This window comes from Capsicum annuum, unplaced genomic scaffold, assembly GCF_002878395.1.
Source record: "Capsicum annuum cultivar UCD-10X-F1 unplaced genomic scaffold, UCD10Xv1.1 ctg5149, whole genome shotgun sequence".
Lineage (NCBI taxonomy): Eukaryota > Viridiplantae > Streptophyta > Magnoliopsida > Solanales > Solanaceae > Capsicum > Capsicum annuum.
The window spans coordinates 73,545-145,633 of record NW_025859439.1 but is presented as its reverse complement, the minus strand read 5'-3'; the positions used below and the strand labels follow the sequence as shown (position 1 = coordinate 145,633).

The window sequence follows — 72,089 nt, the reverse complement described above, 5'->3', positions numbered from 1 at the left end:
TTGGTCTTACCAATACCCCAGAAGCTTTCATGGACTTGATAAACCATGTGTTCAAGTGGTACTTGGATATGTTTGTCATAGTCTTCATAGATGATATCCTTGTCTATTCCCATGGTGAGAGAGATCATACAGACCATCTCAAAACAGTGCTTCAGACTCTCAGAAATCATCAGTTGTTCGCTAAATTCAGTAAGTACGAATTTTGGATACAGTTAGTAGTATTCCCTGGTCATATCATTTTTGGTGATGGCATTAAAGTAGATCCTCAAAAGATAGAGACAGTAAAAAACTGGACCAGACCTGTCTCTCCATCAGATATTAGGGGTTTCTTAGGTTTGGCTGGCTATTATAGATAGTTTGATAAGGAATTCACTTCTATTGTATCCCCTGTGTCTAGATTGACTGAGAAGAAAGTTAAGTTTTAGTGGTTAGATTCTTGTGAGAAGAGTTTTCAGAAGTTGAAGACTCGACTCACCTCAACTCCAGTCTTAGCTCTTCCAAATGGTTTTATGGTGTACTGTGATGCCTCTAGAGTAGGTTTGGGTTGTGTCCTTATACAGCATGGTAAGGTCATAGCCTACGCCTCCAGACAGTTTAAACCCCATGAAAAGAATTATCCTACTCATGATCTTGAGTTAGCAGCTGTAGTATTTTCCTTAAAAATTTGGAGGCATCACTTGTACGGTATTCATGTAGATGTATTCACAGATCATAAGAGCCTTTAGAATGTTTTTTCTCAGAAATATCTCAATCTTCATCTGAGAAGATGGTTAGAGCTCTTGAAAGATTATAACATGAGTGTCATTTATCATCCGGGCAAGGCCAACGTAGTGGCCGACGCTCTTAGTAGACTGTCTATGGGCAGTGTTACTCATGTTGAGGGAAGTAAGAAGAAGTTGGCTCAGGAAGTTCATCAGCTTGCCCGACTAGGTGTACGCCTAGTTGATTCAGAAGAGGGTAATATATGGGTTCAGAGTAGTTCAAAATTATCTCTAGTTTCTGAGGTGAAAGAAAATTAGGATAGAGATCCTATTCTTGTCAAGTTAAAAGAGTTAGTCAAGGATTAGAAGGTTGAGGTTTTCTCCTAAGGGGGAGATGGCATTCTACATTGCTAGGATCGTCTGTGTGTTCAAGGTGTAGATGACTTGAGGCAACAAATTCTTGCAAAAGCACATGGTGTGCGCTACTTTATTCATCCAGGGGCTATAAAGATGTACCGCGACTTGCGGGAGATCTATTAGTGGAGTAGGATAAAAAGTGATATTGTAGAGTTTGTGGCTAAGTGCTCTACATATTAGCAGGTTAAGATAGAGCATCAGAAGCCTAGTGGGTCTATGCAGGAGTTCAATATTCCATCTTGGAAATGGGAAGAAGTGAATATGGACTTCTTGATGGGTTTGCCTCATACTCATCATCAGCATGATTTAGTTTGGGTCATTATAGACAAGATGACCAAATCATCTCATTTTTTTCCAGTCCATACCTCTTATTAAGCCGAGGATTATGCCAAACTCTACATCAAAGAGTTGGTCAGATTACACGGTGTTCCGCTATCTATTATCTCAGACAGGGGTACCCAATTCACCTCTTATTTCTGGAAAGCATTCCAAAAGGGTCTTGGTACCCAAATTCATCTCAGTATAGCCTTCCATCCTCAGAAAAATGGTCTAGCAGAAAGGACCATTCAGACTTTAGAAGATATGTTAAGGGCGGGTGCAATTGATTTCAAGGGTATTTGGGATGACCACTTGCATTTGATTGAGTTTTCATACAATAACAACTATCATTCCAGTATTCGAATGGCTCTATTTGAAGCTCTCTATGGTAGAAGATACAGATCTCCAGTCGGTTAGTTTGAAGTTAGTGAGGCTTAAGTTATAGAGCCTGACGTAGTATTCAATACCTTAGAAAAAGTCTAGTTGACCAGAGAAAGACTCTGGGCTACTTAGAGACGATAGAAGTTTTATGCAGATGTGTGCAGGAAGGATCTTGAGTTTGAGATTGGTGATTATGTTTATCTAAAGATCTCTCCCATGAATGGAGTAAAGCAGTTTGGCAAAAAGGGAAAGCTCAGTCACCGATATATCGATCCCTTTAAAAATCTCAGGCGCTTCAGCAAGGTAGATTATAAGGTCGAATTGACTTCAGATCTAGCCTCAATTCATCTAGTCTTCCATGTCTCTTTGATCAAGAAGTGCATAGGTAACCCAACAGTTGTAGTCCCTATTCATAGCATAGATGTTCAGAACGGCCTCTCTTATGAAGAGATTCTAGTCGAAATTCTTAACTATTAGACTCGTAGATTGAGGAACAAAGAAGTCCTTCTGATCAAAGTTCTTTGGTAGAATCAGTCCATTGAGGGAGATACTTGGGAAGTAGAAGCATACATACGAACCAAGTACCCTCACCTCTTCTCCGCTAACCCAGATCTAGCTCAAGGTAATATTTCTCTTTAAGTTTTTAAGTTATAAAATTGGTATTAAATACCATTGCATACTCAGTCATGCATTTATGTATCAGTTCAGTCATATAATCATGAATTAGATATGCATTCTCATTGTGAGAAACTCAGTTCTTTAGAACACTCAGCCATGTATTTATGAATCAGATACACATGCATCAGATATGCATGTTCAGTATGATGTATTCAGTTATCAGTCATGTCAGTCATGGAATCATGTTCAGTTGCTCATGTTCAGTATTTATGTCAGTTTATCTCTTCTTTCCTCTAAGTCAGTCTTATTCAAGGATGAATATTCTCAAGGGGGAGATATTGTAAGACCCCGCAGAACTTCTAAGCTTAATTCAGTCCTTTAAGCTTGTCAAGGGATCCCAGACTTAGAAAAATTCTAACCAAGTTCCCAGACTTAGCCTATTTTGGCCTTCAAAAGTTGGCAATCTCATCTCACTATCTTAATGTCCTTTAATGGCCCGAATTTTCATTAATTCATGATCAGGATTGTCAATAGGTGTTCCTGACAAGTTTTAAATTTTTCAGAACATGTTTAGATCATGTTTGGAGTCCCAAAATAGTGGACTAATGCGATCTTGGCACGCCGCATCGCCTATCGCGTTGGTCAACATTTGTGCAGGCTACCACAGCCAAAACTTCTTAGGCTCGACATGATCATAGTGTGACACATCGAGTATCGCAGCACAACTATCAACGCATCACGTCACTTATAGCATCAACACCCAATTTTTAGTCATTAATTAACCGCATCCTCAAGGGTGAAAGGGTTAATTTTCCACCCCTATATAAGCCTAAAAACATGTAATTCAACTATTTTTCATCAAAATTTTAGAGGTTTCTCTCCATTACTCTCAACAACAAGTTTAGGGTTTTCCAATTGAGGATCCAATTTCAAGAATTTCACCATTAGTTTTCAAGAATCTTTCATCCAAAGTATGCATAGTGTTAATTTATGGATTTCTATCATCCATAAAGCTCAAGAACCCTATTTCAAATCATAAATTATGATGTTTATGTTGTGGGTTGTTTTGTAACCATGTTTATCTTGTTGTACGATTCCCAAGTTAGAATCTTTACGTGTTGTTCCTGAAACTACGTTAGCATGCAAGTTAAAATACATGAATTGAGTTGTTTATGATGTGTAATTTGATTATTTCACCTATGCACTAAGTGGTGCATGTTTGGTGTTTGATAAAATTCCTAAGAGACAAGAAATTATGTAACATAGCTCAATTGTGACTTAAGTGATGGATCCATGTTTAACCCTTATGTTCAAATGACTCTCATGCTATTGATGTGTAATGTAGATATTTGTTGGAATGCTCATGATGTTGGAGTTTGAAATTATGATACTTATTATATGCATTCCTATCATGTAAAAGTTTATGATAACCATGTGCTTCATGAAATCCCCAACTTATTATATTATCGATGTTGTTCATGTAATCAAGAATGTCATGCCTTGTCAGTTTCCTTCTATCGAGACCTGGGGGTACTTGTACCCGATAATTTAGCTGTGAGCCTAGAGCCAGTGTCATGTTTTCACGATACTCTAAGTCAAACCATGATCAATGGAACTCAGTCACTCATATGACTCAGGAAAGCTCAGAAATTCAGTAATCTCAGCAATATTTCATCAGTCAATGGAACTCAGTTAACTCAATTCAGTTAACCATGTTTAGTGTATATTCAGATGGGAGCAAGATATAGCACCGAGTGAACCCAAGGATGGGAACTCACCTGCCAGTAGATGGTGTGATTCTTAGAAGCAATCCTTGCATTCTAGAACTACGTAGCCAGCATAGGTTGAGACATCTAACCTGCCAGTTGAGGGTTGATGAGGTGGCTTACCTGCCAAATGTGGGTTCCTAGCATTCTCATTTGAGTACCTGCCAGTTAAGGGTCACTCATAGCTTGTCCTTACCGGTGGTGCGGTATTGACACCCTTCCAATTGGGATTACAGATTGGACCCCAACTCAGCTATATTTCTTTATTTGGGGCATGTCGATTTGATGAATACTTCCCACAGTTACAGTTTTAGTCTTAGTCTCAGTAATAGAACTCAGATAGTTCTACAGAATTTAGGATTGTCATATATAGTCAACTCAAAATAGTACAGAACACAGCTAGTTCCATTAGAACCTAGGCTATCAGACACAGCCGCTCAGTATCAGTTACATCAATTATCAATAACCCATGTTATTAGTAATCAGACTCAGTAGTTAGTATCATCACGAATTTAGTTACAGTCATTTACTTATGCATGTATTCTCACATTCATGTTATACATTCGTTTAGCATAGTTTATGCATATGAACCCTCTGCATTCAGCCTACCTCAATTGCATACCAGTACATTCAATCATACTGACGCATTTGTGCTACGGTGTTTTATACCATAAGTTCAGAAGCACGAGCTCCAGAGCATCATTAGCAGCCAGATTTAGCAGTGGGTCCTTATCATTCGAGGATGATATAATTATTTATTTCATTATTTCAGCTTAGCTTTAAGTAAATGGGGTTAGTTAGGGATATATCCCATCAACTCTTTATTCAGACAGTTTAGTAAGTTAAAAGTTTTTCAGACTGCAGTATGTTCAGGCAGTTTATTTCAGTTCATGTTTTGGTAATGATATACTGTACTCCCAGATATTATGTTTTATCCATTTTGAACCTTATGGTATATTTTAGTCTACTATTCTTATATTTTACATAATGTTATACAGTATATAGGTACAGATATCAGTCATGGGTTAGTTTGTGATCCTTCGAGGTTATGAGCACCTTGTAGCACTTCGGGTATCAAATTCGGGGCGTTACACTAACTCATATCCATAATATACAATTGGTACCCTTAAGCTGTACCCTAGGTAGCCTACCAAGGTCTTGACATACTGAGAATCATACGAGTCTATAACCTATCTTGTACCATCATCATACGAATAGTATGATGTCTAGTTGAGCCTTGGACATAAAAGAACCAAAACCACACTGAGTAATATACGACCAAGACTCCTAAATCGTATCCACATCATATGACTTGTAAGCATGAGTCGTATGATGTCCAAAGAGTTTAAACTCAAGAAATTTTTAAGAGTCAAAACCCAGGGTGTTTCAGACACACTCCAACTTCATGGGGGTTCAATTACCCATTGTACTATCACTAATTAGAATAAATATCACCTTTATGCTGGCGTGGCATAGATAACAAAATAAGTATCCTATGTGTGTACTACACGTTCTTCACATACTTTTTAACATTAATAAATCTTTATTTTTTCCTACTTTTTCATTAAAACCCTTTTTTCTTTTTCTTAATTTATGAATCCTCTTTTCTCTTTACTTATTTTTAAATCATTTTCTTTATTTAAATTGAAAATAGTCTCTGCCAAGTAGTTTTTTTCTAATAGTGAGATAGAAATCTTAGGAGCTTTGAAAGAGCATGAACATTGAAAGGAGACGATGATGAAATCCACAAACTACTCACTTCGATTCAAGAAATTTAAGAAGCATAAATTTCTAAAATTCAAAGTTAGTCGAAGATTGTCACCAACGATAAATAGGATACTCCGACAGATATATGGGCACATGGAGATATGGTGGTTGAGATGATTTTAGAATTTTGGCATAAAAACTATGGTAATAGAACCTAAGTGAAGTTGGAGTGTGTGTAGCAACTTCGGTCTTAGTTTGGAGAGGTAACAGATGCTTATCTCAAACTTTTTGTCACCCTTAGTCGATATCCCTTATAAGTAGAACCAATAAAAAAAGTGAAATTATATATTTAAATAGTTATTAAATAAGAAAACATGACTTTTTTTCTGAAAAGAATTTAAAAGAAAATGACAATATATAAAATGGGACGAACACAGTATTTATGTATTAAAAGTAAAAGAGTTACTAAAATATTTGCAAAATTAGAGTCCATGACTGAAATGTCCTCTCAACTTAAAAAAAATGACCAATGTACTCAAATTAAAAAGTAACAAAAGTGGGTTTGGTGCACTTTATTTTGTGCACTTAGTTTTTTTTCTTTTTAATGTTTGTAGCTGACGGAAGTTACAAGCGGATAGTTCACAAAAAAAATACATCATCCATTTTTTTCTATATGATGCACTAATTTTGTGCACTATATGAAAAGGATATATAGTGTACTTTTTGGTGTACTATTCATTTTTTCCCCCATAGTGCACAAAAAGAGTGCACTATTAATTATTTTCCATATAGTGCACTATTCATTTTTATCACATATTGCACAAAAATAGTGCACTATTCATTAATTTTCATATAGTGCGCTTATTTTGTGCACTTCTCTTTTTTTATTTAATTTTAGTTCACTATTTCTTTGCACTATCCTCTTATTTATTTCATATAATGCACTTTTCTTTTTTTCATTTAGTACTTATTTAATTTATTTTATACAGCGCATTAGCAATGCACTATCCTTTTTTGTTGTATATTGTACTAAAATTTAAATTTTCTTTTAATTTTGTCATATATCACACTATTTTAGTACACTATCTATTATTTTTACCTTTGAGCTATGACATCCTATACACTGTCAAACTATCATTCATAGGGCAATGGAGTAATGAATATTGAAAAGGATTCAGTAATCTTGAAGCATCAAGATCTAATGCCTCCTCTAGTCTGAGAAGTAAGTTAGAAAAAAGACTCAAATTTGATCAAGATTAAAGTGAATCACATATATATATGCACATAACATGAACCAAAAGAAAAAATATAGGAATAATTAGTTTTGTGCTGTAATTTCATTGGCTTTCTATGATAAGGGTAGCAGTTTCATCTATGCCTGTCCTCGTCGAAATGAACGTATTGATTTGTCACTTGAAGACAGATTAATGTTTAAATCTTCATGTTGTATATTATGATTATGTATAGAAGTAAAGAAAAGATATCATGCACAAGTTGTACCCCTCTAGCCGGTATTCGTTTATTTAGTAAACTATGTAAAACAAAAGTAACAATGGCTAAATAGGTGATACATCGATTCTGCTATAAATGATGCAACTAAGTTTTATATACGTGAATAATTGAAACTTATAGTTGCAACATATTCACATGTATATCTGGGACTAAATAGAACACATTCTTTGAATAAGTTACATTATATATTTGGCTGCACCATGTAAATTTATCGTCTTATGTTACTTTAGAAACTCAGAAGTTGTAGAAGTTAACTTAAAAGTGACAAGATTCTAACTCGGTGAGAACTATCTCTTGAAATATGTGATGCCATCACAGGCTAAAGTTTTCTCAAGATCACCAATAATTTGATATATACGAACTTCAAGTCCTCTCTGAACTTCCTTAAAAGGATTTCTAATTCCATCAGCAAACCGTTTGACATCAAGGCTTGCAGGTGCATCAAGTTCTTTTGCAGCTCTAACAAATTTAGAAGAAATCTTTGTTTGGATTTCTATCAAATTCTGTCTTGTTGATACTATGTATCTTTGCAATTGAAATATTTCTTCAAGAAACTGCTCTAATATCTTAGTTTCTTCCTTTATTTTTCATATAACTGAATTTTCATTACATTAAGGTTATTCCCATGCTGTATTTCACACAAAAAGATGTCATTAGCATTTATGTTTCAATCAACAAAATAGATCCATTTTCATGTGAAGAATAATACTTAGTAGGGAGTGGGGACATACCATCTTCTTACATAGATTTCCAATTTTTCCTAAAAGAGACTCATAATGAGCAACTTGTTTATTCAATGAAGACATCAATGCATGAAATTATCGCATACCAAATTGCCCATTATTACTGTTTTCACCGTTTCTAGAAAGTTCTTATTTTCCTAAAAATCTCTCGAGCATGACAAATTGTTGATTCAACCTCTTGATTTTGTATGAAACTCCAAGGACATGTAGATCCATCTTTCATAGAGATTTCTATTTTCTTAATTTCACTATCACATTCTAAAGTTGATGTTTTCATTAAATGAATTAAATGAAAAATATTATATAGTGCACTAAAATAGTGCGGCGTATGAGAAAATTAAAAGAAAATCCAAATTTTAGTACAATATATGTAATACCCCGTATTTTCGTGCTAGAATTCTAACCGTTGTTCCTGTGCGTCTAAGCTCTAATCCAAGTGATTCTCATATGAACACAAGTTTCATGATCATTATCCTAGTCTATGGAGTAGTTTAGAGGTGAAAAATGTTCATAGCAATGACCTAGAACAAAGTTGAGCTAAGACCAATTGATTCATCTAAAGTTTGACATTTGATTCTACAAGGGTCAACTTCAAACGTGTATATCTCTTAGTATACATGGAATTTTTCATCCCAAGATCTATCAAATTGTATATATAATTGAATTATCTTTCCAACGATACCAATTTCGCAAAAATTCGATACTCGAGCGAAGAGTTATGCCCATTTTTGTGAGAGGCAGTAAGGGTGTACGATGGGCAATGCGCCACCCAATCAAATGTGTGTGATTGGGAGTGCGAGGCATACTTAAATGTCTTCCATAAGGTGTGCGACGCACACCTTAAAGTCTGGAATGGGTTGTACGCCGCATACCTCACTTCCAAGTGCCAAAAACACCCCTTCTATATGTCTATAACACGGGATTAAACTCCCATAACACCAAAATAAGTTTACTTTCTCTCAAAATCACCAAGAAAATTCATTAGGGTTTCAACCTAAAAATTCAAATATCTCAAGATTCAACCATGAGTTTTCAATAATTCTTCGAGATTTGAAATCCCCATTCTGAAGGCTACAAGAAACACTTATTATTTTCACGAATAGAGTCCCAAGGTCAAGAATTCATTCAAAGCTTCAAGTTTAAGGTATGTGGGATTTTTCAACAAGAACACCCTTTCGTTCTTGTACCTTAATTGTTTTTTCTTTTATGAATATACATGATTTTACATGTTTCGATATGAATTTGAAGCATGAATTTATACCCTATATGGTTTTACATGATATTATAATACTCTTTATGTTTTGGAAGTTGAATTGAATGAGAATGATGACATTTTTGTACATAAAGCTGAATTTTTCAGATTTTAAAGTAAGTTATATATATTTATGATGAAAAGTATGAATCTTGAGAAAATTTAATATGATTTTGATGTATGAGACCTTGAGTCTTAATTGGGATTGTACTTTGAGAAATTACGTGCTATAAGCACAATGAGATTTGAATCCCAAAGCTAATTTTCTTTACCAGGATGTATGATTATAAAGCTGAAATTTTAAGTTTTAAGTGATTATTTTTGTGCTTATGTCATAAAGTATGAAACTTTGGAAGGTTTTATGGTGATATTGATGTATGAGTTTTTCGAACCCTATTTGAGATTATTATTTTGAGAAAATCATGTGTTATAAACACCTTGAGTTTAAATAATTTGAGATGATAAAGAAGCTTTTACCTTTTAGTCGTAAAAAGGGTTGTTTTTGATACCGAGATGAAAAAAGAAATTCATTTTTATTGATTTATTATGAAAGGGGTAGCATGATGGCTCCCGTTGTGAATTGTTGAAATATTTATTAGTGGATTTTCTTTTGAAAAGATCTGAGCTAAGTCCGGGAGTAGTCTTTAGCACTGAGCGATAGGTATATCATGATTGGTACTTACATAAAAATACGTGCCCCCATAGGTTGTGAGCCTGAGGATGATTTATATATAGTGATCACTAGTGAATAAAAGATTAAGGTCCTACTCCGAGGGCAAGGATAGGACAACACTCCCCAACGTGGGGTTGGATGTTGGACTCCATGTAGCTCACATGGTTTATGTCGGTTATGAGAGACTCCCAATGTGTGTGTATATTCTCCTATCTAATATGAAAAGTCTTATTCTTCTATTTGAGATGAAAACATATTTGTTTGAAAGACTGAGTTTGAGAAAGTCATTATTTTCGAAAGATTTAATAAACATATATTCCAAAGAGAATTGTTATGAGATTTGATTGCTTTGATGATTTGGAATCGAGATGGAAGTGAATTGAGGTTTATTATGATGACTCACATGTTTCACCCGATATATTTTACTCTCTTATGATTATGATGATTTTAATTGGAGCTAAGTGAGTCATTTATATCAGCATGCATAATTTTATAAACTGTGATGACATTAAGATATTATTTTATATATGCATAGCACCCCCATATGCTCGGTATGTTTCAATGATACTGACCCACATATTTGTATGTGGGCTACATTTTCTCGGAATGTAGGTACAAGGTATAGTGTACATCTTCAGATCCAGTCAGTTCGCGGCATCCAGTCAGCAGGTGATGAGTCCTTTTGATTCAAGGGCTTGAGTTAGTTATACAGTTCGAGAAGTGTTGTATTTTCTTTATCCAGCCGTATTGAGTTAGGATAGTCGGGAGTCATGACCCAGCTACCTACAGTCAGTACTAGTAGAGGCTTCATAGACAGTCAGTAGAAGTTGATGTATTCCATTTCAGTTTTGGTTGTAAAAGCAGAATTGTAATCTTGTAAATGTAGTTTTGTATCTATCATATTAGGAAAAGAGTTATTTTCCACAGATTTGTATAGATTTATACTTTTTGTTCAGTTGCTTATGAGTTATGCCAGTAGAAGGGTTAGCTTGGGGTCACTTGTGATCCTAAGCATCGTGTGACGTCTCGGGACTCGATTTTAGGGCGTTACAATATATGACAAAAAAGGATAGTGTATTGAATAGTGCACTGTATGAAATAAATTAAATAAGTACTTGATGATTTGTGATTTTACCACTCATTCACACTCATTACTCATGCACATTGTCTTGTTTTGAATGAATAAATGAGAAATAATTGTGACTAAATGCACTAACATCCACACTTTGCAGGCATAGAATTGAGGAGATAGAAAGATGTGGATTAGAGCTTAAAATGAACTAAAAAAAAGTACAGCTGAAGACCTGGAGCAGAAGGGCCTCAGTTACCACAGTCACGATCTGTTGACCGCCATCACGATAGTCAAGCAGACTCAATCAACTGCGGTTGCATAAGTCTATTGCAGTTACGAAAGCCATAATTTCGGATAAGCTGGTGCGATCGCAAGTTAGCAGAAGAGTTCAGCCCAAGGGCAAATCTAGAAATGCACGTGGCTGGTCCCAATTTTGACAAAAAGACTCAAACCCTAGAATTATCTATTATATTCCATCTTCCCCAATTTTCTTAGGTTGAGCTCTTGAGTTCATAGCCTCCATACTTAGAGAAGAAAATATTGTATAAATTTTGGGTGAAGAATACATTGGAGACCTTCTAACAGAAGGAATAGCTCACTTTCATTGTCGATTTGTGGGAGTGCAAAGTTTGAAGTAACATTCACTTAAGCTTCAATAAATCATTTCAATAGAGATTATGGGTATATCTTTTCTTATTTAACTTATGTGTAGCTAGATCTCCCTCTTTGGGTTATATGTGAATAGAGGTTAAAATATGTGTAGGTTGTTATTGTTAGCCTTTATGGGTGAAAGCCCCAAATACCCACATGGGTTTGATGAGTGAAAGCTCCAAACTCCAGAAAGCTCAAGGCCATCTTCGAAAGAAGGGTTTTGGGTGAACTTTAGGAATCCACATCATGCTTGAAAGAGGGATATGGAGACCAAAACAGTGATAGACAATTGTGTGTGTAATTTGCTCAATTTTCACTATCTTAGACATAAGGGTGATTGTGAAGTTAACTATACCATGGGTATCATCCTAGAATAGGGATGCCTAAATTGAGGTTTGGTTACCAAATATTGAACACATTTGTTATGTATTCGAAAGAATCAATGGGTGAAAGTTTGGTGATTTGTTGAAATATTAGCATCAAAATGTATAACCGAACCTACCCATATTTGATTTACTAAATTGATGTTGATTACTAACACCCACATGTCATTACCTTAGTAATGCATAATCCCAAGATCTGTGCCTAATTGTTAAAACTCTAATTATTCATAGCCCCAAATTTATACTAGAAAAAAACAAAAAGGAAACATTAGTGTTGATACTTGTCACCCCCATTTTTATCTTTTTGAACTATTGGTTTGAAAACTTGTATCTATTTATTTAAATCAACTTGATTGCCACTCATATTGTTTCTTGTGGATTTGACCCCGAGTCCTAAGTTAGGCTTGAATTCAAGCAAGTAAGCTAAAATTCTAAACTAACTTAATACGCCAAATTATTCCCCGACAACAGTTCCATTTTTTATAACGCTCTACTTACACGTCAATTGAAGTGTAAGACTGTCGTCAATATATTTACTTGCAAATATTTGCTAATGATTTTCTTTTGTAGGTAGATTTTTATTATTTTTTTGTTTTCTCTATGGCATCTTCTAACAAGTATGATGTCGGTAGTCAGGAATCCTATGTGACGACCCATATCCAATTTATGATGGATCACACTTCTGGAGAGATTATAACTCTGCTCCTCGGAGAGAGATAGGTCTATCATCTCGAGCTTATAGGGAGTATAGGTGTTCTTTATGTAGTGGTCGAGATGGACATTAGGATGACTTTCCAAATGCCCATTTCCCCTATTATGCTAATTGGGTTGCTAGTTCTTCTTATGAGCTTGATAGGTCTTATGATGAGAAGAAGAAAGAGCATTATACCGAGTCTAATAGCTTTGACACAAGGCTACTAGCTATTTTGGATCGGGTAGATGCAACGGGGGGGAATATACAATACATGAAACAAAAGGCATTAGGATGGAAAAGTGTCAAGATAGAGGAAATGGGCAAAGAAGAAAAACTTGAAACTATCACTACCTTGCCTATTTCCTATGAGGAGGTTCATTAAGAAGAGAAACCAAGCTATGATAATGATCTTGGTAGAGAAGACTCCTCATTGACTTCCCAATATACTAAATCAAATGAGAAAAAAGATGCCAAAATAAAACAAATGGTGTTAGATTCACAAAAAGAATCAAGGTAAATCTCTTATGATGACTCTAGATCATTTTGGGGTAAAGATTTTTTGGAGGAAGCAATTCCAAAATTAAAGGTTGGACCTCATTCAAACCACTTCTCAATATTATACTTAGAAGATGTGATGAGAATCTATCTAACTAGGCAAATGGTGGATTGTGAGGAGGAGGAGTACAATCCCTATATCTTGGAATTTGATATTCCAAAGAAGGGAATGGAACTCCATCCATAAATGGCCAAGGAACTCAACTTCTGATGTACAAGGAGTAGCCTATTAATGTGCTCACTTTTACACAAGGATCCCAACCAAAAATTTGATGCGAAGTTGGGTAAAAGGTTTAAGTATTCAAAATGGCGAGATCGAAGCTTATTTGACATTTTCTTACCTCTTCCAAGCCTCATCTTAAAAGATCTGGATCTTCTATCCCTCTGCCTCTCATTGCATATTGAATGAAAGTTAGGACAAAGATTTAGCTCTTCTAAGTGTGGACACAAAAAAAAGTGGAAGAGGCGTCGTGCTAAGACGTAAAACTAAGTGCTCAATAGGAGTCAATCCATCACGCCATGAAAAGTGGCACATATTCTTTTTATGTATGCATGATAGAGTAGATTTTATTTTTGCATTTATCCATACATATTCTATGTAATGTTGATGTTAAGAGGAATGTTGACTGAAGGTGAAAGAGAAAAGTGTGAAAGTGGTAGTTTAGACTGAACACAAAGTGCAGAAGACCCGATTCTATGGTCTCAGTTATCGCGACCACTGTCCATGTCATCATAATCACGAAGGCCGCATGACCGTGATCATGGTTAAATCAGTTTAAAAAACCATCTGAATGCCCCTTCTTTCTTACATATCTCTCTCAGTTTCACTTAAAATTCTCTCAAACTTGTGGCTTTTCATTGTATATCCAAGAGTCATTTTATACCATGCATCAGCTAATTTGGTAAGTTGTCTCAACTCTCTTGATTTGGATATAATTATATGCTTAGAACTTGTAGATTAGAAAAGGCCTGAAATGATGTTTTCATTACTAAATGCATGTTAGTTTGTGATTATAGTTTGTGTACACACTAATGGGGAAGTCTTGAGTACCCAGAATTAGGCCTAAAACTGCTCGAATTGAAGTGTGTACCATATGTTCAATTCAATTCCCCAATGAGTCCAACTTAAATTCTTTCAAGTCTGGGCCATAATCATTCATTCTAGGCTTAAATTCTCTGTGTATAATGTTGGCATGCCTAGTTGAAACAAATAATTGGGGTTAAAATTGTGTTTAGAAGAGTGTGAAGAATCTGTCAACTAAGGTCTCAGTTACCGCAATTGCGAACCCAACGATCGTGGTCGAGATCAATGCTCCATAATTGCCATACCTAAGGGAAGTATCTGCAGGAACCAAAAAGTTTTATACAACCAATTCTGCCCACAAAACCTTATGTAACACTGACACATGCATTTATTTGTTTGATCTAGCATGTTTTTGGTATGATAGTACTAATGATGTCCTAAGTGGCATTATTTACAGGATCTAAGCCCTCAGAGATGGAAGAATTTAACAACACCAAATTCATGGATCCACAATGTCAAAACCTCTATAATACAGACTTGCACAGTAATAAGTTATCCCCTGAAAGGGGTATCAGCTTAGACAAGGTAGAGTAGAAGCTCCCAAGATTCCATGCTAGACATGCCAAAATCGGGTGGAGGTGATTTGCCCCGGACCTTTGCTATGAAATGAGCAGTGGGTACGAGATTCTATGCTAACATAAACATAACTTCTTTCACAAACCTAGTAATGACTATTAGGGGATAAAAGTAAACTTTGGGACAGAGCGGATCAACAAAGTGTATGGACTCCCAAATACTGACATGGAGCAGTTTCATGCAAAATCATGTGAGCCAGGGACCTAGATGGAAAATATTTTATGTCCAGGCAAAGAGGTTCCCTGGGCCAATACAAAGAGAGACATTCTGATGAATGACTTCATAGCTGAGGCTAGGCTTTGGCTGAATATTATCTATAGCCAATTATCGCCATGACCTCACATGGCTATTGTTATAGACTTGCGAGCTCAGATGGATACCTGACTTCTCTCTGGCATCTCCCTAAATGTGGGTGAGATTGTGCACTCAGAGTAAAGGTACTTCAGAAATTATGAAGGTACATATCTTCTCATTTCTTCCCTTATCACAGAGCTATGCAGGAGGGCATAGGTACAAGAATATATTACAGATACATGGGTACTCCCAGGCCCTCACATCTTTTCACACAAGTTCAAGGGTGAGGGTGCCTCAGGTCAGAGTAAAAAGAGGAAGGTAGACTCAGGTAAGTCGACCCAGGATGGCACGAACACTTGTAGACCTTTATCAGCTAGCCCTTTAGATAATATATTAGGCTAGATGTGGGAGGTTAAGGAGATAGTATCAAGGTTACCTCAGGGTCCAGGAGAGCCATCCACCGCTCGCCCTCATGCATAGCTCAGTCAGACTATGAGAAATATAGAGAGGAGAAGAAGAAGTAGAGAGACACTGTCGCCAGTTTTGAGAGCGCTTATTCATCCTTAGCTACGTCACATAGAAACCTTGGGGACTCACATGAGAAGATGGTGAAGAGAGAGAAGAAGAGAAATAAATTCTTCAAGAAGTTGTGGAAGAGGGTGAAGGGCATCTTCAAGGTGCCCAAGCCCAACCATCGACTATCTTCACCTAGAATAGATAGTGAAGACAAGGCCCCTGCTGATTGGTCTATCGATGATATTGATGGTGATGGTGCAGAGTTAGCAGTAGAGAGTAGCTCTTGATGTAGATTCAGGAAGACCCCTCTTACTCTTTCTTTATTATACATGCAGTGAGGACACTGTATTTCTTTTTAGTTGGGGGTACCCCCAGATTTGTACTATTGTGATGTTATGTTGATAGATTTTATTTTATGTTGTTGTTTTGGGATGACTTTCTGGATATTATTTGGGTTTTATTTTGGAATGCTGCATCTTTGGGCACTCTGATGGTGCCCACGTTTTATGAATTATCATTTTTTTCTTTTAGTTTTAGTTTTCCTTCTTACTATAGTTCTATTTTGATTTTGACAACATGACTAGCTTTGCCCTATGATAGATTGAGTGACGACATTCTTAAGGGTAAAACGTTATGATTGGGTTTTGATACATAGATGCAGGGGAATTCTAAGTATCCGTGGCATTGTAAATTGTAAATTTAGGATCATGTTATACACCATTGGCGAAGTCTGAGTAGCCATATAGGTGGTTTACCCATTTTGAGCCAAAAGGTGAGGCTAAGGCTTTGGTTGTAGCCATAATTTAGCAAATTGTGTGTGGTACTAATGCAAAACTAGAACCCCCCCCCCCTTCATCCAAATTTTTGAAAAATCAAGGGCATGTATATGAGCAATGTTGTAACAAAACTTTTTCTTTTTGTGGCTCCATAAGTTTTTGACTTGTGAATAAAAATAGATACTCTAAAATTGTCTCTAGCGGGAGGGACATTTAAGCTCCCTTGTCGAATTTTGCATGTCATATATAAAGAGCTATTTGCATTCATCTCTTGTATACTTATGTTATCTAGAAATTGCCCTATTAGTCTTTCAAAACTACTTTTGACTGTACTTGGTTGGAGAAATGATCTTAAGCACTCTTTGTGATTTTGAAAACCACTTTATCCTAAAAATCCTACCCAAGTATGCATGTAATTCCTAGTTCCCACTTTGAGCCTTTGGACCTTTCTTTGGCAAACGCATTACAAGTCGTGAACTATTCTTTTTATCCCTCTTTTGAACCATACCCTCTTTGAACTTGAAAATGAAACTTGAGGCTAAAACCATAAGTTGGGGGTGGTAAAGATTGGTGAAAGTAATTTTGGGACCACAAAGTTGTAAGTGAAATGCCTAATGTGTTTTAGCATTATAAGCAAATAAATAGTAAACAGAGAGGATCCAACAAAGGAATGAATTACACAAAAGTGGCAAGAAAAAGAAATGAAAGAAATAGGTGAAGAAAGGAAGCAAAAAGTAGGCATGATAAAAAAGAGAAAACAAATAAGAGTGGCCCATAGTCAAAAGGACAGATTGAATGGGGTGACGTAAATGTTCAAGAAAGGGGGTATCTATGTTGTTCCCAAATGATATCCTACCTTAACCCGAACCTACGTTACAAGCTTAGAAAGCCCTTTGAGATCTTCAACCATTTATTTTTTTTTTGTAGTGGCGATAGAAAATAGGAGCAAGCCTATGGTATGACACTTGTTGCATAAAGATTTCTCTTGTGAGGGAGAGAGTTTTATGCTTAAATTATTTGTTGTATATTTGGTAGCTTGGTGTGTGGAATTCTTTTTCTTGTGTGGTTGGCATGTGAAACAAGTTGAGGCAGGTGATTTTGTCACCTTTCAAGCAATGAGGCAAATAGAGTATAGCTTAGTTGTGGTCAAGAGTGAGTCACTTCTAGAGTATTGGTTTTTGTTGCTTGGTTTATCTTGGAAGTCATATGCATCCTTAGATAAGGCTTTTCATGATGAGGGGTGTAGTGGAAAATAGCTTAGCCCATATACAATGAGCTACTTATGGTAGTGACTACGGTTGAAGTCATTGTGATCTTTAAGGCATGAAGTTCAGGCATAGATGTTTAGTGTCTCAAGGTAAGAGGTGGTGTTGCTTGAGGACAAGCAAAAGCTTTAAGTTAGGGGTGTTGATGAGTGGTGATTTTACCACTCATTCGCACTCATTATTTGTGTACATTGCCTTGTTTTGAATGAACAAATGAGACATAATTATGATTAAATGCACTAACATCCACAGTTTGCAGGCATAAGGTTGAGGAGATAGAAAGATGTGGATTGGAGTTTAAAATAATCAAAAAAGGAGCAAGAAAGTGTAGCTGAGGACCTAGAGCAGAAGAGCCTCAGTTACCCCGATCGTGGTCTGCTGATTGCGATCGCAACATTCAAGTGGGGTCAATCAATTGCGGTCGCGTAAGTCTATCGCAGTCACAGAGGCTATAGTCGCGGCCAAGCTGGTGCAATCGCGGCTTAGCGAAAGACTTCAGCCCAAGGGTAAATTTGAAAATGCACGTGGCTGATCCCAATTTTGACAAAAACAATCAAACCTTAGAATTATTTATCATATTTCATCTTTCCCAATTTTCTTAGGTTTAGCTCTTGAGTTCATAGCCTCCATACTTGGAGAAGAAAATATTGTATAAATTTTGGATGGACAATACATTGGAGACCTTCTAAGAGGAGGAATAGCCTACTTTCATTATTGATTTGTGGAAGTGCAAAGTTTGAAGTAACATTCACTTAAACTTTATTAAATCATTTCAATGGATATTATAGGCATATCTTTGCTTATTTATCTTATGTGTAGGTAGATTCCCTCTTGGAGTTATGTGTGAATAGCGGTTAAAGTATGTGTGGGTTGTTATTGTTAGCCTCTATTTGGTAGTTCATACTTATAGATTTTATCATTGCTATGCTAACTTGGTTGGGATTTGTGGGTGAAAGCCCCAAATACCCACGTGGGTTTGATGAATGAAAGCTTCAACCTCTAGAAAGATCAAGGTCATCTTCGAAGGAACGGTTTTGCGTGAACTTTAGAAATTTACATCATCCTTGAAAGAGAGATGTGGAGACCAAAGCAATGATAGACAATTATGTGTGTAGTTTGCTAAATTTTCACTATCTTAGACACAAGGGTGCTATACCATGGGTATCATCCTAGAAATAGGGATGCCTAAATTAAGGTTTGGTTACCAAATGTTCAACACATCGGTTAGGTATTCGAAAAAATCAATGGGTGAAAGTTTGGTGTTTTGTTGAAAGACTAGCATCAAAATCTATAACTGAACTTACCCATATTTGATTTACTAAATTGATGTTGATTACTAACACCCATATATCATTCCCTTAGTAATGCATAATCCCAAGATCTGTGTTTAATTGTTAAAACTCTAATTATTCATAGCCCCAAATTTATACTAGAAAAAATTAAAAAAAAATATTAGCGTTGTACTTGTCTCCCCTATTTTTATCTTTTTGTACTATTGTTTTGAATTTAACTTGTATCTATTGTTTCGAATCAACTTGATTGTCACTCACATTGTTTCTCATGGATTCGACCCCGACTCCTAAGTTGAGCAAACATATTGACGAGGACCACCTGGCACAGCATTATCAGTACTAAATAAAAAAGTGCATTATATAAAATAAATAAGATAGTGCAATAAAATAGTGCACTAAAAATAAATTTAAAAAAAAAAGAAAGGGCACAAAATAAGTGCACTATATGTAAAATAATGAAGAGTGTACTACTTTTGTGCAATATGTGAAAAAGAAATGAATAGTGCATAAAATGAGTGTATTATATGACAAATAATTAACAGTGCACTATTTTTGTGCACTGTGAAAAAAATGAACAGTGCACAAAAAGAGTGCCTATATATTTTTTTGCATAGAGTGCATAAAATTAGTGCATCATATAGAAAAAATGGATAGTGCACTTTTTTTGTGCACTATACACTTTTAACTTTCGGCAATCCCAAACGTTAAAAGAAAAAAATCAAAGTGCACAAAAAAAGTGCACCAAGCCTACTTTTGTTACTTTTTAATTTGAGGGTATAAATTGATCATTTTTTAAGTTGAATGAACATTTTAGTTGCAGATTCACAAAATTATAAAATATCTGTGCTCGAGCGAGTGCGCGACTGGAATTTTCCCTCAACTTAAAAAAATGATCAATCTATGCCCTCAAATTAAAAGTAACAAAAATAGGTTTGGTGCACTTTTTGTGTGCACTTTGATTTTTTTTTAATGCTTGAGGTTGACGGAAGTTAAAAGTGGATAGTGCACAAAAAAGTGTGGTGCGCTAATTTTGTGCACTATTTGAAAAAAGAATATATAATGCACTATTTTTTTTTTTCATATAGTGCACAAAAATAGTGCACTATAAAGGTGCACTATTAATTATTTTTCATATAGTGAACTTATTTTGTGCAATATTCATTTTTTCACATATTACACAAAAACAGTGCACTATTCATTATTTTTCATATAGTGCACTTATTTTGTGTACTTTATTTTTTTTCATTTATTTTTAGTGCACTATTTTATTGCACTATCCTCTTATTTATTTCATATAATGCACATTTTTTATGTAGTACTTATTTAATTAATGTCATATAATGCCCTATTCAATGCACTATCCTTTTTTGTCATATATTGTACTAAAATTTAGATGTTCTTTTAATTTTGTCATATGTTGCACTATTTTAATGCACTGTCTATTATTTTTCATTTAATGCATTTAATGAAACATCAACTTCAGAATGTGATAGTAAAATTAAGAAAAATAAATCACTATGGATGATGGATCTACATGCCCTTGGAATTTTATACAAAATCAAGAGGTTGAATCAGCAATTTGTCATGCTCGAGAGGTTGACAGAAAAACAAGAATTATCTGAAATGGTGAAAACAGTGAAAATGGATGATTTGGTACGTGAGTATTTCATGCATTGATGTCTTTATTGAATAAATAAGTTGCTCGTTACGAGTCTTTCAGGAAAAAATTGACGATCTATGCAAGCGGATAGTATGTCCCTACTCCCTACCAAGTATCACTCTTCACATGAAAATGAATCTAATTTGTTGATTGAAACGTAAATGCTAATGACCTCTTTTTGTCTGAAATGCATCCTGAGAATGACCTTAATATAAATTGTGAAGGTTTAATTATACAAAAAATAAAGGAAGAAACTAAGATACTAGAGCACTTTCTTGAAGAAACATTTTAATTGCAAAGATACATAGTAGCAACATAACAGAAATTGATGGAAGTCCAAACAAAAATTGCTTCTAGATTTGTCGGAGCTGTAGAAGAACTTGATACACCTGCAAGCTTTGGTATCAAAAGGTTTGTTGATGGCATTAAAACTCTTTTTTAGAGAAGTTCAGAAAGGACTTGAAGTTCGTATAACTCAAATTATTGGTGATCATGAGGGAACTTTGGCCTATGATGACATCACATATTTCAAGAGATAGTGCTCACTGAGGTAGAATCTTGTTGCCTTTAAGTTAACATCCATGGCTTCTCAGCTTCTGAAGTAACATGAGATGGTAAATTTATATGGTGCAGCCAAATATATAATGCAGCTTATTTAAAGAATGTGTTCTGTTTAGTCCCAGATATTTATGTAAATATCATGCAACTATAAGTTTCAATAATTCTCATATATAAAAATTAGTTGCATCATTTATAGCAGTATCAATGTATCACCTATTCAGCCATTGTTACTTTTGTTTTACATAGTTTTCTAAATAAATGAATACCGGCTAGAGGGGTACAACTTGTGCATGATCTCTTGACTTTACTTCTGTCTGTACATAATCATAAAGAATTAAACATTAATCTGTCTTTAAGTGGAAAATTAAAACGTTCATTACACTGAGGACATCAGGGATGAAGCTACTATCCTTATCATTGAAGGCTTATGAAATTGCAGCACAAAAACTAATTATTACTATACTTTTTGTTTGGTTCTTGTTATGAGCATATATACGTGAATCACTCTTATTTTGATCAAATTTGAGTCCATTTTCTAACTTAATTCTCAGACTAGAGGAGGCATCAGATCTTGATGCTTCAAGATTACTGAATTCTTGTCAATATTTATTACTCCATTGTCCTATGAATGACAATTTGATACTATACATGAGGTCATAGCTCAAAGGTAAAAATTATAGATAGTGCACTAAAATAGTGTGATATATGACAAAATTAAAAGAAAATCCAAATTTTAGTATAATATATGACAAAAAAAGGATAGTGTATTTGAATAGTACACTATATGAAATAAATTAAATAAGTACTAAATGAAAAAAATGCATTATATGAAATAAAAAAGAGGATAGTGCATTAAAATAGTATACTAAAAATAAATTTAAAAAAGTGCACAAAATAAGTTCATTGTATGAAAAATAATGACTAGTGCACTATTTTTGTGCAATATGTGAAAAAAAAAAATGCATAGTGCACAAAATAAGTGCACTATATAAAAAATAATATCTAGTGCACTATTTTTACACACTATATAATCTATATCTATCTATAATCTATAATCTATAATGTATTAAAAGTGTGAAGGACTTTAGAAATATTGTTTGAATTTTTCGCCCTTCATTAAAAGTTTTTGCTTTAAACAAAATCATCTTTTCACTATTTTTTCTAATATTTAACAGTTGAAAATTAATTAAATATATTTATGGTAAAATATTTCCTTATTAGAAGTCATCAGAATTTCACTATTTTTTTTTCTAATTTAAGAGTTAAAAATTAATTAAATATATTTATGGTAGAACCTTTCCTTACTAAAAGCTATCAAAATTAATAGCAACAAATATTTTTTAATTAGTTTTAAGAATTATAAATTAACTAAATTTAATTTTAAGAAGATTTAAAAAACCTAAAAATAAATATAAAATTGTTAGAATAAGAAAAATTTAAGAAGTACCAGATTTTTAAAAGTTTTAAGTAGGTAATAAGAATGTAATCATTGATTTTGTAAGGGTTTGACTTTAAAAACAAGAAAAGTTTTAAATATAAAAAAAATAATCGTAACACAAATATGGTTTAAATTGATGCGTCTCTCTTAGCCCGTGGCAACAAGAAAAAAAGGTACTAAATGGCAAACGCAAAAGTGATGATTCATCAACCACTTGAAATCTCTAGTGGTAAAATTTATATGTGTATATATTTATGTTCACATTATTATATTAAAGTGTGAAAGATTTTTGAAAAGTGATTTGAACTTTTACACTTTATTATCATTTAATTTTAAATATTCAAACGTTACATGTGCAAGACACATGAGGTTAAACTAGTGTAGAAAAAAATGAATAGTGCACAAAGAGAGTGTAATATATATATATATATATATATATATATATATTGCATATAATGCATAAAATTAGTGTATCATCTATATCTAAATCTATAGTCTATAATATATTACAAGTGTGAATGACCTTAGAAATGTTATTTGAACTTTTTGCCCTTCATTAAAAGTCTCTTCTTTAGACAAAATTGTCTTTCACTATTTTTCTAATATTTAAGAGTTGCAAATTAATTAAATATTTATAGCAAAACATTTCCTTATTAGAAGTCATCATAATTAATGACAACTAACATATTTTTCATTAGTTTAAGAATTCTATATGAAAAAATAAATGAAAAATCTTTTCTGTTTACAACTGAATTCCTAAATTTATGGCTAAGTTTTTTTGAGTAGGTGCGTAACTTTTCTTTAAAAAAAAAAAAAAAAAACGGGTGGTCATATACATATTTTAAAATAACATTTATTTTAAATCCCTCTTATTTAGGATAAAATTTGATTCTAGTTAAAAGACACTTTTGATTTTTATTATATAATTTGATTTAATTCCAAAATACAAAGTATACACTCTTTATATATGTAAATGGAATAAAAAAATTATTTTTACAAAAAATAAAAAAACACAAGCCGTATAAATTACGTAGTTGATACTTTTTCTTCCGCCTTTTTTTTCTAATTCTTTTCGTGGTCGTTTGATTTGAGGAGTTGAAGCAAATAATCCCGGGATAAAATTTTCTATTGCATGTTTGGTTGATAATATTCGGGATAACTTATCTCGGGACTAATAAATAGTCTCGGGATAAGTTATTCACTCAATTGGTGGGATAACAATCCCGGTATAATTTATCCTTGGGATAAATGTATGAAATGACAAAAAATACCCTCAAACTCTATTATTTTCATTTCTCACACACTCATATATATATATATATAATAAATTATGTTTAATTAACGTATAATATATTCATTAATTATGAATATAATATATAACATAATTACGTAATATATAACGTAATTACGTAATATATAACGCATAATATTATGAATATATATACGTTAATTGATGTAATAAGAACTCTTAGACAAAATGTTTATGAAATCCTCCAGTAGCTCTAGTCTAATTTGAATATGCCTATTACGTAGGAAATCAATTTTGCAATTTTCATTAACACCACATTGTACTGGAATTTGCTCTCGTAGTTTTGTTATCTTAGGCCAACCATAAGAAAATCTACCCACTATAGCGTAATGTAAATTCTTATGTTTAATTATATATATATATATATATATATATATATTATGTTAATATGTTTAATTATAATATATTATGTTTAATTATGTTAATTATGTTTAATTATATATAATTTAATTATATATAACATAATATATAACGTAATTATTTTCACGCACACATAAATTATGTTTAATTAACGTATAATATATTTTAAAAAAATAAATTTTGAATAGTTTACCGTTAAAAATGGTTGTAAAATATATAAATTATGTTTATTTATATATTTTAATTTCTCTAAAAAAAAATTAAGAATGAATATTTAAAGCTTAAAAAGATATATATATATATATATATATAAAGTTAAATAAGATGGAGGGTATTTTGGTAATCAATCAATTTATTCTTAGAAACTATACCATGCATATTACCTGGAATACAACATACCAAACACTCAATAAAAAATAATCTCAGCATAACTAATCTCAGTATAACTTATCTCATCATAACTTATCCCAACATAACTAATCCCAGTATAACTTGTTGTCAAACCAAACGACCCCACTAATATTAACTAAGAGTCTTTGCCTATTGGTCTTTGAAATTTTGCATATTTTGTTACAATCTGTGTGTTTCTTTTCTTCTCCTTTTTCAATCCTCTCTAATGTTTATTTTAATTGTTATTTTCAGGTCATTATATAATGCTCAACTCTTTTAGATACCATGGAATACAAGATAAGTATTTTATGACATAAAATTTTGAATAATAGATTATGTATATTTTTTCTTTGATCTTAGTGTTTTTGTCGGTAAATTTTATTAGTTTTCTTTTGGTCTATTGTTTGATTTATTGAATGGTTTACCGTTGGATTGATATAAATTAGCTTTATTTTGATTCATTAAAATTAATAAAGAATTTCATCACCTTTTGTTTTCTGATTAATTGGCAGTTCAACACTTTTTAGTTCTAAGAAATTGATATGATGCCATGTTACAAGAAAAAGGAGAGAAACAGGAAGTGGAAAAATTATCAAAAACATCACAAAAGACTATTGAATATGTTAAAAGTGTGTGGACACAGGCTACCAAACATGTTTTTGCATTTATAAAACTATGTGTTATTTGCTTTATCATTCTCATAATCAAAACCACATGTATATTGTGTTGGGTTTGAAATCAAGAGGGCGTCATGCATAGGTCATTAATTGCAAATCATTATAGTGACAATTTATAAGAAATATAAAATAATACCAAAAACTTAATATTATTATATTATTTGACTAATTGACTTACATATAAAACTTAATATTAAAAACATAAAAACTAATGAGAGAGAAAATCTTCCCCTAAAAAAAACTCTTAAAAGACTACATTGTGGATGGTATTGTATTATGGTATGAGAAAAGGGGTCTTCTATTTATAGAGTTTCAAAATCATTTCTCCAAAAAAGAGGTTAGCCAAATATGGAAAAATTTCATCTTTTCCTTTCAGAAAAAATAAAAGTAATTATGGTATTACTTTTATTTTCTTTCAAGAAAAGTAAAACTTAAACTTGGTAAGAAAATTAAGGCAAAAATCCTAACAAATCTCCCTTTTTGGCTTGATTTTCTTGACATAATTTGATCCATCTTCTTCGCGTGCATGATATTCGTTCTTTATATAATCTTCATCACTGCTGCTTGTCATGGTTAAAAATACGATTTAAAATATTATGGTTAAAAGTGGATTAAAAGTAAATATTTTATTTTTATTTTTAAAGATGCAGCAATAGGAATGTTAAAATATGCTTAAAACTTTTTCTCCACATGTAGTTGGACAAAAATCTTCATTATCATACAATTGATTACAAATTGATTAGAACCGTCTTGGACTTATCTTCAACCTCGTTTTACCAAACCACTGGATCTGTGAACCGTAAGCTCTGATATCACTTATTGGGTTCGAAATCAAGAGGGCGTCATGCGGAAGCTATTAGTTGCAAACCATTGTGGTGACAATTCAGAAGACACATAAACAATACTAAAAACTTAATATTATTATATTATTTGACCAATTGGCCTACATATAAAATATAATATTAAAAACATAAAAATTAATGAGAGAGAAAATCTCCCCCTAAACAAAATTCTTAAAAGACTATATTGTGGATGCTATTATGTTATGGTATGAGAAGAGGATCCTTTTATTTATAGAGTTCCAAAATCATTCCTCCAAAAAAGAGGTTAGCCAAATATAAAAAAGTTTCATATTTTCATTTCAGGAAAATTAAAAGTAATTATGGTATTACTTTTATTTTTCTTTCAAAAAAGTAAAACTTAAACTTGGCAAGAAAGTTAGGGCAAAAACTCTAACATATTGCACATAATTAGCAAAGGAGTTCTATAGACATTGCTATTTTTTTGATATTTAAAAATAACATTTATTTTAATTTCCTAATATTTAGAACAAAATTTGACTGTAATTAAAAGATACTTTAAATTTGCATATATAATTTGTTTCATTCCAAAAATAAAGTAAACATTTAACGTCAATCTATATTATATTAAATTTTTCTAAAATATTAATTAGTATCTTTTTTGATTTATGAATCCCTTTGGGTTAGACGATGAACGACGGTTGATAAATACCATCTCTGAAAAGTTGGACAGGTAAGGTTTGAGGAATCATTAACTTTCAGATATGTATAGCTTATGTGGCTTGAAATTGAAAGTTTTAGAATAATAAAACTATAAGAAGTATAAAAAAATTTAAAGTTTTAAATAAGTAATCAAAGATTTTCTAAAGATTTAACTTTAAAAATAAAAAAAGATTTTAAATATAAAAAATTTTAAAAAAAAATAATTGTACTACAAATATGATTCAAATTAATGCATCTCTCTTAACCTCTAGCAGAAAGGAAAGGAGGTATTGCATGACAAACGCAAAAGTGTCAATCTATTAACCACTTAAAACTTCTGGTGGTAAAATATATATGTGTTTACAGTAAAATATATATTATGTTTACATTCTTATATTAAAGTGTGAAGATCTTTGGGGAGTGATTTAAACTTTTTTCACGTCATTAAAAACCATTACAGTAGACAAAATCGTCTAATTTTAAATAATCAAAAGTTACACGTACAAGACACGTATATTAAAAGAGTGAAGGGCCTTAAAAATATTATTTTAATTTTTGCCCTTCATTTAAAGTTCTTGCTTTAAATAAACTCATATTTTCATTATTCTTTTAATATTTAAGAGTTGAAATTAATTAAATATATTTATGGTAAAACCTTTTCTTATTAGAAGTCATCAGAATTAATGACAACTAATACTTTTTCCATTATTTTAAGAATTCTAAATCAACTAAATGAGATTTTAAGATGATTTAAAATATCTAAAAATGAATATAAAAGAGTTAGAATAAGAAAAATTTAATAAATATTAACCTTTTAAAAGTTTTAAGTACGTAATAAAAATGTAATCAATGATTTTGTAAAGATTTGACTATAAAAACAAAGAAAAATTTTAAATATATAATAAATAAATAAATAAATAAATAACTATACATGTGTCTCCCTTAGTCTCTGACAGCAAGGAAAAGAGGTACAAATGCAAAAGTGATGATCCACCAACCACTTAAAACTTGCGATAGTAAAATATATATTTATTTACACTAAAATATATGCTTAGGTTTACATTGTTGTATTAAAGTGTGAAGAATTTTTGAAAAATGATTTAAACTTCGGAAAAAGGCCTAAAATGCCCTTCAACTATTTAAAATGGTGCAAAAATGCTCTCCGTCTACCTATTGGACCTAAAATGCCCTTCAACTATCTGAAATGGTGCAAAAATGCCTTCTTCGTCTACCTACAAAGCCTAGTTTGCCCTTTTATTTAACAGATTAAGTTATTGAAGGGCATTTTAGGCCCAATAGGCAGATGAAGGCCATTTTTGCACCATTTTAGATTGTTGAAAGGCATTTTAGGTCCTTTTTCGTATATACTACATAAATTTTTTATAAAAAGTTAATAAAAATAAATAAAAACAAAAATTAAATTTAAAAAGTGACGGACAACGTCGCTTTACAAAAAAATAATTTTTGTTTAGTTTTAAAAACAGGACGTTGTCCGTCGCTTTTTTGTAAAAATAAAGAAAAATAAAAAATAATTACAAATTACGATGGACAGCGTCGCTTTTTTAGAATTAATATTTTTAAAAATAAAATTATAGTGACGTTGTCCGTCGCTTTTAATTAAAATAAAAATTAAATTTAAAAAGCAACGGATAATGTCGCTTTACAAAAAAATAATTTTTATTAAGTTTTAACAAAGCGACACTGTCCGTCGCTTTTTGTAAAAAATAAAGAAAAATTAAAAATAATTTCAAATTGCGATGAATAGCGTCGCTTTTCTAGAATTAATATTTAAAAAAATAAAAATTATAGCGACGTTGTCCATCGCTTTTAATAAAAATAAATAAAAATAAAAATCAAATTTAAAAATCAACGGACTATGTCGCTTTTCAAAAACTAATTATTATTATTTGTAAATAAATTACGACGTTATCCGTAAACTAATTATTTGTAAACTAATTATGGATGAAGGGTATATATAATTTTTTTTAATAAATACGACGTATAGCGTCCTAATTTTAATAGGGTATTTCTAGAAAAGTGATGTTGTCCATCGCAATTTGTAGTTATTTTTAATTTTTCTTTATTTTTACAAAAAGCGACGGACAACGTCACTTTTTTTAAAACTAAATAAAAATTAATTTTTTGTAAAGCGTCGTCGTCCGTCTCTTTTTAAATTAAATTTTTATAGAATTTTTATATAGTATATACGGAAAAGGGGCCTAAAATGCCTTTCAATTATCTAAAATGGTCCAAAAATGCCCTTCATCTATCTATTGGTCCTAAAATGCCCTTCAATAACTTAATCTGTTAAATAAAAGGGCAAACTAGGCCCTATAGGTAGACGAAGAGGGCATTTTTACACCATTTTAGATAGTTGAAGGGTATTTTAGGCCCAATAGGTAGATGGAAGACATTTTTGTACCATTTTAGATAGTTGAAGGACATTTCAGGCCCTTTTTCCATTTAAACTTTTAAACTTCATTAATAAAATTATTCAATATTAAATAATCAATCGTTACACGTTAGACTAATATAGGAAAATATAAATAGTGCATTTTTTTATGCACTATCCACATTTAACTTTTCTTTTTGGGTAAATAGGATATATATTATATATATAAGTTAAGTAACATTACAAAGCAAAGGGGTACTCTTGTTAAAGGCTCTTACAGTAGCAGAATTACAACAAAAAATATTAGTACTAGTAGGCTTAGCATTACTATTTACATATGAAGAGACGGACGGGTTTTCTACACATAATAGATTATTAAACATAGATCAGGACACTAAACCAGTACTAACAACACCCTTAACATCATCGGCCAAATGGATAGCCGCGGCAAAAGGTGGAGAGCAGAGTGAGATTATATTTCCAGGCTGATTTAACACTTTTAACTTTCTCAACTCTAAATGTTTATAAAAAATAAATATCAAAGTGCACAAAAAAAAATACACCAAACTTATTTTGTTACTTTTTAATTTAAGGGCATAGATTGGTCATTTTATTTTAAGTTGAGGGAATTTCAGTGGCGGACTCTGCTCCAGCTAGCTTGAAAACATGATTGCTTTATCTTTTGCGCCAACTTTCACTTGGTGGAGAAGACGACGGGGAATGAACAGTCTGTTACTGCTTCCGCTGTTGCAAATGCGTTATCAATCCATCCAATTCCGTCTACAAACCAGTATTCGACGTCAAATACATCATCGGCAACAGCCTTTGGCCGCCTCAAGTTCCCTTATGTCTATCTCCAAGCAATTCAATATGGATAACCTAGAAGAGGAGGACGATGCCGCTTCACACCCAAATCAACGCTACGATTTCACTCCCCTGCTTCAATTTCTTTCCACACAGCTCAATTCACAAACTTCTTCACCCAATTCAGAAACTTGTTCACCCACACAGCTAAACCCGACCGAGTTGCGGCTCGCTGAGTCATACCGAGCTGTTCCGGCTCCACTCTGGCACTCTCTTCTGAAAAGTCTCTCCTCCACGCCATCTTCAATTTCGATAGCGTATGGACTCGTTACATGGCTTCAGAAGCACAACGTTTGTTTCTCATACGAACTGCTCTACTCAATTCTCATTCACGCGCTAGGACGCTCGGAGAAATTGTACGAGGCTTTTTTGCTCTCACAGCGGCAAACACTGACGCCTTTAACCTACAATGCACTTATTGGTGCTTGTGCACGAAACGGTGATCTCGAAAAAGCACTTAATTTAATGTGTAGAATGCGAAGAGACGGGTATCAATCTGACTATGTTAATTATAGTTTGATTATTCAGTCGCTTATTCGCAGTAATTCTATTGATTTGACTATGTTAAACAAGTTCTATTATGAAATTGAAGCTGATATGATTGAACTTGATGGGCAATTGTTGAATGATATGATTGCGGGTTTCGCTAAAGCTGGTGATGTTGATAGAGCTTTAAGTTTCATGGGTGTTGTTCAAGGTAATGGGTTGAGCCCAAAAACAGCCACTATTGTTACCTTGATATCTGAGTTGGGTAATTCAGGCAGGACTGAGGAGGCTGAGGCTGTGTTTGAGGAGTTGAAAGAAGGTGGGTTAAAGCCAAGGACGAGGGCGTTTAATGCCCTTTTAAAAGGTTATGTTAAAACAGGATCGTTGAAGGATGCTGAGTATATAGTGTCGGAGATGGAGAGGAGTGGGGTGGCACCGGATGAACATACATACAGCTTGCTTATTGATGCTTATGGAAATGCAGGCAGGTGGGAAAGTGCGAGAATTGTGTTGAAAGAAATGGAAGCGAATAATGTTCAGCCGAATTCATTTGTGTTTAGTAGGATTTTAGCTAGTTATCGTGATAGGGGGGAGTGGCAGAGATCATTTCAGGTGCTTAATGAAATGAAGAATAGTGGGGTGAATCCTGATAGGCAGTTTTATAACATAATGATTGATACTTTTGGGAAGTACAATTGTTTGGATCATGCAATGTCGACATTTGAAAGGATGAAGTTGGATGAAATCGAACCTGATACTGTTACGTGGAACACACTTATTGATTGCCATAGTAAGCATGGTCATCACAATAAGGCGGAGGATCTGTTTGAGGCAATGCAGGAAAGTGGATGTTTTCCATGCACCACCACATACAATATAATGATTAATTCTTTTGGCGAGTTGGAAAAATGGGAGGAAGTGAAGGGGCTGTTGAGTAAAATGCAGAGTCAGGGCCTTCTGCCCAACATTGTTACCTATACCACTCTGATTAATATTTATGGACAGTCAGGAAGGTTCAATGATGCTATTGAGTGCTTGGAGGTGATGAAGTCTGCAGGGTTGAAGCCATCTTCAACCATGTATAATGCCTTGATCAATGCCTATGCACAGAGGGTAAATAACTCTAAACTTATTATGACCTATGATGTCTTGCTTTGTGAAAGTTCCATAGCTTGCTTACTCGCATGATATCTTAGGTCATAACTTCCCTGTATAAATATTTATTTTATCTTATATGTATATCCATATAAGTAGTACAAATTAACTGAGATTAGATTTTAGTCGATAGTACACTTCCATTAGGTACGGAGTTTTGCAGGAGGTTTCTTAGACTTGTTAAAGATTATATTTCAGTGTTGGGATAAATGTGAGATTTAGAGAATTACAAGTAGTCCTAAAAGACGAATAACTGATTATTGGAATGAATGGGTTCCAAAATTGCTACAAACCGTAAAATGGAAGCTAAGATTAACAAGAAAATGAAACACGATTAAGACTAATAATAAGAGGATGTACAAAGAAACAAGATAAGATAAATAGATAGACACAAAATTGGGAATCAAAGACAACCAACTTTAATAATTAAAGGGACCTTCTTCAAATGTCCCAACAAGCACCTGGCTCTAAGAAGAGCCTCAAGAGAATTGATATCCCAAGCAACTCTTCTTTCCAAACAAGAAACAACCAAAAGCTTAGCAAGCTCTCAATAACAATGGGGTGTTTTTAGTATTCAAATTTTAAGTCCTCGACATAAAAGAAACTATTTATACTAAGCAAATAAAGAAGACCCTATGTTATTACATTTTTACTGGTAGAATATGAATAGGAATAGGAATAGTATACAAAATCCTACTTAGAAAAGGATTGTAATGTAGTGTCTATAAATAGGGTTTCGATGTTATTATGTAGACACATAATTCAATAATATTTTTTCTCTTATATTCTCACATGGTATCAGAGAGTTGGTGAGAAATTTTAGAAAAGAAAACTCAGTCACCGTGCGTCAATTTCGGTGACTGATTTGTGTCCTTTTTTATTTTGTGGGTTGTGTGAAAAATACAACACCACCAAGAGGATCGGGAAGATTAGGCGACTGAAACTCGACCGAAACCGCCGGAAAAATACCATCCACGCGCCTACATGTGCCTGTCGGAGTTTTGAAATTCCGGCGAGATCTGGTCACGCACCGGCGTGTGAGTATATTTCCGGTCGATTTTCTGAGTTGTTCTTTTTTTGTTGGGGTCGCCAATCCATTCCGCTCCGACTAGTTACCTTTTTTCCCAATTCCGATAATATTTGAAGATTCCGACCGGCGAAACCCTAATTCTGGCTATATCAGTTTTTTTTCTGGGGATTTTTCATACTTTTAGATCTGGTTCTTGGGATTTTCAAGTCAAATTCCCAAGATGCCTTTTGGGCATGATTTTTTTGGCTCCAAAAATACTGAAATTGGAAGTTCAAGTCCTATGATTAAATCTGAGCCCTTAATGAGAAGATCAGAATATTAAATGTCACAGTCCATGAAAATCAACGAGGGAAAGGTCGATTTGGAAGATCTCGTCCTAGGTGTAGTTATTGTGAAAGGCTTGGACATACTCGTGACATATGTTATTCTCGACCTAAGTGTAGTTATTGTAATAAGCTTGGACATACTCGTGGAATATACTATTCTTTGCATGGTTGACCAACAAAAAATGCTCATGTTGCTCAGTCTTAACACCACAGGTGATCAATAGGTGTATTTATCTGACAAGGAATATAATGAGTATCTTCAGTATCGAGCAAATCAGCATATATCTCTACCAATAGCCTCAACTGCACAATCTCCTACCTTTGGATCATGGGTTGTGGACTCAGGTGCTTCTGATCATATTTCTGGTGACAAATCACTTCTGTCTGATATTGTTTATTCACAATCTCTTCCTGCTATTACTTTAGCCAATGGAATCCGAACAGAGCCAAAAGGAGTTGGACAAGCCAAACCCCTCTTCTGTCACTCTAGACTCTGTTCCCTGGTTGTCCTTTTAATCTTACATCTGTTAGTCGTTTGACACGTGCCCTTGATTGTAGTATAACTTTTTTGATGATTCTTTTCTAATGCAGGACCGCAAAACGGGATAGAAAATTGGCATAGGACATGAATCACAGGGCATTTACCATCTTACCTCTTCAAATTCCTTCACAGCATACTTCACTATAGATCTACCCGACCTTATTCACAAACGTTTAGGACATCCGAGTCTATCCAAGCTACAAAAGATTGTTCCTAGATTGTCTAGTCTATCTACATTAGATTGTGAGTCGTGTCAACTTGGGAAACACACCCGTGCTACATTTTCACGTAGTATTGAGAGTCACTCAGAGTCTATTTTCTCATTAGTTCATTCTGATATTTGGGGTCCTAGTAGAGTCGGTTCACCCTTAGGATTTCGTTACTTTCATCGATGATTTTTCAAAATGTACTTGGGTTTACTTGATGAAAGATCATTCCGAGTTATTCTCTATATTCAAAGTTTTTTGTGCTGAAATACAAAATCAATTTGGTGTTTCTATTCGTGCCTTTTGTAGTGATAATGCCTTAGAATACTTATTCTCCCAGTTTCAGGAGTTTATGACTCATCAAGGAATCATTCACCAGACATTATGTCCATACACCCCTCAATAGAACGGTATAGCAGAAAGGAAAAATAGGCATCTCATTGAGACTGGCCGCACTCTTCTCATTGAATCCCATGTTCCGCTGCGTTTTTAGGGCGAAACAGTCCTCGCATCTTGCTATCTCATTAATATAATGCCATCATCTTCGATCCAGAATCAGGTTTCCCATTCCATACTATTTCCTTAGTCACATCTCTACTCTATCCCCTTCCCTGTTTTTGAGAGCACATGTTTTGTTCATAACTTAGCCCCAGGAAAAGATAAATTAGCCCCTCGTGCTCTCAAATGTGTCTTCCTTGGTTACTCTCGAGTTCAAAAAGAGTATCAATGCTATTCACCTGCTCTAGGTCGTTACCTTATGTCCGCTGATGTCACATTCTTTGAATCTCAACCTTACTATATATCTTCTGATTATCTTAATATCTCTGAGGTTTTATCCATACCTCTAAGTCTTACCCACACCAATCTTTTACAGTGCCACCACTTTTGACTTATCACCGCCGCCCACGTCCAGCATTAGTTCCAGATGATTCATGTCATGCGCCTGTCGCTTCCCCTACTACGGACCTGCCTCCCTTTAGCAATCAGTTGCACTTCAAAAAGGTATAAGATCCACGCGTAATGCTAACTCACATTATTCTTTGTTGAGTTATCATCGTTTGTCATCACCCTATTATGCTTTTGTATCATCTTTGTCCTCTATTTCCATCCCTAAGACTACTGGTAAAACACTTTCCCATTTAGGTTGGAAACAGGCTATGATTGATGAGATGTGTGCTTTACATAGTAGTGGTACTTCGGAGCTTGTTTTCCTTCCTGCAGGTAAATCTACTGCTGGTTGTTATTGGGTTTATACAGTCAAAGTTGGTCTAGATGGTCAGGTTGATTGGCCGAAGGCTCGCCTTATTGCCAAAAGGTATACACAGATATTTGGGCTTGATTATAGTGACACTTTCTCTCCCGTGGCTAAAATAGCATCAGTCTATGTTTTTCTCTCAATGACTGCCGTTCGTCATTGGCCTCTTTATCGATTGGACATTAAGAATGCTTTTCTGCATGGTGATCTTAAGGAAGAAGTCTATATGGAGCAACCACCTGGTTTTGTTGCTCAGGGGGAGTCTAGTAGCCTTGCATGTCGATTGCGCAAGTTACTCTATGGTTTGAAACAGTCCCCTCAAGCCTGGTTCAGAAAGTTTAGCAAAGTGATTCAGGAGTTTGGCATGATTCGTAGTGGAGCTGATCATTCAGTGTTTTATCGCCATTCTGAACCAAATCTGTGTATTTATTTGGTGGTTTATGTTGACGATATTGTTATCATCGGCAATGATCAAGATGGTATCACTAACTTAAAGCAACATCTCTTTCAGTATTTCCAGATTAAAGACCTTGGCAGTCTGAAATACTTTCTAAGTATTGAGGTTGCTCAGTCCAGATCAGGTATTGTTGTTTCTCAATGCAAGTATGCTTTAGACATTCTTGAGGAGACAGGAATGATGGGATGTCGACCCATTGACACTCATATGGATTCAAATGCTAAACTTCTGCCAGGACAGGGGAGCCACGTAGTGATCCCGGAAGGTATAGGCTGTTGGTTGGAAAGTTTAATTATCTCACAGTGACTAGACCTGACATCTCTTTTCCGGTGAGTGTTGTAAGTCAGTTTATGACTTTCCCTTGTGATAGTCATTGGGATGCAGTTGTTCGTATTTTGCGATATATAAAGTTATCTCCAGGTAAAAGACTACTCTTTGAGGATCGAGGCCATGAGCATATCGTTGGATATACAGATGCTGATTGGGCAGGATCACCTTCCGATAGATGTTCTACATTTGGATATTGTGTTTTAGTAGGAGGTAATTTGGTGTCCTGGAAGAGTAAGAAACAAGAGTGTGGTTGCTCGATCTAGTGCCGACGCAGAATATCGAGCAATGGCTGCAGCAACTTGCGAGCTGGTTTGGATCAAACAATTGCTGAGAGAACTAAAATTTGGAGAAACTGGTAAGATGGAAGTTGTATGTGATAATCAAACAACCCTTCATATTACATCTAATCTAGTGTTCCATGAGAGGACCAAACACATAGAGATTGATTGTCACTTTGTCAGAGAAAAGATACTCTCGGGAGATATTGTTACAAAATTTGTAAAGTCAAGTGATCAACTTGCAGATATCTTCACCAAGTTCCTCACCAGTCCTCATATTAATCATATTTGTAACAAGCTAGGTACATATGACTTGTATGCACCAGCTTGAGCGGGAGTGTTAGAATATGAATAGGAACAAGAATAGTATACAAATTCCTACTTAGAAAAGGATTGTAATGTAATGTCTATAAATAGGGTATCAATGTAATTATGTAGACACACAATTCAATAATATTTTTTCTCTTATATTCTCAGGTTTACCATTAATAAAAGTAAGGGCCTTGTTTGGATGTTGAATTCATGAAAAAGTCTAATCCTCCTTCTCAACGTATGATCCATCAAATGTTATCACAAACACATAAAATTCTCGGGCGGATTCCATAATACACTCAAGTGCATCTTTCTTCATGAATAACCCTTGCCAATGTTGAAGTTCACGGGCTTGGGTCCTTGTGAAATGCCTTGGAGGTCCTTGAGATGTATCACTTTAACTTTTCGAGAAAAATTTGCCCTTAAATTCAAGGGGTCTTCACTACACACATCCATAGGAGAAAGGTCACAAATTTTGAATGTATTGTGCACTTGGTAATCCCGGGGAAGATCAATTTTGTAGGCATTGTCATTAAGCCTTTCAAGCACTTCAAATGGACCATCTTCTCTAGGTATTAACTTGGTCTTTCTCTTGTTGGGAAACCTTTCCTTTCGAAAATGAACCCAAACGCAATCACCTGGTTCAAGCACCACCCTTTTTCGCCCGTTGTTGACTTTCTCGGCCTTTTCTTGATTCTTCTTCTCAACTTGAAGTCTTACTTTCTCATGCAAAACTTTCATAGCCTCGACCCCATTGTTACCATCTACACTCAACACAACATCTTGAGACAAAGTGGTTAGAGCAAGGGGGTTAGGGGGTTAAAATCATAAGCAACCTCAAATGGAGACGTGCTAATAGGATTATGAAGACATGATTTTATGCAAATTCAACTATAGGCAAATGTTCTTCCCATGATGTGAGTTTTCCTTTTACCATGACCCTAAGCATAGACCCAAGGGTGCGGTTCACAACTTCGATTTGACCATCGGTTTGTGGGTGACATGATGTAGAGAACAACAATTTTGTCCCAAGTCTACCCCACAAGACCTTCCAAAAATGGCTAAGGAATTTAGGATCTCTATCACGTACTATGAATTGAGGAATACCATGCAACTTGACAACATACTCAACAAACAAAGAGGCCACATATGGGGCATCATCACACTTATGATATGCAATAAAGTGGGCCTTTTTAGAAAAAGCGATCAACAACCACAAAGATGCTATCCATCTCTCTTCTAGTCTGTGGCAAGCCCAACACAAAATTCATTGAATGTCAAGTTCATTGAAATGTCAAGTCAAAGTCTTTGAGGGGTAAGGAAATGGGTATATAGACCTTGGGGAAGTAGCCTAGACTTAGCACTACGACATTCAACACATAGACCACAAACTTTAGCAACATCACTATGTATTTTAGGCCAAGAAAAATGTTCTTCAAGGACCCCCAATGTCTTATCAATGCCAAAATGCCCCATCAAACCCCCATCATGCGCCTTTCTCACAAAAAATTCCCCCTAAGAGATCATATGCACACAAAGTCGCTTGTTTATGAACAAGTAACCATCAAATATAGCAAATAGGATTGTAGGTTTATCCTTAAGCTTATGGTCCCTTACCCATGCTCTTACGGTACAATGATTTCAAGCTCTCAAAACCTAACCACTTAGAAGTCAAAGTAGAAACCAAAACATGTTTCCTTGACAAGGAATTCGCTACTACATTATCCTTCCCCATTTTGTAATGAATAACTTAAGGAAACGTTTCAAGAAATTCAACCCATTTGGCATGCCTCTTGATTGCCACCTCTATGCCCGAGAAAAACTTCAGATTACCAAGGTCCTTCATTTTAAACTTCTGTTGCAGGTCTCCTCTAGCTTGATTTATCAAGGTGAGGTTGTTTCCTGTTATCAACAGATCATCCACATAGACAAGAATAATCACTATCTCATTTTTTGATTTTTTGGTAAATAAGTAGTAGTCATAATAACTTTGACCGAACCCCATTTGTGAGAGAGCATCAGTTAGCTTCTTATTCCATTGTCTAGGAGCTTGCTTTAGGCCATACAAGGACTTGTGTAATTTGCAGACTTTCTGAGTCTCCCCCTATCTGCAAAAACCATCAGGAATATGAATGTATACATCTTCTGATAGATCACCGTTAAGAAAAGCATTGTGCACGTTCATTTGAAAGATTGACCATTGTGTAGATGCCGCAAGAGTAATGAGTGATCTCACCGTCACCATCTTGGCCACAGGAGAGAATATCTATCTGAGTACTCTACCTCAGTCTTTTGACTATAGCCCTTGGCTGCTAGTTTGGCTTTATACCTTTCTACCTCAGCATTGCCTTGTACTTCAGAATGTACACCCACCTATAACTAATAGGAACTTTACCAGGTGGCCGATCAATAATAGACCATGTATGATTCTCCTCAAGAGCTGCAATCTCCAGCTTCATAGCCTCAACCCAAGAGGGATCTTTGGAGGCTTCTAGGAAGGTGGAGGGTTCAGAAATATAGGAATAGACAGAGAGAGCATGATTATACTGAGAAGAGAGCTGAGAGTATGTAACATAGGAGAATAAGGGATACAAACATTGGTGAGTTGAGACAGGCTTAGTAGTGACAAAATCATGTATCTAACAGGGAGGTTTCTTACTTCTCGTGGATTTCTGAGGATAGGAGGTTCAGGATGAGATGTAGAACGACGAGTAGGACATGTAGAAAAAGGAACAAGTTCATACTCATGTAGAAGAAGGAACAGGTTCATACTCATGTAGAAGAAGGAACAGGTTCATACTCTAGCTTAGGTGAGACAGGAGAAGTATCAGGAGTAGGGAAGGAAGGAAGGAAAAGAGAAAGACGGTACTGAATTATCAATGTGAGGTGATTGCAGGACGGGAACCCGTGGTGAGTTTTTGAAGGAAAGGAAAAGTGGATTCTTGAAAACTGACATTTCTACAAGTGAAGAAGTCTGGTATGAAGATCATATTGTTTGTACCCTTTCTGAGTAGATGAATATCCCATAAAGACACAAGTAATTGCCCTAGCAACAAATTTATCTGAACAATGGGTGCTAGAGGCATAGCCTAGACCGCCAAAAACTTTTAGATGAGATAGTGAAAGAGCTAGCTGTTGTAGCAATTCATAGGGAGATTTATAGTGAAGTATTTTTGAAGGGATTCTATTTAGCAAGTACACAGCAGTGTCTACATATTCACCCCAAAACTTGAGAGGGACACCTGCTTGAAATTTGAGGGATCTTGCAATTCCCAAAATAGTTCTATGTTTTCTTTCCACCACCCCATTCCCCATTCTACTGAATGGTATAGACATATGAAGTTTGATGCAAAATACCAAGATTAGATATAAGAGATTTAAACTCGTGACTGAAGAACTCACAACCATTATCAGTTCTCAGGATTTTCACAGAAGTAGAAAACAAGTTTTGTATTCTAGTCAGGAAGTCTTTAAGTACAACTATCACTTCAGACTTAAACTGGATAAGAAACAACCAAGTAAATCTAGAATGATCATCAACAATGGTAACAAAGAACCTCTTGTTATTATAGGTAGGCACTCTATAAGGTCCCCATATATCACAAGTTTAGTCAGCTTAGCAAGGGGACACAGTGCACATATGATCTTCAAACTTCAAATGACTTAGTACAACATGCCTTTTAAGCACCTCAACAGGTGCTTGGGCCATTCTTTTGTACCAGAGAACACTGGAATCAGAAAACAACTGCACATTATTAGCACATCTATTTACACTTGTTGGTTGTGAAGAAGCATTTTGAAGAATGTAAAGCCCTTGATCTTCTTTACCAATCCCAACACCATGCCAGTACAAAGATCCTGGAAGATGCAGAAGTCAAGAGAAAATTTCACTGAACATTACAACTCCTTTGTAAGTTTTGATACTGACGGGAGATTATATTTAAACTCAGGCAGATATAGGCAGATATAGGACATCAATAATGAGAGAATTGATGAGTACGCCAGAGGTGCCTTTGTGAGAAACTGGCACCTCATCACCTGTTGGAAGATATACCTTACTTTGTGAAAGCTTCATGACAATTATGCAAGGGTTAGAAACCATATGATTAGTAGCACCAGTGTCAATAATCCAACTATCGCTAATAGTAGGACTAGTTGGAGCTATCATGATACCTGCAGCGCAGGTGGAGTGGAATCCTTGTCCTCCTTCCCTTTGTTGAGCAGCATGACAATCTGCTGATATTGTTCTGGTGTAAAATGAGTAGTAGGGGTTGAAATAGTCTGTGATGAACTAGATTGAGACAGCTTATCACTGGTAGAGTATGTGTCCATAGAGTATGCTGAATCAGGACAGTTAGGAGGAGCAGTGTTTCCTACTACATGTGCATACTGTCCTGCTCCTTTCTTCTTGGATTTGGGCCAATCTAATGGGTAACTAATCAGTTTGAAATATTACTCCTTAGCATGACCATTATAACCACAGAACTCACAAACCACTGGTGGTCTTTTTTGTGGAGCACCTCTATAGGTGGAAGTTGTTGTTCTCCCCTCATAGATACCTGCAGCCTTAACTGAATTGGTATTTCCTGAACCATCAGGTCCTAAATACACTCGTTTGCCTTTGTAACCTTGTTTATGAGTAAAGAAGGCTGCTGCATCCATGGTATCATTAAGATGACCCACAAAGGAACTAGTAGCTATGGATCTCTGACTTTCATGATCCACAATCATAGAATATACCTTGTTAATGGATGGTATAGGGTCGTTAAAAGAATTTGGCTTCTACACTGAGCGTATGTCTCATTCAGACCCATTAGGAACTGTAACACTCTTTGATAATCAAAGTGTTGTGCATAGCCTCTAGATTCAGGGCAGCTACATCTAGGAGAGGGCATGAGAGCATCAAACTCATCCCAAGAGTTCTCATTCGAGAAAAATAATCAGCAACTGACAAGAGTACCTCGAGAGAGTGTAACAATTTCTCTATGCAAGTAGAACACTCTAGAGCCATTCACCTTATCAAACCTTTCCTTTAAATCTATCCACACATTATGAGCATTAGAGGCGTAGATAATACTACTCAACAGATCCTTTCGTACTAAATTCTTAATCCATGACAAAACAACAACATTAACTCTCTCCCACTGATCATGGACTGATTCATCAAAGTGATTTTTAGGATATCGCCTATCAACAAAGCCTATTTTGTTCTTACCTACGAGACTCAAAGCCATGGATCTACTCCACAGGGCATAATTTTCAGAGCCAGTAAGCTGAATAGAAATAAGGGAGCTACCTGGAGTGTCGTTTGGATGTAGATACAGTGGATGATTGTGGTCAATTTCAATTGTACCGGCTGATGTAGATGTAACTCCAGGTGCTGCAGTTGTAGTTGCAGGTTCTGCAGCTGAGTTTCGAGTAACCACCATTGAAGTTCTCTGCAAGTAATGGAACAGTAGCTGCTTTTCTCACTTATCAGGTGAAATTGACAATCTCTAGCATCGATTACAGCCAGCAATCAGTAGTAGCTCTGTTATCTTGTTAGATTTCTACACTATTGAGCTAAGAGCTTGAAGAAAGAGGGAAGAAGATTCTAGAAGAAGAGTATTCTTTCAGTAACTGAACTTTTCTTAGCTCATTATGCCACTATAAGTTGGTATTTATAGAGTTAGTTTGCTCCTTGTGACAGCTGTACAATGACAGCTGTCACACTTAATTAACTAACTCACTCACCCATACAACACACACTAACTTCCTCTAACTAACATCAACTTGCTCATTACACGTTCAACTAGCTCAACAGTTATCTTTATTTTCCTGTTTGCTGACCTCTTTTTGGGCCTTAGCACTTTGGGCTAACCCACTTTTGTAAATAGACCCTTTTATTTGATAAATTCTAACAAATTGGGTCGTTTTATTTCTTTAGAAAAAAGGAAAAGAAAAGAAAACTGAAAAACAAAAGGGATCTGTAATGAAGCCTGAAATCTGCTTAATTCCACCAATCAGGCGCTGGACATATATGTGCATTGCAGCTTAACCTCATATCTTACCTCAATATTTTAGCCTTCTAAAGATCGACATTCTTTATCTTCAAGATATCTTATGACTACATGTGTAAAATGTTGCTCTCTCCACCAATAGGGATTGTCTGAACAAGCAGTAAATGCCTTTAGGATCATGAAAGGTGATGGCCTAAAGCCCAGCCTGTTAGCTCTCAATTCACTAATTAATGCATTTGGTGAGGATCGGAGATATGCTGAAGCTTTTGCTGTATTGAAGTATATGAAAGAAAATGTGAGTTCAGCTTTTCTTTTCCTATACATATATATAGCTATGCTGATGTAATGAAGATACAAATTTCTGTATTTTCGCCCCTTAATGACTATTTATCTTTCTGACTTTCATACATATCCTACAACTGCAGGATATGAAGCCGGATGTTGTTACTTACACCACTCTCATGAAAACCTTGATACGTGTGGAGAAATTCGAAAGGGTAAACACATACTTTTTATTTATTCTTGTTGAGTTGTAGTTGCCGTTTTGGTATCTTCACGATTATTTTTCCACCTAATATCTTACTCTTGGATCTTCTTTTATGTTAAGTTAGCATATTGAGTGACTAAATTTCCTTATTGAAACTCGGAAACTCAAATCTTTTCATGCAGCAAAAGTATCAAAGTTTTGGAATAGATGGCAGAATTGTAATGAATTTCACGTTAAGATTGTTGTCTCTGTCACATTCACTGGATTGTGCATTCCTAAATTGAAGTTGTGTAGGCATCAGCTAAATATTTTGATTTTCAGGTTCCAGCTGTTTATGAAGAAATGGTATTGTCTGGATGCATCCCAGATAGGAAAGCTAGAGCGATGCTACGATCTGCTCTGAGATACATGAAGTCTACATTGAAGTTGTAGCAGACTGCAAGTCACTCTAACAAATATGACCATGCTGAGTCATGATTTTTCAGTATAACTTTCAATTTAAGGTAAGGGAATCTTCTCTATGTACTGAGTCAACATGTTATTACAGTGTGCTGTAGTCTGATGGGAGGGTTCAATTAGAAAATCTCTTTTCTGGTGCTAAAGTTTTGCTCATACGAGAAACTTTCAAGAGGAAATTTAAACTTGAAAAATCCAGTTCATTTTCAATGTTTATGATCTAATAACTTGTCCTGAATTTGTTTGATATGCAGCTGTTGTTCACTCTTGTGCATTAACCTTTGTCACAATTCAAGAACTTCATGTTTGACAGCCAAATTGGGAAGGTTAATAAAAGATCCTAGGTCCTTTGTGTCCCAGCATACTTTCATCTACATACTTGTAGCTGCAAAGCGAATATTCAGCTTTTGTCTTTTTTTGTGTAACATGTCTAGTGTCATTTTTGTAATTGCAGTGTTAAGTGTGGGAGCAAGACTTCTAGCACGATGTTGCTTTACAGTCATGTGATCATGTCGTGTTATGATTTAAGGGCCAAATAAATTTCTGCTTGTGGGTTCCTGCAAATAACCGAGCTCCGCAGAGACCTCTTATGTATTGTAGCTGTCATCTTTTCTCCTTGTGGAAGTAGAGTAACAGCGGTAGCGAAGTAGAACCGATACTCTGCTCTCTGCTCTCGCTCATAATTATGTGATGATCTGATGTTTTGTATTAGTGTAATCTCAAAAGTGGGGTCAAAAAAGGATATAGTGTACGCACACCTCCTTGTGAGCTTGAGAAGTAGTTTTCTAATAATCTTTCAGCTAAAGAAACATTTTAAAGCAGGTTTGAAAAACAATAGGTAAATGAAGCTCCAATGAAAATACAAAAACAAAAAGAAGAAAAATATTGACTGCAAAAATAAAGCTAACAAAATCAAAAGAAAAACAATAGTGAGTAAACTAAAGAATAAGATAATAATGGAATAAAATGAGGTATTCCATGATAGAACCATGCACCCCCACAAGAAAGAGAGAAATCGCTCTATGTGCTAACCTTATAACCTAATTCTCACCTTCAAGTTCTTCTATTAATCATCTTCCCCCAATTTTTTTTCAGTGTGCCTCTCCTTTGGTCTATCACTACCAAGTTTCCTTGCATCCTCATTGGGACATTTGTGCTCTCCCCTTCATATGTCTGAACTATCTCAACTTTTTTTTTTTTGGTTATAAGTTGTATTTTCATTGATAACCAAAAGTATTTACAATCGTATCAAAACAGTCGCGGACTAACTGTTGTCTCTATCTACATCACTATTGCTATCTGTAAAGATAATACAATTCAAGCTTGTTTCTTACTGCATCAAACTCCTAGTCTAGGGATACACATTATGTTTTTGGAGTGTCTTGTGCCATTTGATGTTATTCCTTCGTCTGATATGTATTTGCTGGACGACCTCTTTCAACAATCTGTCAGCATCCATTGGAGTTTGCTGGAATCTGCCTTTGTTTCTCTCTCTCCATATCAATGTAACTATCATAGCAAACCCCACTGTTGAAATTTCTGCTATTCCAGCTTTACTTCTTGCCATTGTGTTTAACCATTAGATCTCTTCTTTCTAGTCTTGTATTACTCTTATGAATTCCATCCAATTACACAACCTTTGCCATAGATTATTAGTTTTAACACAATCATAGAACAAGTGTTCAAGTGTTTCTAGTTCTTGGCCACAAAATATACAATCTGTTGGAACCTATTTACCAAATTTTATCAATTGAGGCACAGTTGCTAGTTTGTGTTGTACTGATAGCCAAAGTATAAACTTGAATTGAGGGTGGATCTTTTTGTGTAGAGCAACGTTCTTCCAAGTAACCCTTGGATACTGAGGCATCAACAATTTATACATTTTGTGTATGGAGAAGGAGTTACCTTGCATTACTCTTGCAAAAGCACTATGTAGTCCACCAACCATCATGGGATTCTAATGTAGAGCATTGAATAAGCTTTCCATCGATACCAATTTCATTGAAATCCGACTTCGGACGAGGGAGTTATAGCCGTTTTACTCAGCGATATCGGATCGCCCAGGTCTGACGAGTCCGCCAGGTCCTTGGTGGATCGTCAAGTGTCCCTTCAAGTCAAGGCAGTGACCCCTTTTCCTAGTCACCGTGTGACGGCCAAGATGGTGGACCGTCAAAAAGTTGACGAACCGTCAAGGGGTCCGTCAGGTTGAGACAGAGTGTCTCTTTTTTGGCCCTCGAGTGACGCACGACTTGGTGGTCCGTCAGTTTCCTGACGGACCGTCACTTCGATCGTCACGTCGAGGCAGAATGGCCCAGATTTGGCACTCGAGAGATGGATGACTTGGTGGACTATCAGTTTCCTGACGGACCGTCACTTCGACCGTCACGTCGAGGCAGAACGTTCCATTTTTGGCACTCGAGTAACAGACGATCTGATGGACCGTCAGGAGACTTGACGGACCATCAGATCGACCGTCACAGGCCCCGATCAGCGAATTTCAGCTTTTCAAAAGGGCATTTTGGTCATTTCCAATCCTTGTTGCCTTATATATACATCAAAGTAGTAAAGAGAAGATCATTTTCTCCTATTTCTCTCCAATTTCTCCAAGAATTTTCTAGAAAACTAGGGTTTTCTCCCAAAAATCAAAACTCCTTCGAAGAAATTCAAGAATCTTCCATAGATTTCTCCAAGTTGTCCAAGAATTAAGCTCCCCTAGTCAAAGACATCAAGGGTCTTAGCTAAAAAATGTAAGGAAGAAGTTCCAACCAAGTTTCTACATTTCCAAAATTATAATCCAAGGTATGTGGGGCTTGAACAAGAACACTCCTTTCGTTCTTGTGCCTAAAGATTTACTTTCTATTATTGATTTACATGATTTTGCAAGTGGGTTTACACCCAAATTTCTGTATTTATGATTTATGAGATTTGAGTTGAATAAGTTTGATATTTATGATTATTTCACCATCATGTTTCTTAAATTGAGAATTTATTCCATGAGTTGTATATTGTCATTACCTATTGATGATTTTTAAGCGATTTAAGACAAGTGTCATGAGTTATGCCTTTCCATGAGAAATTTGACTATTGAATATATATCGATATTTGAGATTGAAAGTCAAAAATGAGTCTTATGATGTTTCCTTGAAGCTTTTGATATTTGAAAATGATTCGAAATGCAAATGTACTTGATGTTGAGAAAGATTGTGTTGAGTTGAGTCAGGTTATGAATCCTCAAGATGTTTATGATTTACAGATGAGATATATATTTATGTTTTGGTCTTTAAAATAGATCCATGAGTTGATATTGATTAAGCTGGATTTCCTAACGCGTTCTGAGCTGAGTCTGGGAAAAGTATTTAGCACCGAACCAAAAATGTGGTATTTTCCTGAAACTACGTGTCACCGTAGGATTGATGTTGATAATTGTGGGCCAGAGGCCGAGTATGGGATTGTGATAATGAGATTGAGGTTGTACTCCCTGGCAAGAGTATGACATCCCCGCTAATATGGGGTTCTCTCCATAGGAGGGCAAAACATTGGACTCCATGCGACTCACATGGTGTAGTTATGTCGGTTATAAGAAACTCCCATGTCCGTAATGATCTAAGTACCATGAGTTACCGAGTCACTCTAAGTCATGAGTCAAAGAGTTTGAGTTGAGTTAAATGATTTATGAGATTTATGAAGCATATGTTATTACTGATGACTTACGGAAATGATGTTTTAGATAATTCAAGCGAAGAGAGTTATTATTGTTAGCATGCATGATTTTCTTATACATTTATGATATTAGTTAAAATGTTGCATCCACCCCCACATACTCAGTACATTCCTAAGTACTGACTCCCATACTCTTTTGTATTCTATATTTCCTCATGATATAGGTTCAGGTGCTCAGTCTCAGCAGCGATAGTGATCTTTGAGTACCTTCATCTACATTTCTGCGGTTGGTAAGTCCTCATGGTTCGAGGACCTGTGTCTCCGATTTTGTCTTGTTAATAGATGGTTGTTTACTTTCAGTTCAGTACGAGTCAGTTGGGGATCTGACCCAATGGCTCCCCAGTCCTATGTAGTAGAGGCTTTGTCAGACTAGTGTACCAGCATGTATAGAGATTTCAGTATTTTGTTTGTACAGGGCAGTATTACTTTGTGTTTCAGTATGTTCATGACATGGTTATTCTTTTTTATCTTAGCATGATTTGCGCTATAATGAGTTCTGAAAGTGATGACAGGCTTAGAGGGTTAGCTTGAGGCCACGTGTGGCCTTGAGCACCATGTGACATCTCAGGATAGGTTCTTAGGGCGTTACAAGCTTGGTATCAAAGCCTAAGGTTCAAGGAGTCTTAGGGAGTCTGACAAGCTGCGTTACGTAGAGTCTTGATCATCGGTGTGTAGTGCGCCACATCTATGAGCAAGAGGCTACGGGATGTATTAGGAAAAGTTGTTTCTTTCTTTCAAGAGTCTATCGTGCCTATGACTGTTTCTCTCTGCTGTTAATTTGTGCTCTCTTATGACAGAAAATTCCTCCTCGTAGAGCTCGCAGAAACAACGAACGACCTCAACCCGTTGATCGTTTAGGTGAGACGGTGTCCCATGTTGAATTCCGGGCAGATTTCCAAGCGCTAGCCCAGGCAGTCACCGCCAATGCTCAAGCCAACACCCAGGCTACTGTTCCACCTTTGCAAGGGAATAATTTTGCTGCAGCCCGGGTTTGTGACTTTATGCGAATGAACCCACCTGAGTTCTTTGGGTCGAAAGTAGGTGAAGACCCACAAATGTATTTAGATGAAGTGAGAAAGATCACTCAGATTATGCGCGTGACGGAGGAGGAGAGTGTTGAATTGGCTGCCTATCGAATGAAAGATGTTGCTTATGATTAGGTGGAGATGTGGAGGAAGAGTAGAGGGGAGAATGATACTTCTGTGACTTGGCAATTATTCCAAGATGCCTTCTTAGACAGATTCTTTCCCCCGGAGCTGAGGGAAGCAAAATTAGAAGAATTTATGAACTTGAGACAGGGCCCCTTGACAGTTAAAGAGTATTGCCATAAGTTTAACCAGTTATCTAAGTATGCTCCTGGTATGATGGCTGATTCTAGAACTAGTATGAGTAAGTTCTTGGCCGGTGTATCTAGTTATGTTGTGAAAGAGTGTAGATCCGTTATGCTTAATAGGGACATGGACCTTTCAAAACTAATGATTTATGCTCAGCAGATTGAAGCGGACAAAGTGAAGGAGAGAGAGAGTGAGAGGGAATAAGAGAATTAGATCAGAGCAACAGGGTTATAGTCAGATTAGATTTTCTAGAGGGATCCGCCCTCAGTTCCAGAGCCATTCTCTTGTGCCAGCGGCTTCATCAGCCAGTACTCCTGCATTCAGAATTAGGTCGGAGCAGGGTAGTAGGCCTACTATGTCCAGGTCCCAGGATAGTGTGAGTAATAGACCTCGTCTTCCCCCCCATGTCCGAAGTGCGGTAGAGACCATTTCGATGAGTGCTTAGTCGGTCAGAGGGGTTGTTTTGGTTGCGGTAAGTTGGGCCACAAGTTCAAAGATTGCCCATAGCTAGACAGGGGAGTTGCGATGTTCATCCTCAAAGTCAGAATATTAGTGCTCCAGCCCCTGTAGTTCGTTCTACTCCTCCTCAGGGTGCCTCGTCTAGTATTGCAGGTAGTCAGCGCCAGAATCGCTTTTATGCTATACCACCCCGCTAGGAGCAGGAGGATTCATCAGATGTTGTTACTGGTACGCTTCGTGTATTTCATTTCGATGTGTATGTGTTGATGGACCCTGGGTCAAGTCTTTCTTATGTGACTCCGTTGGTGACTGTGAATTTTGAAATTAGTGCTGAAAAGATTTCCAAGCCTTTTCTAGTGTGCACACCAGTGGGTGTATCTGTTGTTGCTAAGCAAGTATATAAGAAGTGTCCTATCACTGTCTTAACAGGGTTATTTTTGCAGATTTTATTGAGCTAGACATGGTTGATTTTGATATTATTCTGGGTATGGATTGGCTTCACTCTTGTTATGCGTCTATAGACTGTCGTACCCGGGTAGTCACGTTTCAGTTTCACAATGAGCCAGTCTTTGAGTGGTCCAGAAATTCTGTATCTCCTAAATTTCATTTCATATCCCATCTTAAAGCTAGGAAATTGATATCCAAGTGTTGTATCTATCATTTAGTCCAAGTTAAGGACACTAAGTCTGAGACTCCAACTATTCAGTCTCTTAGTGTTGTCAATGAGTTTCCGGATGTTTTCCCGAAATTTCTCCCAGGGGTACCTCCCGATAGAGAGGTAGAATTCAGAATTAATCTTCTCCTTGATACACAACCTATTTCTATTCCTCCGTATCGTATGGCCCCTGCAGAACTTAAGGAGTTGAAAAAACAACTCAAAGATCTTCTTGAGAAGGGTTTTATAAGGCCCAGTGTGTCTCCCTGGGGTACACCCGTTCTATTCGTGCGAAAGAAAGATGGTTCATTGCGCATGTGCATTGACTATCGTTAGCTTAACAAGGTCATAGTCAAGAACAAGTACCCTCTTCCTAGAATTGATGACCTATTTGATCAGCTGCAAGGTGCCAGCTACTTCTTGAAAATAGATTTGAGATTCGGTTATCACCAACTTAAAGTCAGAGAGTGTGATATTCCAAAGACGGCTTTCCGCACTCGTTATGGTCATTTTGAATTCTTGGTCATGTCCTTCGGGCTAACGAATGCCCTGGCAGTTTTTATGGACCTCATGAATTGGGTGTTTAGACCGTACCTAGATATGTTCGTTATTGTGTTTATAGAAGATATCCTTGTATATTCCTAGAGTAAAAACGACCATGCAGATCATCTTCGAATTGTCTTATAGACCCTTAGGGATCAGCAGTTGTTTGCCATATTTAGCAAATGTGAATTTTGGCTTCGGTCAGTTGCCTTTCTGGGTCATATTGTTTCTTTTGATGGTATTCGAGTTTATCCTCAAAAGGTAGAAGCTGTGAAGAATTGGCCTAGACCTATTTCCCCGTCTGATATTAGAAGTTTCTTGGGTCTAGCTGGCTACTACTGTCGTTTTGTCGAAGGTTTCTCTTCCATTGCTGTTCTTTTGACCTGATTGACCCAAAAGAAGGTTAAATTCCAGTGGTCAGATTCTTGCGAGAAAAGTTTTCAGGAGTTGAAGACTCGACTCACTTCAACCCCTGTGATGACCCTGCCTAATGGTGTAGATGATTTTGTGGTATCTTGTGATGCTTCTAGAGTTGGTTTGGGTTGCATGTTGATGCAGAAGGGTAAGGTTATAGACTATACCTCCAGGCAGTTGAAACCTCATGAAAAGAATTATCCGACCCATGACCTCGAGTTAGCTGTAGTGGTTTTTGCTTTGAAAATTTGGAGGCACTACCTGTACGGTGTTCATATTGATGTCTTTACGGATCACAAGAGTTTGCGGTATGTGTTTACTCAGAGAGAGTTGAATCTTCGGCAGAGGCGATGGTTAGAATTACTGAAGGACTATGATATGAGTGTGTTGTACCACTCAGGCAAGGCTAATCTAGTGGCAGATGCCCTTAGCAGATCGTCCATGGGTAGTGTAGCACATGTTGAGGAAGATAAGAGGGACTTAGACCGTGAAGTGCATCGTTTGGCTAGGTTAGGTGTTAGATTGCTTGACTCAGCTGGGGGTAATGTTTGGGTCCAAAGTAGTTCCGAATCTTCCCTAGTTTCGGAAGTGAAGGAGAAGCAGGATACGGATTCTCGTTTGGTCGAACTGAAAGAATCAGTTAAAGACCAAAAGATGGAGGTTTTCTCCCAAGGGAGAGATTGTGTATTGAGATTTCAGAATAGATTATGTGTGCCTGATGTTGTTGATGATCTAAGGTAGAGAATTATGACTGAGGCGCATGGTGTGCGGTATTCTATTCATCCTGGTGCTACCAAGATGTACCGCGATTTGCGGAAAATTTATTGGTGGAATAGTATGAAGAAGGATATAGCGAAGTTCGTAGAGAAGTGTACAACTTGCCAGTAGGTAAAGATAGAGCACCAGAGACCCGGTGGTGTGATGCAAGAATTTAACATTCCTACTTGGAAGTGGGAAGTGGTGAATATGGATTTCGTGACCGGTTTACCTCTCTCTCGTCGTCATCATGATTCTATTTGGGTCGTTGTAGACAGGTTGAATAAGTCAGCATATTTTCTACCAGTACATACATCTTTCACCACTGAGGACTATGCTAAGCTGTACATTCGGGAGTTAGTAAGGTTGCATGGAGTTCCGTTGTCGATCATCTCTGATAGAGGTACTCAATTTACTTCTCAATTTTGGAGAGCCTTTCAGAAGGGTCTCAGCACCCAAGTTCATCTTAGCTCCGCTTTTCATCCGTAGACAGATGGTCAGGCTGAGAGGACTATCCAGAATTTGGAGAATATGTTAAGGGCTTGTGTTCTTGATTTCAAAGGAAGTTGGGATGAACATTTGCCGTTGATTGAATTTGCTTACAACAATAGTTTTCATGCTAGTATTGGAATGACTTCGTTTGAAGCTTTGTATGGGAGAAGATGTAGATCGCCCATAGGTTGGTTCGAAGTGGGTGAAGCTGCTGTGATTGGATCTGATGCTGTGTTTGAGGCTATGGAGAAATTTAAGTTGATTCAGGAGAGGTTGAAGATAGCCCAGAGTCATCAAAAGTCGTACGCAGATGTGAGAAGAAGAGCTCTTGAGTTTGAAGTTGGTGATATGGTGTACTTGAAAATTTCACCCATGAAAAGGGTGAAAAGATTTGGAAAGAAAGGGGAGCTTAGTCCCCAATATGTTGGCCCTTATAGAGTTTTGAATCGTGTTGGGAAAACAGCTTATGAGATTGAGTTGCCTGCAGAGTTGTCAGCTGTCCATCCTGTATTTCATGTTTCTATGCTCAAGAAGCACATTGGAGACTCTGTTGTTGTTGATTTGTCGGAAAGTTGTGATGTTCAGAATAACCTTTCATATGATGAAATCTCGGTTGAAATCCTAGATTATCAAGTCCGTAGACTAAGGAACAAAGAAGTTCCCTTGGTTAAAGTTCTGTGGCGAAATCAATTAGTAGAGGGTGCCACTTGGGAAGCAGAAGCAGAAGCAGATATGCGAGCTAGTTACCCTTATCTTTTCTCCAGGAGTCCAAGTCAAGCTGAAGGTACTATTCCCCTAATTTAGTTTCCTCCTAATCTAATGTATTCAGCTATATGGTTATTCCCTCTATGATTCGTGCATTTGGTGAAGTACTCAAAAGTTGAGAGTATAGTGAGCCCTTTAATGTGAGTCGTTCCAGCTGGGCGTCCTCATTTTCTCTTATTCTTGGCCTATCTGGCAATATTCGAAGACGAATGTGTCCAAGGAGGGAGATATTGTAATACCCCGATCGTTTCTTAAGCCTAAATCCGTCTTTTGAGTGGATATGTATGACTTCCAAAGTGATTGATGTTTAAATCATGTTGTATTTCTCTAATTTCTACTTTTTCTCATGTAGAGCATTGCATAAGCTTTCCATCGATACCAATATCATTGAAATCCAACTTCGGACGAGGGAGTTCTAACCGTTTTACTCAGCGATATCGGATCGCCCAGGTCTGACGGTCGGCCTGGCGGACCGTTAGGTCCTTAGTGGACCGTCAAGTGTCCCGTCAAGCCAAGGCAGTGACCCCTCTTCCTAGTCACCGTGTGACGGTCAAGATGGTGGACCGTCAAAAAGTTGACGGACCATCAAGGGGTCCGTCAGGTCAAGACAGAATGTCTTGTTTCTGGCCCTCGAGTGACGGACGACTTGGTGGTTCGTCAGTTTCCTGACGAAACGTCACTTCGACCGTCATGTCGAGGCAGAATAGCCCAGATTTGGCACTTGAGTGACAGACGACTTGGTGGACCGTCAGTTTCCTGACGGACCGTCACTTTGACCGTCATATCAAGGCAGAACAATCCAGTTTTGGCACTCGAGTGACGGATGATCTGGTGGACCGTTAGGAGACTTGACGGACCGTCAGATCGACCGTCACAGGCCCCGATCAGCGAATTTCAGCTTTTTCAAAAGGACAGTTTGGTCATTTATGATCCTTGTTGCCTTATATATACATTAAAGTAGTAAAGAGAAGATCATTTTCTCCTATTTCTCTCCAATTTCTCCAAGAATTTTCTAGAAAACTAGGGTTTTCTCTCAACCCAAAAATCAAAACTCCTTTCAAGAAATTCAATGATCTTCCATAGATTTCTCTAAATTGTCTAAGAATTAAGCTCCCCTAGTCAAAGACATCAAGGATCTTAGCTCAGAAATGTAAGGAAAAAGTTCCAAACAAGTTTCTACATCTCCAAAATTATAATCCAAGGTATGTGGGGCTTGAACAAGAACACTCCTTTCGTTCTTGTGCCTAATGATTTACTTTCTATTATTGATTTACATGATTTTGCAAGTGGGTTTACACCCAAATTTCTTTATTTATGATTTATGAGATTTGAGTTGAATAAGTTTGATATTTATGATTATTTCACCATCATGTTTCTTAAATTGAGAATTTATTCCATGAGTTGTATATTGTCATTACCTATTGATGATTTTTAAGCGATTTAAGACAAGTGTCATGAGTTATGCCTTTCCATGAGAAATTTGACTATTGAATATATATCGATATTTGAGATTGAAAGTCAAGAATGAGTCCTATGATGTTTTCTTGAAGCTTTTGATATTTGAAAATGATTCGAAATGCAAATGTACTTGATGTTGAGAAAGATTGTGTTGGGTTGAGTCGGGTTAGGAATCCACAAGATGTTTATGATTTACAGATAAGATATATATTTATGTTTTGATCTTTAAAATAGACCCATGAGTTGATATTGATTAAGGTGGGTTTCCTAACGCATTCTGAGCTGAGTCTGGGAGAAGTATTTAGCACCGAGCGGGAAATGTGGTATTTTTCCGAAACTACGTGCCACCGTAGGATTGATGTTGATAATTGTGGGCCAGAGGCCGAGTATGGGATTGTGATAACGAGATTGAGGTTGTACTCCCTGGCAAGAGTACGACACCACCGCCATTATGGGGTTCTCTTCCTAGGAGGGCAAAATGTCGGACTCCATGTGGCTCACATGGTGTAGTTATGTCGGTTATAAGAAATTCTCACGTCCATAATGATCTAAGTACCATGAGTTACCGAGTCATTCTAAGTAATGAGTCAAAGAGTTTGAGTTGAGTTAAATGATTTATGAGATTTATGAAGCATATGTTATTCCTGATGACTTACGAAAATTATGTTTTAGATAATTCAAGCGAAGAGAGTTATTATTGTCAGTATGCATGATTTTCTTATACATTTATGATTTGTGATATTATTTATAATGTTGCATCCACCCCCACATACTCAGTACATTCCCAAGTACTGGCTCCCATACTCTTTTGTATTCTATATTTCCTTATGATATAGGTTCAGGTGCTCAGTCTTAGCAGCGACAGTGATCTTTGAGTACCTTCATCAACATTTCTGCGGTTAGTGAGTCCTTATGGTTCGAGGACCTGTGTCTACGATTTTGTCTTGTTAATAGATGGTTGTTTACTTTTAGTTCAGTACGAGTCAGTTGGGGATCTGTCCCAATGGCTCCTCAGTTTTATGTAGTAGAGGCGTTGTCGGACTAGTGTACCAGCGTGTACAAAGATTTCAGTATTTTGTTTGTATAGGGCAATATTACTTCGTGTTTCAGTATGTTCATGAAATGGGTATTCCTCTTTATCTTAGCATGATTTCCTCTATAATGAGTTCTGAATGTGATGACAGGCTTAGCATGATTTGCTCTATAAGAATCTTAAGAATGCAACAAGTAAAGAGAACTTTTCTATACCCATTATTGTTATTTACAAGCTTATGAGATTTCCAGTGATTTAGAAGTTGAATTACATGATTATGTTCATATTTCCATGCATATTGCAGAAATTTCCAGATTTTAAATTGATTTATGAAAATGTTTACATTACCAAGCATGAACATTATGATGTTTTTACTTGAGTTTGATGTATGGGTCATTAAGCCCTAAGTAAAGATTGCTATTTCAAGATTTGTTGTGCTATAAGCACCCTATGACTTGATTTCTTTTCAGATTATTGATAACGATTTTACCTTTTGGCCTTAGAATAGCTATGAAATCCACTTTATAGATTCAGATTACAGATTTAGCTCTACAAATATACTGTTGGTTTTTCATTATAAACCATTATACTATTTTAAAGTAGATTTCCATCAGAATGAGCATACAAATTTAGTAGGAGTAGTATTTAGCACCGAGTTGGGTACGTTACTACGGTTTCATACTCCAGAACTACGTGCCAACGTAGGATTTCGATTGTTCCTACTTCTACGTGGATGATAGATATATGATCACTTAGATAGGTTATACTCCCTAGCAAGAGTATGACTCCTCTCCTCTACGTGAGGATTTCTCCTTAGGGGGATAGATCATTGGACTCCATGAATGCTCACATGGTTTATGTCGGTTAGATGAGCTTCCCATGCAGAATAAGTTTTCAGATTTCTAAACCCTTAAGATAAAGTATTTTCTCTACAGTTTTAAAGTTTTTGATTTTAAAATATTGCTTTGCATAAGCCTTCAGATACAGACTTACATATTTCACTTAGCCTGCATGATTTGAGAATAAGAACAAAATACAAATTTTAGAACTAAGTGTAGTGGCTCACAAGTTTTATACTATATGCTTTATTGTTCATGATTTATGATCTTCAGTTTTCAGATGACTCCAGCCTTTGTAAGTCATTTACCTTTAGCATGCATAGTTTTATAAATTATGATGATATTGCTTACTTATTCCATTCACCCCCATAGGCTCAGTACATTTCCAAAGTACTAATCCACATATACGTCAATGTGCTACATTGTCTCATAATATAGGTTCAGGTGCTCAATATCAACAGCGTGAGTGATTTTCGAGCATCTGATCTACATCTCTGTAGTTGGTGAGTCCTCATAGTTCAGGGACTTAGCTATTTAGATTTCTAGTTTATTAGTAGCTGATTCAGTATTCATTTTAGACAGTTTGGGTCAACTGGGGCCTGTCCCAGTGACTCTAAATTCAGTCAGTAGAGGTTTGTCGGACTATTAAATTCAGTTTTAGATTTTAGTTACAGTACTTAGAGTTTTAGTATTTGCCTTGTCAGACTGATGAGATTAGTATTTTCAGATATACTTAGATAATTCAGATAGTTTTTCTGCATTTATTATGATTTTATATTCGTATCCCCCTATTTTGAGGTTCAGATTTAGTAGAAGGCAGCCAGGGTTAGCTCAGGACTACTTGTAGTTCGGAGCATTGTGTGGCATCCCGAGAACTAGATTTTGGGGTGTTACAAACTTGGTATCAGAGCCTAAGGTTTAGAGAGTCCTAGGGAGTCAGACAAGCCACGTTACGTAGAGTCTTGATCATCGGTGTGTAGCGTGCCACATCTATGAGCAAGAGGATATGGAGCATTTTAGGAAATCATCTCTTCTTTCATGATCTATCATGCATTCAGTATCTGTATCTGCTTCTAACTCGTGCTTTTACGTGACAGAAAATGCCTCCTCATCGAGCTAACGCATGCAAAAATGATAATCAACTACCTCAGCCCACAGATCCTTTGCATGAGAATGTGTCACATGCAGAGTTTTGGGCTGCCTTTCAGGCATTAGTCCAAGCTGTGATAGCTAATGTTCAGGGCAACCGTCATGCTGCAGTCCCACTTCAGCAAGACGGGACTTAGCCCTAGCTAAAATTCAAGATTTTATGAGAATAAACTCGTTAGAATTCTTTGGGTCGAAAGCAGGTAAGGACCCACAGTTTTATCTAGATGAGGTGAAGAAGATCACTCGTATTATGCATGTTTCTAAAGAGAAGAGTGTAGAATTGGCATCCTATAGGCTGAAGGATATTGCATATGATTGGGTAGTGATGTGGAAGAAAAGTAGAGGGGAGAATGCAACTCCCATGACTTGATAGATATTTCAAGATATGTTCTTAGACAAGTTCTTCGTATGTGTGATGAGGGAAGCTAAGATAGAAGAGTTCATGAACCTGAGGCAGAGCTCAATGACAGTGAAGGAGTATTGCCTCAAGTTCAGCCAGTTGTCGAATTATGCCCCTGATAAGATGGCTGACTCTAGGTCAAACATGAGTAAGTTTGTGACCGGTGTGTCTGGATTGGTAGTTAAGGAGTGTAGGAATGCTATGCTCATTGGAGACATGGATCTTGCTATATTGATGATGCATGCTCAGCAGAATGAGGCAGAGAAGTTCAAGGAAAGAGAGAGAGAGAGTAAACGAGAAGGCTAGAATAGGGTAGTTTGAGTATGGCCAAGATAGATCTCAAGGAGGGAATCGTTCGCAGTTTCAGAATCGTTCATCTATACCTAAACCATCTTCAGCTAGTGCTCCCGCACCCAGGAATAGACTGGAGCAGTGGGATAGGTCATCAAATTCTAGATCTCAGAATAGTGTGAGTGGGAAGCCCAATCATCCCCCATATGCTAAGTGTAGTAAGAATCATGCGGGTGACTATTTGTGGGATTAGAAAAGTTGTTATGGTTGTGGACAGATGGGTTACGGGGTTAAAGAGTGCCCGCAAGCAAGACAGGGAAATAGAGATGTTCGTCCTCAGACTCAGGATAATAATTCACCAGCCTCTCTAGGTTGCCCAACCCCTCCTCAGGGCGCACGATCTAGTACCGGTGGCGGTCAGCACCAGAATAGGTTCTATGCTTTACCATCCCGCCAGGAGCTAAAAGATTCGCCAGATGTTGTTGTTGGTATGCTTTGTGCATTTCATCTTGATATTTATGTGTTGCTAGAACCTGGGTTGATTTTGTCTTATGTGACCCATTCATTGCAGTAAATTTTGAAATAAGTTCTGAAAAGATCCCCGAGCCTTTCTTGGTTTCTACCCAGTAGGTGAGTCAGTTGTTGCCAAAAAGATTTATAAAAGTGTCCTATTACCGTCCTTCATAAAGTCATGTTAGCATACCTAATAGAGTTAGATATGGTTGACTTTGATCTTATTATTGATATGGATTGGCCCCATTCTTGTTATTTATCTATAGATTGTCGCACCTGAGTGGTAAAGTTTCAGTTTCCAGATGAGCCAGTCTTTGAGTGGTCAGGTAATTCAGTGTGTCCCAAGTGTCATTTCATATCTTATCTAAAGGCCAGAAAGTTGATTTCCAAAGGGTGTTTCTATCATCTTGTTCGAGTTGAAGACACTACGTCTGAGACTCCAACAGTTCAGTCAGTCAGTGTAGTCAGTGAGTTTCCTGATGTCTTTCCCGAAGATTTGCCAGGGGTACCTCCTGATAGGAAAATAAAATTCGGTATTGACCTTCTCCCAGATACTTATCCTATTTCCATCCCTCCAATCATATGGCTCCCATAGAGCTTAAGAAGTTGAACGAGCAACTCAAAGATCTTTTAGATAAAGGTTTCAAAAGGCCTAGAGTTTCTCCATGGGGAACTCCAGTCATATTCGTGCGAAAGAAAAATGGTTCTTTGCGAATGTGCATTGACTATCATCAGCTAAATAAGGTCACAGTCAAGAACAAATACCCTCTCCCTAGAATTGATGACCTGTTTGATCAACTCTAAGGTGCAAGTTATTTCTCAAAGATAGACCTTAGATCCGGCTATCATCGGCTTAAATTAAGGGAATGTGATATCCCAAAGACAACTTTTAGAACCCATTATGGTCATTTTGAGTTTCTAGTCATGTCTTTCGGGCTAACCAATGCCCCAACAACTTTCATGGACTTGATGAACAGAGTGTTCAAACAGTATTTGGACATATTTTTCATAGTCTTTATCGATGATATACTCATCTACTCTCATAGTGAGGATGATTATGCAAACCATCTTAGAATTGTGTTGCAAACTTTTATAGATCACCAATTGTTTGCCAAATTTAGAAAATGCGAATTTTGGCTAAGGTTAGTAGCTTTCCTTGGTTATATCATTTCCAGTGAGGGTATTAGAGTTGATCCCCATAAGACGGAAGCCGTAAGAAATTGGCCTAGACCTATTTCTCCTTCAGACATTAGGAGTTTCTTGGGTTTAGCTGGCTATATAAACGTTTCATTGAGGGTTTCTCATCTGTTGCGTCTCCTATGTCTAGATTGACCCAAAAGAATATTAAGTTCCTATGGTCAGATTCCTACGAGAAGAGTTTTCAGGAGTTGAAAACTCGACTCACTTCAGCCCCAGTGTTAGCATTACCTGATGGTACGGATGGTTTTGTGGTGTATTGTGATGCCTCTAGAGTTGGTTTGGGTTGTATTCTGATGCAAAGAGGTAAGGTCATAGCCTATGATTCTAGACAACTTAAGCCTCATAAAAAGAACTACCCAACTCATGATCTTAAATTAGCTGCTGTTGTGTTTGCTTTGAAAATCTGGAGACATTATTTGTATGGTATGCATGTTGATATGTTCACGGATCACAAAAGCTTATAGTATATATTTACCTAGAGAGAGTTGAATTTGCGTTAGAAAAGGTGGTTAGAATTGTTGAAGGATTATGATATGAGTGTGTTGTATTATCCGGGCAAGGCCAATGTAATGGTAGATGCCCTTAGTAGATTGTCTATGGTCAGTATTGCTCATGTGGAGAAAGATAAGAAAGAGTTAGTTTGAGAAGTTCATCGTTTGGCTAGATTTGGTGTTAGGTTGGTTGATTTAGCTGAAGGGAATGTTTGGGTTCAGAGTAGTTCCCAATCTTCCCTAGTTTTGGAAGTGAAGGAGAAGCAAGACAAAGATTCTAGTTTGGTCAAACTGAAGGAGTCAGTGAAAAAGACCAAAAGGTAGAGGTTTTCTCCCAAGGGGGAGATGGCGTGTTGAGATACTAGAGCAGATTGTGTGTGTCATGTGTTGATGATTTGAGACAGCGAATTATGGCGGAAGCGCATGGTGCGTGTTATTCCATTCATCTAGGATCCACCAAGATGTACCACGACTTGTGGGAAATCTATTGGTGGAGTTATATGAAGAGAGATATAGCAGAGTTCGTAGCCAAGTGTGCAACTTATCAACAAGTTAAGGTAGAGCACCAAAGAACTGGTGGTTTATTGGAAGAGTTTGGTATCCCTACTTAGAAGTGGGAAGAGGTGATATGGATTTTGTGACTAATTTAGCCCGTTCGCGCCGTCAGTATGATTCGATTTTGGTTATTGTAGACAGGTTGACTAAGTCAGCGCATTTCTTTTCAGTTCATACGTCTTACACAACTGAAGATTATGCTAAGCTGTACATCAGAGAGTTAGTCAGACTGCATGGAGTTTTCTTGTCCATCATTTCAAATAGGGGTACTCAGTTCACTTCCCAATTTTGGAGAGCCTTTCAGAAGGGTCTTGTTACCTAAGTCCATCTTAGTTTAGCTTTCCACCCTCAGAAAGATGGTCAAGCAGAAGATTTATTGAGGGCATGTGCTCTTGATTTCAAATGTAGTTGTGATGAGAATTCGCCATTGATTGAGTTCACTTATAATAACAGTTACCATTCTAGCATACAGATGGCCCCGTTTGAGGCTCTTTATGGGAGGAGATGTAGATCACCCATAGGTTGGTTTGAAGTGGGTGAGGCTGCTTTTCTTGGGTCTAACACAGTGTATGAAGCTATGGAGAAGGTCCAGTTGATTAGAGAAAGATTGAAAATAGCCCGGAGTCGTCAGAAATCATATGCAGATATAAGAAGAAAGGACCTCGAGTTTTAGGTAAGTGATTTAGTGTACCTGAAGATTTCACCCATGAAAGGGGTTAAGAGATTTGGCAAAAAGGGGAAGCTTAGTCCCCGGTATGTTGGCCCTCACAGAATTATGAGTCGTGTTGGGAAAGTAGCTTATGAACTTGATTTACCCGCATACTTGTCGTCCGTTCATCCTGTATTCCACGTCTCTATGCTTAAGAAGTGTATTGGTGACTCCACTATTGTAGTTCCTTTAGAAAGCTCAGATATTCAAAACAACCTTTCATACGAAGAGATTCCAGTTGAGATTTTGGACCACCAGATCCGTAGACTAAGGAACAAAGAAGTTCCCTTGGTCAAAGTTCTTTGACAGAATCAGTCTGTTGAGGGCGTCACTTGGGAAGCAGGAGCAGATATACGAGCCAAGTACCCTCACTTCTTCTCTGCAAATTTAGATTCAGTCAAAGGTAGTACTCTTCCTTAATTCAGTTCTTTTCTAATCACAGAGTCAACTATATAGTTGTCCTCATGTAAGTTCATGCACTCATAGAATTAGCTTAGAAGCTCATAATGATTTAGATTCAGTTTTGCAATTTATTTCAGTTGTACATGCTATCATATATCCTCAGATTCCTCAGTATTCTTAGTCTAACTAGCCACATTCGAGGATGAATATTTCCAAGGAGGAGATATTATAACACCCGTACTTTTCGTAGTTCATTTAGCGTTGAGAATATCAAGCGTTGGCTTCAAGAGAGAATGACTTTTCATACATGAAGAATTTTTGAGGTTTAGACCCTCTAATGTGTAGAAAATTGAATTACCTTTCCAATGATATAAGATTCCCCTTAATCCGATAACCAGAAGAGAAGTTATGGCAATTTTAAGTTCCAGTCGTAAAACACCGTCATTTTAATCACTAGCACATCGCAGTTTTCAGTTACAAATTGGCAGTTTTCAGTAGGTCATCGTCATAACGGCATGTCACGCCGTAGGTCAATTTCGGGAATTTTTCCCAGTCCAAATAAAACTTTAAAAGGGTCTCTTTGGTCTTTTCTCTAGCCCCAAGTCGTGAATAACAAATCATTTAACCCATCCTAAGCATATTATACCCACTTTTCACCAAAATACTCTTAAACAAAACCTTGGATCATCAAAGCTTACTCCCCAAGAAATCCAATTCCTCCATTAATTCTCCAAAGTAATTCAAGAATAAGGATTCCCAATTCAAGAACTCTAAGAAATCATCTCCAGAGACACAATAGGAGTCCAAGGTTCAAGGTTTCCATCTAAGATCAACGATTAAGGTATGTGGGGTTTTCATCAAGGATAATCCATTCATCCTTGTGCCCAAAAACTTATTTTAATTACAAATTTATTGAATATTTTATGATTTCCCATGAAGTTTGAGTTAGGGTTTATACCTATTATTGTTATTTACAAGCTTATGAGATTTCCAGCAATTTAGAAGTTGAATTACATGAATATGTTCATATTTCCATGCATATTGCAGAAATTTCCAGATTTCAAGTTGATTTATAAATGTTTACATTACCAAGCATGAACATTATGATGTTTTAACATGAGTTTGATGCATGGGTCATTAAGCCCTAATTAAAGATTGCTAATTCAAGATTTGTTGTGCTATAAGCACCCTATGACTTAGATTCTTTTTTAGATTATTGATAAAGATTTGACCTTTTGGTCTCAGAATAGCTATGAAATCCACTTTACAGGTTCAGATTAAAGATTTAGCTCTACAGATATACTGTTGGTTTTTCATTATAAACCATTATTCTATTTTAAAGTAGATTTTCATCAGAATGAGCATACAGATTTAGTGGGAGTAGTATTTAGCACCGAGTTGGGTACGTTACTATGGTTTCATACCCAGAACTACGTGCCAATGTAGGATTTAAATTATTCCCACTTCTACGTGGATGATAGATATGTGATCACTTAGATAGGTTATACTCCTTGGTAAGAGTATGACTCCTCTCCCCAACGTGAGGATTTCTCCTTAGGGGGACAAGAACATTGGACTCCATGAATGCTCACATGGTTTATGTCGGTTAGAAGAGCCTCCCATGCATAATAAGTTTTCAGATTTCTAAACCCTTAAGATAAAGTATTTTCTCTACAACTTTAAAGTTCTTGAGTTTAAAATATTACTTTACATATGCCTTCAGATAGAGACTTACAGATTTCACTTAGCCTACATGTTTTGAGAATAAGAACAGAATACATATTTCAGAACTAAGTGTAATGGCTCACAAGTTTTATACTATATGCTTTATTGTTCATGATTTATGATCTTCAGTTTTTAGATTACTCCGGCCTTTGTGAGTCATTTACCTTTAGCATGCATGGTTTTATAAATTATGATGATATTGCTTACTTATTGTATTCACCCCTATATGCTCAGTATATTCCCAAAGTACTGATCCACATATACGTCTATGTACTACATTGTCTCATAATATAGGTTCAAGTGCTTAGTCTCAACAACGTGAGCGATTTTTGAGCATCTCATCTACATCTCTGCAGTTGGTGAGTCTACATAGTTTGGGGACTTAGCTATTTAGATTTCCAGTTTATTAGTAGTTGATTCAGTATTCATTTCAGATAGTTTGGATCAGCTGGGGCCTGTCCCAGTGACTCTTTAGATTCAGTCAGTAGAGAGTTGTCGAACTATTAGATTCAGTTTTAGATTTTAGTTGCAGTATTTAGATTTTCAGTATTTGCCTTGTCAGACTGATGATATTAGTATTTTCAGATATACTCAGATAATTCAGATAGTTTTTCTGTATTTATTATAATTTTATATTCGTATCCCCCTATTTTGAGATTCAGATTTAGTAGAAGGCAGCCAGGGTTAGCTCAGGACTACTTGTAGTTTGGAGCACCGTATGGCATCCTGGGAATCAAATTTAGGGCGTTACATAGACGTGCATTCCATAATCCATGTTATGAATTTAGCAGGGGACCTCATGTCAATCATTAGTTTTTGTAAGAATTTCCATTCCAAGGTATTATAAGCTTTCCTTAAATCCACTTTTAGGACACATCAGGAGAAATCCACTTCCTGTTGTAGCTGTTGAAAATTTTATGGCTTAGCAAGATATTTTTCATTATGCTTCTACCCTCTATGAAAGCTGATTGGGAGAAGCTAACCAGATCTGATATCACATCTTTAATTCTATTTGTGAGTACCTTGGATATGATTTTATATAAAGTGGTGCAGCATGCAATAGGTCGATAGTATTTGACCTTTATAAGGGATGGAACCTTAGGGATGAGAGTTATAGCATTCACATTAATACCAGGCCACAACTTACTTGTTTGAAAGAATTGCTTCACAGTAATCAATATGTCCTTGTCCACTAGGTCCTAATTTTTGTAAAAAATTCAATAGGAAATTTATCCACCCCTGGTGCTTTATCTTTAGTCATAGTCTTTATTGCTGCTAGGATCTCCTCCTCAGTCACTGATACGAGCCAAATGGCCATCTTAGTTTTTGATGACACCATTGGAGGCCAACACGTAAAGAATCAAGCCTGGGGCCTGCTCAACCGAGAGAACAAGTGTTGAAGTGGAAGAAGATCTTCATTACACTCCAAGGACGCCCCTCATTAAGGGTCTTTTTATCATTTCTTTGAGCATAAGAGGTGCCTATGGAGTGTAGGCATTCATTAAGGTCCTTTTGGTCATTTTATTATGTTATAGTTTAGCCTAAGACTTTAAATATCTCTCATTAGGTTTATTTTCAGCAACTTAGATGATATTTTGAGAGAAAAGCTCTTGTGAGTGTATTTGCAAGTGTGGAATCACTTGTGGCAAGTTACTTGTTTAAAAATGTGGGTTTCTTGGGGATTCCGGCTCCCTTGAGGTTCATGTAAGAACTTGGTGTTGTTTGTATGAATCTTATGGGTCTTAGGGTTTGACACACCCTTAGGTTCTTATTATTTGTATAATCTTATGTCATGTTATCTATCTATCTTTCGTTATTTCTTGTTTGTTTATCTTGTTCTCAACTTATGTTGAATCCGTTGCCTAGTCTTCATCTTGTTATCGTATGTTTGTGGCTGGTTTTGTATCATTTGGTATCATAGCAAGGATTGATTCCATTCATACGATATCAATCTTGGACTTTTTATCTTAAAAATCACAAAAAAATAAAGTGTTGAAAACAAAAAATCTAATAAAAAAGTAATTTGTCCCAGTTTTGGCTATTGGTTGAAACTTTGGTCTTTGAATTTTTGTGTGTTTTGTGTGTTCTAGTGTTAGATCCTTGTTTCCTTGGCCAAAATCTCACAAAAAAATAGTGTGTCATATTTTTGTACCTTGGCCAAAACTTAAGGCCTTAGTTTAGGAGTTTTTGTGTGCTTTGATTGTTTCTAGTGTTAGGTTCTTCTTCACTAACACTACTAGAGTCTAGATCCAAATTTTGAGCTAAATTCGAGTTGATTTGAGCCATCCACCATTGTTGAGCTTGAGCTTGAAGAAACTTGAAGGTGGGATCTCATTTTGGAAGGTTGTTGTTAGCATTTTTGGAGTTGAAAAAGTGTTAGTTTTGCTTGGATTGTCAATGTGAGCTTGGAATTTCAAGAACAATCAAATTCCAAGGTCATTTACTTAATGGTCAACTTGGGTCAGAGTTTGAATGTTCTTGGTGTTTTTCACCATCTTCATATCTTGTTGAATAGAAATCTTCAAAATGTTGTTGTTTGATCTAAAGGAGTGGAGAAATAAAGTGTGGTCTTTGTTTGTCTTGAAAGACTTAATTCCAAGGCAACCAAAAAAGAAAAGGGATAAAGATCTTTCAAAAGTATTGTTTACTTAAAGGGAGAAAGGGCACATCCCAAGACATACGAAAGAGAGAAGGAGACAAAAGGCTTCAAAAAGGTGTATTACCAAAAGGATGCAAGGAAAGTCAAACTCCTTTTGAATTTGAAAATGGCTCCAAGTCTTGTTGTTTTCCCTCTAATAGCTGATTTCCACTCTTCCAATTTAAAAAGTGATCAATTCCAAATTGGAAACAAGAATTTTTCAAAATTTGAAAAAAATTTCAACATCCAATAGGAGGCTGCCACATCATTAACCCTCAAATTTTTCTTTGCTCAAATTTTGGTTTCTTAGTTTCTTTTCTTTGTTTATTTAGTTTCATTTCTTGATTCTAGTACTAGTTAGCAACTAGTAATATCTACTAGGTTGTGGATTAGTTTTTGAATCTGCTTTATTTGTGTTAGTGTTCTTTGTATGCTTTTATCATTTTTGATTCGTTGTAGTTTCTTGATTCAAGTCCATACGTAGCTTTGTTTAATTGAGTCTTCAAACAAGAATCCACTCTGACCTCAAGACACAATTGGTACCAAGTAATCTCATTGGAGTACAAATGAGATACCAATACTTGAGACACCCATTAAGTGACATTCAAAGATGTGAGCTTGAGAGTTTGTGAGGTTGTTTTCTTTTCTAACCTTAACTTCTTTGCTGTTTTTTTATTTTTTCTTTATTTACTATTTCTTTTGCTAGATACTATGGCATCGGGAAAGGAAACCATGAAAGATTTGATGTCGGCCATAATAAGTACAAATAGCTGAATGGAGAGTATGGAAAACTCCTTTTCCAAGAAGTTGGATCACATGATAGAGCATTCAAGTTTTCCTAAATCCACCCTTCCTGCTCCACCAAATTGTCAAGTTCCCTTGAGTGGACATGCTCCAAATGAGCTACAGGGTACCGAATCTAACTCTTGCACTCTAGTGAGTGAGGCTAGTAGCCAACTAAGTGTGAATGATAGCTTATCTTTATGTGAGCCAAATGTCTCTTTACTTTATGGTGATAATGTACTACTTGAGATTGTGGATACTAGTTGATCCTAATGATGATAACATTGATTCTTCTAGCAAGATCGATTTGTGTCCACCAAGTGTTAAAGTCATTATGACAAGTAATAGTACATTGTCTAGTGAAACTCATGAGGACCAACTTATGTGTGAAAATGGTGATGTTGAAAATGTTGGTCGATTGAATGGGAGTGACCCTCTAGTTTCATTTGTTGATGATCATGCTAGAATAGAAGGTACAAATAATTGTATTGGTGGTAATCTTGGGGAAAGGAAGTGTTTCCTAAACCCGTGTCCATGGACACTCCACCCATTTGATCCTGGTGATCATTTGAAATATGGTGATGTTAATGTCTTTTAAAATGTGGTTAGGGATGACTTGTGTGAGTTGTGTGAGCATGATTATGTTGATGTTAAGTATGTTTTGTGTGTAAATCTGGTTTCCCATGATTGGAAGGATAATTTAACCTCTAAAAACTCCTTGCTTTTACCCTTAGTTGTTCCAACATGTGATGATTTGTTTGATAATTTTGTTAATGGGACTAAATTAGGGGAATTTCTTGATGCTCTTCGTAGCCAACTCCTTTGCACTTTGAATGTTGATGTTTTATCCAATATTTTGAAGGATGTTTGGTTATATATGAAGTGTGTGCAACCTTAGCATGATGATATGATTGATTGTGCTAACCCTAACCCTCATGCCATATTGATGTTGTGCTTGTTTGTCCTTTCTTTGATTTTGCAAGATGTGGATTCGAGGTCAAATCCTTTTCAAGAAGGGGAGGATGATACGAGCCAAATGAACATCTTACCTTTCGATGACACCATTGGAGGCCAACACATAAAGAATCAAGCTCAACTGAGAGAAAAAGTGTTGAAATAGAAGAAGAGCTTCATTACACCCCAAGGCCGCCCCTTATTAAGGATCTTTTTGTCATTTCTTTGAGCATAAGAGGTGCCTATGGAGTGTAGGACTTTATTAAGGTACTTTTGGTCATTTTATTATGTAATAGTTTAGCCTAAGACTTTAAATAGCTCTCATTAGGTTTATTTTCAGCAACTTAGATGATATTTTGAGAGAAATACTCTTGTTAGTGTATTTGCAAGTGTGGAATAACTTGTGGTATATGTGAAATCACTTGTAACAAGTTACTTATTTAGAAACGTGGGTTGCTAGGGATTTTGGTTCCCTTGAGGTTCACATAAGAGCTTGGTGTTATTTGTACGAATCTTAGGGGTCTTAGGGTTTGATACACCCTTAGGTTATTATTTTTTTGTATAATCTTATTTCAATTTATCTATCTATCTTTCGTTATTTCTTGTTTATTTATCTTGTTCTCAGCTTGTGTTGAATCCATTGCCTAATCTTCATCTTGTTGTCAAGTGTTTATGGTTGTTTTTGTATCAGTCATCTCTTGCATCAATTTTCTCTGCTATTGTATTGTTAGGCAGGTGCCTGTCCTCACTATCCCAGTATTGAGACAAGGAAGGCTCTTTGTGCAATATCCTATTAACCCTATAAAAATAGAAATGAACTGTTCCACTTTGTTAGGATCTATAAGCTTTATACCTGCCTCAGTGTATATAGCGGTGATAGAATTGAGTGAGGTTATGATCTTCTAATAGGCATAGAATTATGCTGGGTTTGAGTCTCCATAGTCAATCCATAGTACTCTAGATTTTTGCCTCAATACTCTTTCCTTAACGGTGCTCCACTTTTCAATATCATGAATTCGTTTCTTTTCTTCATCACACAGGTCAGCATCCAAGACCTGATCCTTTATCTGGTATTGAATGATCTTAAGTTTTTCTCTGGGTTCACTCAAGTGTTGTTTTTAAGAGGCAAAATAAGCATTAAGCTCTTTAAGTTGTAGTTTAAGTTCCTTGAGTTTACTCTATATATTAGCAGTTGCATTCTCATTCCCTGTTGCGACTATATTCTCTGCATAATTATAGTGAAGTCCCAATGCTCCACGATGTAAGAAAAGAATCTGAATGGCTTGGGATGGGTAGTATTATGATGTTTGCATTTGATGATAATGGGAGTGTGATCAGATACTGAGGGATTCCCATATTCAATTTTTATATGCCCAAATTTTGTATCTATTTAAAATCTCCCAATGCCCAATCGATCCTGCTTTACACTATTCTTTCAATTAACTGTTTATTACTCCAGGTGAAATGCCATCTATTCTTTCTAATGGTAGTGAGCTGCATTACATCTAATAGCCCTTAAAAGCCTTGGATTTCCTGCTGGGTGACATCAGATCCTAGTCTATCTCCAGAATTCAGCATATTATTGAAATTACCACATAGAACCCAAGGTTATTGATTCTGTTGATTGACCTGTGTAAGCTTATGACATTACATTTCTCTACTCTAGATATCATTTCTAGTATAGACCACTATGGTACATATTGTCAGTTGATTCCCTGGATCTTTCACTAGGCAATGAATAAATTGTTCCTTAACTTCTAGTATACTCACAAGCAGGTGCGGCTTCCAAACAATCCATATTTGACCATTTTGATGACATCTATGATTTGTACAGCTGTTCTATCCTTTTACTATCTTTCTATGATTTTTTTAGACACCCAAAGAAGTCTATTTTATTTTTAGCGAGAAAAAGTTTTACCTCTTTTTGCTTATGGGCTTGATTCAAGCCCCTAATATTCCAGGTGGAGATGATCATGGAGGGATGAATGTCATGTAGTTTCCAGCACTATTATCTTCTACACGATTGCCTAACTAAGATGAGCTAGTGCCTTTTAGCACCTGCTGCTTGCCTTTTCTCTGTCTTTGTCTAGTCTCCTTCTATGGGTCATGAATACTTCTAGGGTCTTCAATTTCTGTGTCATTTACTCCCCCGTTTTCCAGTATGACACTTGTATCTGTATCCTTTGCCATAGAGCTTTGGATCTCCTGAACTTTTACTTTTTCTGTCATACTAGTTGCCATCTTCACTGGTTTTCTTGCTTGCCATTCCATAATAGGAGCTTTCTTCTTCCTGTTTCTACGATTTTGTTTCTCAATAGTTTGTATCTTCTCTTTAACCTCATCTTCCTTCTCCTTGTACCAACATTCCTTCTCCTCATGCCAAAAATAAGACAATTATTGTAGTACTTGGGTCTCCAATCATAGGCAACTGGCTGCCTCCAAAGTCCTTCCACAGTCTCAATGTGAATATGATCAGGAAGTCGTTGAGAGACATCAACCTCAATCAACACTCTAGCATAAGATATTTTATCCACATTAGCTGTATAATTGTCAGCTCGAATGGGTTTTTCTATTGCACTAGCCACCTTACTAAGGCCTTCAATCGACCGGTAGCCTACAGGTAAACCAAGTAGTTTCACCCATAGCGGAAGCACACTTAAATGTTCTTGACTCAATTCAAAATCCAATTCTAATGGCCACAGTATTCTTGGTTTATTATTATAATAGTAGGGTCCTGAATGAATTACCCATTCCTTATCTGCCATTGAATTAAATTTGAATATGAAATAGCCATTATTTTTCCATTATGGAGGTCATTTTCACCTTTCTTCATACATCTTTTTTTATAACTTATCTCTCTTAGTACGGTCGTACATCCATCTTAGTATCCTTATTTCAGTTATTTCATCTTCTGAATGAGTGAGTTCTTGACTGGCAAATACTGCGCCATACTTTGTCATCACCCAACTATGTTCTTATTTGATCTCGTGTCTACTATTTGTTGCTCTCAAAGATATACCTTCCTTTAGTAATGCGGTCATATGTAAATATAGTAACCCAATGAGGTTGGTGTCAAATTTAGCTTTACTATTGGGGCAACTACTACATTTAGAGTCAATTCTATTCATATGCTTGTAAAGAGATTGTAATCTAAACTAAAGTTGTTGTAAATGAATATGCTTAAAAAACTAAAGTTGTAAGACTTATAAGATTAAAGCACCAAGGTTGAGTCTTCATAACAAATTACTTTGTTTGTCATTTTTTTGCAATTACAGATATTTTTGGTTATAGATATACATTCAATCCTTGCACTATCACTCAATTTTTTTCAAGAGTTGAACAATTTCATCTTAGAGTGATGCTTTCACAACTGTTCGAGTTATTGACAATAAGAATGATTGACTATGCTATATGGATCCTATTATTTGTAATACGAATTTATCAAACGAGGTTAGTGCCTTGAGTTCATGCATAGCTTCTTTTACCAAATCCTAACCCACTCTTTCGAGTCTAAAGATTAAGCTATAATGACATAGAATAATATTTACCACCACTAAACTAGTTAATTATGAATGAAAAGAGGTTTGATATCTTACAACCCTAATATCATTCAACACCAACCTTATGAATTCTAGTTTGATATCTTACAATCCTAATATCATTCAACACCAACCTTATAAACTGTACAATCTCATTGGGTTTCACAACCTCAAGTTGAAAATTTAGCTACACACTGAAAGTAAAAGTAAATAGATTTTATAAACTTACTTTTAATATTAAAGCTTGAAACAAAGTTGAACAACTTTGTTTAAGAACTAGAAAGAGAAAAAATAAGGACCGGATAATGGAAACTTACAACTAAACTAAAAATACAAAAAATTGTTGATTCTTTACAACTGAAACATAACATTTATTATTGTCCAAAAGGTTGAAATTATAAAAGAAGCAAACTTTTTGGTGACACGGTTTAGAATTGATCCATGACCATTAATTGATTTGTGGTGCGTATTGTCCTTGTGCTACCGTCGGTTCTCTTTAGGGTTTAGTTGTCTCACATTGTGAATCTATTTTGAGGTTGTGAATTACTTCATGGT

At 36.1% G+C, this 72,089-nt stretch overlaps 1 protein-coding gene across 6 annotated transcripts; it reads left to right on the top strand.

Annotated features, from left to right (window-relative positions):
• The first annotated feature begins 29,911 nt into the window (after positions 1–29,911).
• On the top strand, positions 29,912–68,590 carry LOC107838855 (pentatricopeptide repeat-containing protein At5g42310, chloroplastic). 6 transcript variants are annotated; one of them, XM_047404056.1, is made up of 6 exons: positions 29,942–31,998; positions 42,917–43,069; positions 43,200–43,271; positions 43,583–43,764; positions 43,972–44,043; positions 68,025–68,590. In XM_047404056.1, exons 1-4 carry the CDS (start codon positions 30,202–30,204, stop codon positions 43,691–43,693), a joined length of 2,133 nt encoding a protein of 710 aa, XP_047260012.1. In that variant the 5' UTR covers positions 29,942–30,201; the 3' UTR covers positions 43,694–43,764; positions 43,972–44,043; positions 68,025–68,590. The 6 variants fall into 6 exon arrangements, with proteins under 6 accessions (XP_047260010.1, XP_047260012.1, XP_047260011.1 ...); XM_047404055.1 differs by lacking the exon at positions 68,025–68,590 and adding an exon at positions 44,172–44,316; XM_047404054.1 differs by lacking the exon at positions 68,025–68,590 and having other exon boundaries at positions 29,912–31,998; positions 43,972–44,316.
• Positions 68,591–72,089: the final 3,499 nt, after the last annotated feature.

What these genes read in the sequence shown, in the direction of transcription:
- LOC107838855 (XM_016682096.2), top strand. Translation starts at nt 30,202, where the DNA reads ATGATTGCTTTATCTTTTGCGCCAACTTTCACTTGGTGGAGAAGACGA. An exon ending in TGAAGTATATGAAAGAAAAT is followed by an intron (nt 43,070 to 43,199) that starts GTGAGTTCAGCT and finishes CTACAACTGCAG; the next exon opens with GATATGAAGCCGGATGTTGT. An exon ending in GTGTGGAGAAATTCGAAAGG is followed by an intron (nt 43,272 to 43,582) that starts GTAAACACATAC and finishes TTTGATTTTCAG; the next exon opens with GTTCCAGCTGTTTATGAAGA.